The sequence below is a fragment of the Strongylocentrotus purpuratus genome, unplaced genomic scaffold, assembly GCF_000002235.5.
Source record: "Strongylocentrotus purpuratus isolate Spur 01 unplaced genomic scaffold, Spur_5.0 spur5_scaffold_13, whole genome shotgun sequence".
Lineage (NCBI taxonomy): Eukaryota > Metazoa > Echinodermata > Echinoidea > Camarodonta > Strongylocentrotidae > Strongylocentrotus > Strongylocentrotus purpuratus.
In genome coordinates this window covers 20,854,288-20,926,376 of record NW_022145598.1, presented here as the reverse complement: position 1 = coordinate 20,926,376, position 72,089 = coordinate 20,854,288, and the positions used below count along the sequence as shown (strand labels likewise).

Sequence of the window (72,089 nt, the reverse complement as noted above, 5' to 3'; positions counted from 1 at the left end):
TGTTGGTGTGTACATGTTTATTTTTTGTTTTGTTTTTGTTTTGTATACTTTGACTTTTGTTCTTCTTCTTGTTGTTTTTGCTTTGTTTTGCTTTGGTTAATTTGATTTTTTTTACAGGAAGAATTTATTTCTTAAAACAATGGTTTTTCAAATTTCGTTGGATAGGTGTTATGTGACATCAAATGCCTTATATATTCCGTTAACTCACTTCTGGCCAATTCCACCCGCCTTCGTAACAGCAGATTGGAAGATCCGGAGATTTAATCCACAGTCCCTTTTTATCGGTGACGTCAAATATGTCGTCATCACAAAGTGTGACCCTCAGTCTGTTTCGTCCTTTGCCAAAGATTTTGTAGTAGAAGGAAAGCCGGGTGAAGGGCGTGGACATCTGAAAGTGTGGCAATCGAAATATGGAACTGCCATTTTGGTCTCTGGTCCAAGAGATGAAGAACCCCCCTATACGGGATAAAATAAACATCGAAAGATGGACTTACTTGAAATACAGAACAGGAAAATTATACAAGTATATAACACCTACAGTCAGCCTCTGTTGGGACCAAAGAGATTACATAAATTTTGACTTTTATTTTACTGGATAGCTGAAGTCATTTGTGTCTTTTTTTCCTTTTTAATTTTTTTTGTAATTTTTTTTTTCTTCTTCTTCTAACTTGATACATCTAAGGGCGGATTCAGGATGTTGTAAAGGAGAGGGTACAAAATTCCTAAAATGTGATATCTATCTAAATGCATATATCTATTAGTGCAGTGTCGCAGCACAACAAATAAAGCTTGCCAACAATAGGTGAAATTTCACTTATTGTAAAGAAAGAATTAATTTCCAAATTCCTAGGAATGTGTTGACACGCTAAAAAAACACTAAAAAAGGAAATAGGGGACACAAACATTGGTATTCGAAGGGGGGCGACTAGTTAACCCTAATCCGCCTCTGATGTGCCCTGAGAAATAGGACTCTTTTTAATACAATTGAAAACTTCTGGTAGCCATGGGAGCATGGTTGTTATCCAAGTTAGAAAGCTCACCATTTCCCTCCCCTGTTGTATCGTATCTTGCCAGTATTTACTTGGGTAGTCATTTCCACTGATGACACGCCATCCTCTATTATGAGCCTGTGTGACGTTACAGTCATGTAGTCCTCTGCCAGTAATGGGATTCAGTGTTCAAAAAAATCACAGGAGAAGCCACCTGTTAACATAAACGCAAAGAATTTCGGAAAAATCAATGTAAGACATTTTCAATAGCCTTGTGAATCACCTATTGAAATGAGCGAACATGACGATGAGGTACTGGGTAATTCGAACATGTTTTCTGTAGGATTTTTAAAAGAATTTTGAAGATGCACTTGCGTTGATTTCTTCAAAGTATTTGCTTTTGTGTCATATAAACACGATATGAAAGTAACTAGTTTATAGTAGTAGCAGGGGCGACTGAGCGTCCTACAAAACGGGAGGGGGCACCAACATAAAAAGGACACTTATCGCAAACGAAAAGGGGCACCTACAAAGGGAATCCTAAAATTGAAAATATACAATTTTTAGGTGAAAAGGGGCATTTATAAGAAAGAAAAGTAGGTGCTTAATTGAGCGGAAGAGGGGCACATGTCATAATAAAAGAAGGCGCTTGTCAGAGGTGAAAAGGGGCACTCATCAGAGATAAAAATAAAAACTTATCAGAAGGGAAAGGGGCAATAATGAAAAATGGAAGGGGGCACGTGTCAAAGTAAGCAAAGGCAATTCAATATTATCAGAGGTAAAAAGTCGCACTCCTCGCACCTGAAAAGAGACACTCACCAGAGATGAAAAGGAGCACTTATGAGAATGGGAAAGGGGTCCTTATTATAAGGGAAAAGGGAAGCCTTTCAGATTTGAATAGGGGAGTTTATCAGGGGTGAAAAGGGGGCATTTATGAGAAGGGAAGGTGGCTTTTATTTTAAAGGAAAGGGGCATTCAAACAGAGGCAAAAAGAACGCTTATTTAAACGGAAAAGGGGGCACGTGTCAAAGTTTAAAACGACATTTATTTAAAAGATGAAAAGGGGTATTCATCAGAGATCAAAATGAGCATTTATCAAAAGGGGAAGGGGCAATTATTACAAAGGAAAAGGGGCACTTGTTAAAGAAAAATGGGCGCCTCTCTGATTTAAATAGGGTAATTATCAGACATAGAAGGAGCACTTATCAAAAGTAAAATGGGGCAGTTCTTTGAATACTTTTAAAAGAGAAATCAATGAGTTTAATTGGTCTGATGTTAAAGAAATTAAGAGTATAGATGACGCCGTAGATGGAAGACAAGAGCTTTTGTTGGATGTAGTTAATAGGTACATGCCACTCAAAACTAAAAGAGTAAGAAAGAAACATTCACCGTGGTTGAATGAATGGATTTTTGAACTAATGAAAAAGCGTGACAAAATGAAACAGAAGGCAAAAAATGATTTTAAAAAAAGATGTATATTGGAAAGAATATAGACAATTACCAAATAAAGCTACATTCGAAAATAGAAGACTTAAAAGGAAATACTTTATCGAAAATTAACTGAAAGTATAGACAAAAATCAAACATGGCCAACCCTTAATCTCTCCTACCCACCAAGAGCTCTTAATCACCTATTCCTGCGTCACATAATACTTTTGAAACTGCAAATTGGTTTAATAATCATTTTGCCGATGTTGCTAATGTCTTATATGCATGTAATGGTGCTAATGTCTCGCATGTATGTAACGAGGCAGGTCTGGATAATGATATGCAAAACCAACTATTTGAGCTTTCTTTATTTTCTGAAGCAGATGTGTCAAAAGAAATATACAGCCTAAAGAATAAGAAATCGGTCGGTTTGGATGGGATCGGTTCTTACATATTGAAAATTTGTGCTACAGAAATCTTTAGAATTATAGCATACCTTATTAATAAGTCAATAACTGATGGGGTAGTTCCTTGCCAGTGGAAAATTGCAAATATTATACCATTGCACAAAAAAGGTGACAAATGTCAGCCAGATAATTAGAGGCCATTATCATTATTGCCCTGTGTTTCGAAACTTTTAGAGAGGGTTGATAAAAAACAATTACTTAATTACTTGAATGACAATGATGTATTATTTTTTTTATAAATGTAATGCTTCCTGGGAGAAATTTCAATAGTTTAAACAAGTGTGTTAGTTTGTTAGTTTTGTGGCTTACACCCAGTAAATAAGATCGATTGATCGATCTGTAATTGAAAAACAGGTCAGAAAAATCAGCGGGATTTGAACCTGCCATCTACTGCTTGCCGGGCAGCGACTCTACCACTAGGCCATCAATGGTCCATGGCACAGTCACGATGAACTAGTAACAAATACCCAAGACTCTCCTGATTCATTCTGACTTATTAATATTCATTAGTCCGCCATAGGACAATAACTTTGTATAAATGTAATGCTTCCTGGGTAAAATTTCAATAGTTTAAACATATTTGTGGCTTACACCTAGTAAGATTTTTCTGACTTGTTTTTCAATTACAGATCGATCAATCGATCTTGTTTACTGGGTGTAAGCCACAAATATTTTTAAACTAATGATGTATTAGTGAAGGAACAATCGGGCTTTAAGTCCAAACATTCCACAACTACTGCACTTATTGAAATAACTGATGAATGGTTTGAAGCAATTGATCAAGGGAAATATACTGGGTGTGTCTTTGCCGATTTACATAAGGCATCCGATACTGTCAATCACCAAATTATAATTAAAAACTTTCTGATATTGGAGTACAAGGAACCTCATTAATATGGTTTCAGAATTATCTAATGAAAAGACGTATTAGAACTTCCATAAGACAAACATTGTCAGATGAATTAACCCTTGATTACGGAGTACCTCAGGGCTCAATACTGGGGCCACTGTTATTTTTAGTTTTTATAAACGATCTGCCTAGGTCTTTCGCGAAATGCAATTTGCACTTTTATGCCGACGACACGGTTAGGTATTATTCCCACAAAGATGTAGATGTGATTTAATCAGTTTTAAACGAAGAGTTAGGTAATCTACAATCTTGGATGAATACAAATAGTATGCATGCTTTTAGGGACAAAGTTTATGCTTTCTAAGCGTGATATTCTCAATTTAGAGGTAAATGCCACTATTAAAGCTAAATCAAGTAAAATGTTTCAAATATCTTGGAGTAAAAATGTAGATTGTGAACTTAAGTGAAATATTCATAGAGAGCAATTGAACAAAAGAATTGGGAAAATGATTGGTTTCTTGAGGATATTGATGTATTTTATTAATGAGTCAAATCTGAAACTAATTTATACATCTGTAATTATACCTCACTTTGACTATGCAGATACTGTTTGGCAAACTACAAATAATAATCATTTTGATGAACTTCAGAGGCTTCAGAATCGGGCAGGAAGAATTATTCTTAAAGTTAAACCTGGTGAACATATATCTATTTAGCAGATTCACGATACCTTGAATTGGGAAACCCTAAAATCTCGACGTAGGAGACATATGTATTCGTTACTGTTTAAAACATTTCATGAGCTAGCACCTAAATATATGACTGATGAATTTCTATTTAACGAAAAGTGTTACGTGCTAAGATATAATGACAAGTTAATGCTTTCGAAAACACGAACCAATCAGTGAAAACGTACATTCTTACATCGTGGATCCGTGTTATACAATGAACTACTTCTTAAGCTTCGTCAGTTAGGCACACTAAATTTGTTAAATAAACATGTTCAAAAGTACTTTAATTATTTTCATATTCAAATTTCGCAATCACATTGGCTTTTGCCATAAACAAGATAATGTGTAGAATATTTTTAAATTAATCAAATTAATTGTTAGCAGGGTGGGTGATAAGGGTGGGGTCATGTTGTAACAGTAGGGATGGCAGGAGATATTTGAATATATTTGTAATGATTTTCGTTAGTGTTTCTTGTTTAATTTAATTTAGTTTAGTTTAGTACGAGTACAATGTTTTTTAATTTATGGCTTAAGGCATGGGCACACAGAGGATTTTTTTATGTTGGGAACCGGGGTAAAATGCAATAAATTATTGAAAAATTATTCCTTTTTCTGTTTCTTTTAATTTATGGAAACTGCCTCCTACCCTAGCCCCCGCTGCGTACAGTCATGGTTCAGTGACAAAGCAATGGCCTCGTAACTGTGAGGCCCCAGGATCAAAACCGTGTCGATGTGCTATATTAGTGCCCTTTTGTGGGGTATTAATCCTCATTACTGTCATTTATGACTTAAGGGCGTAGGTCCTCTATTTGATAAGCATAGAAGCAACCACATGCTTTAGCAGTCACGCAAAACACACATTTGCAAATTATTATTCAATAAACTCTGAGAATGTATACTTTTATCTAGATCTATTATTTTGTAATTATTTTTAAAATAATTCCATTAATTGGGGTAAAACAAAAATATTCCACCTATATGAGCGACAGTGTATATATATTTGTTTATGTTGGGGAAAGCACAGAACTCTTCCTTTTTTTTTGAATTTTTTACGAAATGTTTAGTAAAATAATTCACTTAAAGATAACCCTCGTGTAACTATATATGTTAATTCAGATACCCTTATGTATATATAAACACATGAACCGGGACCTATATAATACAAGCTTTGCTTTTTAGTAGGCCTAGATCCCCCACATTATTAATTGATTAATATGATTGTATTCTCTGTTATAACTATTATCATGTACATTATGTTTTCTATACTGTATGTTTAGTTATAATAATTACCATTGTTCATTATGTTCAATTATGTTATCTTTGATAAAGTTATATAATAAACTTGAAACTTGAAACAAGTCATCGTCGTCGTCGTCGTAGTAGTAGTAGTAGTAGTAGTAGTAGTAGTAGATGTTGTTGTAGTAGAAGAAGAAGAAGAATTGACAATAAAAATTATGATTATCTTTTTAAGAGAAAATTATGTTTATTATGCCGTCAATAAATCTATCTTTATTATTATTATTAATTATTATCATCATCGTCGTTATATTATTGTTATTGCTATATTATCATCATTTCATCACCATCATCTTCATCTTCATACCCATCACTTTTATCACGATTATCACTATAATCTTCATCATCGTTACCATCATCACCCTCACCATCGTGATCATCATTTCATGCTTGTGCATGTACTTTCAAAAATTTAGTGTTTGGTATTATAACAAGAAATAAAATATGTTTTGATACTCACTTCCCCATGTTGAGTGATGCTCAACCACAATCATCAGCATCACGTATGTTATGGCTGCTAATCGCCGAAAAATCATGTTGGTTTATTATTTCACAACGACCTCCAAGGTGCAGCTCGAACCCTAAACGTTTTCCAAGAATCTCCGGAAAACAATCCGATGAACCGGTTATGAGCGGTAATAATTATTATGTATATGCGGGTTTTATATCAACAATTCCCTGAGGCAAATGCTTCATCAATTTTAATGCAGGAATCACCTGTAAGTTTTGAAATGAGTAAATACACGCGTTTCAGCAATGCAAAGCCTAGATATATGTATGCAGAACAAGCGTGAACAGACTGCTCTTGACTGTCAGTTTTAATGATAACTGTGTAACTCACAAACGAAGTAATCATGGGATATGTACAGATGTCATTGAAACGTCTCAAAACAAGGCCGCCCAATGTTCGTCATGGTTTCTCCTCTAGATTACGGTCGTAAATATTACCAAAGAGTTGAAACTACCTTGCTGCAACTCTATCCTCACAAAATGGATAACTGCGCAAGCTCATAACCCTTCAGGATAATGTAAAAAAATTGTAATTAGCTTTAATTAAAATATCATGATACCATACAAGAGTGAGAGAAAACTTAAATACTGAAAAGAACATGCTATATCCATTTTTCATATCATATTGTTCTCTGGCTTCCAATGTTGCACTTAGAAGTAGTAGGAGTAGTAATATCATTATTATTATCATTATTATTATCATTATCATTATTTATACTATTCTAACTACTATAATTATTATCATCGTTATCATTATCATTATTGTTGTTGTTATTTGAATTACTATTATCATAAGGAGTAGAAGAAAACATAGTAGTAGTAGTAGTAGTAGTAGTAGCTAGTATTACTATGCTATCACTGTGACCATATGGTAGGAATACTCCCCAGGAGTAGAGATGGTTCACATTGTGCGTGCATGACTCCGATGACCGGGGGAATAATATCTGCAAAGCGCTTAAAGACGGTGTTACCTTTTATAAAGCGCTATATAAATTGATATTATTATTATTATTATTATTCTCCTCTGTATCCTAGCAATGCCCTGGAAATTCATTACACTATGCCATGGTATGGAATTATTTTTAATTTTATCATCATAGGACATTTAGTTGTGATCGGTGTCAAAGATTTACTTTCACTTTCTTTCTACGCCACACATATATATATATATATATGCACTTGAATCAAGTACTTGCTATTTAAAAGGTGAAACTATTTTAACTCTTCATCGAGTTAAAATATCCAGGAAATACACGCATTGCCCCAACACAATAAACTTGTTTGTTTGTGTGTTTGATTTTATTTCTACATTTTTAAACATAACAAAAGTTAAAAAATACATATGATCGTATCATAATGTAAATCAAATATACCTTTATAAAAACCTACACAGTTGACAAATCATTTCAAAATTGAAAAATGCAGGAGACTGCAATCTTAAGTTAGAGCTTGAACGTGATGTCGGCCTCAGGATTACATGAGGAACATAAATGGGCGACCAATCTTATAATATATATACTCAGAAATAAATTAATTATAGCAGCCACATATTTATGGAATCAATCTTTTACAATTTAATTCGAACAAAAATGCAAAGACTTTCGATTTTCAGTGTAACCTCATCCATCATTTATTGACATGGCCGAGAAATCAGCACGAAGAGATTATGTTAGTTCAATTACGGAATCACATATTTTTCTCATTGAATTCCATCTCTTAAAGTATTAAGAATGAAAAACTATTTGATTTTAATTTGAACATGTATTTCATACCTGTAACTTAAGGTATAACTTTGGTTATAATGTAAGGTAGTGGATGCCTCGTCTATCTTTCCGTAAAGGACAAAGACAGCCATTCGTTTAAATGAATTTAAAATGACTTTGCTCCTATGTGTAAATTGAATGTAAATAGTTGGTCTAAATATGAGTGCACTGGATTGTGAATCTGTTATTAAACGCACACACACTTCTCTCTCTTTCTCTCTCTCTCTCTCTCTCTCTTTCTCTCTCTCTCTCTCTCTCTCACTCTCTCCCTCTCTCTTGGCACTCAGAATTTGTACAGTAAGAAACGTTGGTTAATATAGTTAATTACAGCTTTAAAAAAATTGTTATAATTATCGATATTGGACAGTTAAATGTAGGTGTACATCTGCTTTACAGACAGCAAGGGACGAATTCTTAGGTAAACCGGTTTTCTTTGGATTTAAGTACGTTAACATGTATTAGTTAATTCCGGAGTTGGCGATAAGTGGAAATTGGAAACCTCTGTATTTAAAGTCACATGGGTGCCGACAGAGTGAGCTAGCATGTTGGACTAGGGATCTATTATTGTAATACCCGCTGTGCGATGACCATGAAGGTAGATTATATAGTTGGCAACAAGAGGATAGACAATCGAGTATTTTTTACTTAAACTTTGATTGGAGTAGTCTTTGGATGGTTGCTGGTTAGCCAGGATTGAAAGTACTTAAGAGGCTATTCTGTGTTTAGCCCGAAATAGAATTATACTTCTCATGTTTTCGTAGGAAAGAAGTAGAATTCAGTTGCTAGTGATCTAAAACTGTTACATCATAAACCTGTCCGTAGAATTGTTAACATAACACTGCATATACTTCCATACTTTAAGCTAGTGTCACTTTGGTAAGTTATTTGTTGACGGACGAAAGTGACAACACATGTGTAATGTATATTTAAGCTATTTGCATTGCATACAATTTGAATTGAATCATATTTGGCATGACTTGCATGTGAATTAGACTCGAACGCCTCATTTTTAGTTGAAATTTATGCTGACAGATCCGTTCTTTAGTACAGTAATAATTGTCTGGTTACACGTTAGTGCAGTACTTAAGTGCGAATGGTAATTGGCAACCCCAGACTGCCCACAGGTAAAATCACAAAGGGTCGTCCAGAATGACTGAAGGGCCACCCACTTACCCCAGAACTAGGTTTACTGGCTTGCGTATGGGGGTATGCTCAACGAGGGAAAGATCTCCGCCGCTTTCCTTCTTAGTGGGACCCAAACGACTGGAGTAAGGGCAACCCAAGACTTCCCAAAAGGTAAAATCACAAGGGTCGTCCAGAATGATTGAAGGGCCATCCACTAACTCTAAAACTTAGTTCACTGGCTTGCGTATGGGGGTATGATCGACGAAGGAAAGATCTCCACCGCTCTCCATCTCAACAGGAGTCTGGAGTCTGGCAAAGCAAAGTATGGTCTTCGACTCTTCAACCCTGGATGGACACAGGACTTCTACGACATGTCGGAGAATTCAAAGAAAGGGCTAGTAGACATTGAGTTCCTTCCGAAGATGACTAGTCCTGTATCCGTACAGTTGTGTGGTCGGAAATGGCCTCTTTAGATGATCATGGTGTCTACATGTGTCATGGACGAGTGGATATGTCACCGGACTGTGGATCACAAGGTCCGCGGTTCAATTCCCACTGGGGAACTAATGTCCTTTGGCAAGACATTGATCTACATTTGCCACTCTCAACCCAGGTGTTAAATGGGTACCCGGTAGGATGCGAAAGCTAATATGCTTAGATAGATTAGCAAGTGTGCGCTTGTTAAAATGACGCCTGGCTGGAATGCTCCCCAGGGACTGGACAATGTGCATATATTGTGTGCGGGAAAGCCTGAATCCGATGACCGGTGTAATATATATATAGGATTTCCCGGCCAAATTCGCGACTTTGTCATTCAAAATCATTTGTCTTGCGTTCAAATTCGACGGTTTTAGTGCTGTCGGGTATATCTCGGGTTTATATTCCTTTTTTTCTAGATTTCAAATCTATAAAGTTTTCGTTAGAATCTATGTATGTTTCATTCCAATTAAATGAACAAAGTGCTTATTTCGCTATTTGGTCATTCGATTTAGCGCAATACGATTTTCTGACTTCGCGACGGTGTACTTCTTGCATTCTAATTCATTTGTAGCATTCAAATTAGCACTCTGTGCACTATAATTAATGGTCAATATACATTTCTCGTTTATCAAACACTTTTTATAGCTCATTCTTTTTCTTTCAAGATCGTTTTTTCTCGTGTATTTCATCCTATTTTATTTTTTGGCATTTATTCTCTTTATATACTTTTAGATTTATCAGATATTCATCAGCCTTTAAGTTTGATTGTTAAAAAACAGAGACTTACATCTGTACGGACTTGGTGGTCTCAATATTTGTGTAAATTTTCATGTAAGGAAGTTCCTTGTCTTGTGTTTCATCATAAATTTATCACAAATTCATTATGGAGGAAGGGTACAATATTGTGACTGGGGTAGGTGTTTTTGTATCCCCACTTTTTCAGGGTATATGAACATGTCCGTTCAGAGATGCCATATCCCTTGATTTCGCCCCTTCTTTACCTAATGTCTGACTACAAACATATGCTTTGTCCTCAAAATTAATAAATGGAATAACAGAAAAGACCCCAATGGCATATCATGTATTTAATTGCATTTTTTTAAAGCTGTAAACGTGTGTTGCATTTCTTCCCCCTAACATTCGTAACTTGAATAAACATAATTCGAATACGAATGACAGGTGTTAATTTGAATGATAAAAATGACGCCTCGACAAGTGACGATTAATTTGAATGCTAGTTGAGCAGTTTCTAAATTGAATGACAGATCTATGAAATCCTTCGACCAAAATCCTAAATTAAATACAAAATCAGGAAAATTGAATGATAATTGGCATGGCAAAGCTGATCTGCGCTAACTTAAATGCAAAGTAAATGAATTCGAATGACAAACTCGCGAATTTGGCCGGGAAATCCTATAATATATATATAATTGTAAAGCGCTTTGAGAGGGCCTTCGGTGCTAAAAAGCGCTATATAAGAACTAGCTGCTATTATTATTACGTGAACATGGCGAAGACCAATGATGAGCTAACACGACATTAGAAGACCCGCATATTTACAACAACATCTATGCACCGTAGGAGTATGGGACTCACATTGAGTTCCAAGAGTATGAAAACATATGCGGTTGAGGATCTATGCATATCTAGCAGGAAGAAATATAGCATGAGCAGGAGATTTACAAGTCCAATCGATCACGGCAGGGTGTAAATTGTTAACCGGGTCATTTTGCAATAGAAACATTTGATTTGCATCTGGTCGGGTGGGAAAGTTGAAGAAATTCATCATGCGATGAAAGTGAATTTCTTATTTACTTTCACAAGCTTTCCCCATAACTCACTTACTAGCCAAACCATCCTTAAAATTGTATGATAAATTTGCATGCACATTATCCATGAGAAGCGTATATGCCATCTTTGCTCGTAATAATTGACGTTAATTTTGCTGCTCTAAACTACACTATTCAATACAATTTTTCGAGAGGAAAAATCGAGGGTTTACCAGCTAGCAGTAATTGCATTTGACTTGTAATTATTGAGGAATACATTGCATATTTAAACAGACATTGAATAAAAAAATCATGTAAAACTGCTGTAATCGAATTGAAAGCGTAATTGTAGCGATTCATTGTCATTAACAGTATACGCAGCCCAAGGAATGAAGATGCAAGTTCAATTTACATGACAAAACAAACAATTTTACAAAAACAATTTAAAATGAAGAAGATTCAAATATCTCAGGCCGATATTTTTTGTGAAAATTTTATAAATTAAGTAATTATTATTATATCTTAATTATTTATTTAATTATTATCATTTTGTATTTGTTTACATATTTTATTTATATATTTATTTATTCATCTATTTATTTATTTATTTATTTTATTTAGTTTAAATTTTATTTATGTATTTATTATTATTATTATAATTATTATCATTATTATTATTGTTATTATTATTATTATTATTATTATTATTATTATTATTATTATTTTTTTTTTTTTTTTTTTGGGGGGGGGGGGGTAGCTATTTACCTTTTTATCTTTGATCACAGTGATGGCTTGATTAACCTGAAAGTTCATAAACTGTGTACATGCTGTTGAAATTTGTGTGTGTTTTTGTGTGAATGAAAGAGAGAGAGAGAGAGAGAGAGAGAGGAAATGGGGACATTGACAATGAAACCTAGAAGAAAGAATACAATGGAAAAAATGACGATATGCCAGTTGGGGAAAAGTGGAAAACATGTAACAACAGAATCAATGATCCCGATACTACATAAATCACATTTTTTATTCGTAATTTTATCACAGTTTCAGTTTTTATTTGAATAAAGTATATATATTTACCGTAATACTTCCTCTTATACTCCATCGCATCTAATTCTTTTAAGGTTCCCTTGTGGGAAGAGCGAATCCACAAAACCTAACACTTGACGAAAAGAGTAAAGGTGGACCTGGAATAATTGAGATAGGCTTTTACCGTAACCGTGTTACACATCAGACAGGAATCGCATCGTCAAATTACAACAAAAATGGATCAACAATTTGGACAATTAGCACCATTCGACACAACGTTAGTGATTTGTTTCGTTGTCAGTTTGGGGATTAGTTGCGATGTTTTCCCCTCACTTATTGCCAGCCATTTTGACAATGCAAACGACGTACAGGATGTGGTTAACTCGGTCGCAACTGCAGGGGTGATTCTTATTGTACTGGTAAGTGATATCATCATGATTCGATTCATTCGCGGTAAGACTGTACACCATCAGGCTCAAGAAGTGTTTTGGCCAATGCGCTGTCGTCATTGCGCCAGCGCCGTTGGCATCCTGGCAAACGACGAGCCAGCTGACACCCGTATAGAACTGACTTTTCCACTTGAACAAGAGAACAGTGGCGTTGTCCAAAAATGTACAAGTCCGTCATTCGTGATCCCGTCAACCAGTTTTTCCGTTTCTACTGAGAGTCTTGCGTCTGGACACCATGACTCGACTGATCTTGGAATCAGTTCACCGAGTACAAATTCTAGAAGAACGACCCCGGTCACTGAAAGCCCTAACATACTTACAAACAAGAAACACTCGTCGACACAGACCATTACCGATAACCAGTCTCACGTCGGAGATACAGGTAGTAGATCTACCGCCGATGCGGATCACACGAAAAATCGAAATGGTGATCCAGCAGGTTATAATAAAGAGACGGAATTACATGCCACGCCTCTATTTAAAAGTCCACACAAATCTCTCTTGCGAGTCTTCATAATATTAGCGATAGTGTCCTTGGCCAGGAGTATTTTTGTGATAGCTGCGGCTCTCTTGTGCATCTTACAGCCTTCTGAGGTATCCCCAAGGAAATTCTCTTTTGTTGGTAAAGCTCTTCTGAATGGAACTCTTGGGAGTTACCTTGTTATTGTTATGTTCTTTGTCACGTCTTATTACGACGCTGTCTTCATCAAAAAGGGGAAATTTTGTTACCCTATAGGATACATATTCGCTGGCTGTATCTGGGTTATACTTTCCAAAATAGGATATCCTTTCAATGCTGCCGGAAATGAACCCAAGCATCTTCATACGTACCCATGTAAATTGAACGGAACATTTGGAGTGTTTGTTTTGGATTTTAAAGAAATGGTTGAACCATTTATAGTGGAGTGTGGTATAACCGGAGCTGGCATCCTTTGGCAGATGTGGAGTGGCGCCTTACCAAAGGGGGTTTTGAAACGGTCAACATGTGTCAGTCCGTCATTCGGTTTTCTGTCTAGCCAGAAATCTAAACCAATTTGGAGGAGGATCTCTACTTTTTGTTCACAAAGACCTAACTATCAAAGCCTATTTTTCAACAGAGATGCCAGATCTTCAACTGACATAGAATCTGTACCCCTACAGAACAATCCTAGAAAACAGGATTTGAAAAAGTCTCTCCTGAAACTGTTCATGGGACTCTTACTCGGAGTTCTAATCAATATCACTGCATTTACATTTCTAAGATTGTTTACAAATCCCACTGTTTCTTCTATGAACACGCGAATCTATTTGGAATGGTGTTGCGAGATTGCTTCTGGCGTTCCACTTATCGGCCTGCTCCATTTCCAATCGTATACAGCGAATAAACGGTCACATCATTTTCCTGTAAAACGCAGAATCTCATTACTTCGTGGACTGGGGAACAGCGATTGCATCCTGGTGCTAGGCTGTGGCGGGATATTCATTCTGAGCTTTTTCCGTCTTATCGGAGCGATCACCTTCTTGGTCTTTACCACGTCATCTTCCGGCGACGACCAGGCACTAGCTTACTTCTCCATCATGTATGCTCTTTTTAAAATTTGCTTGACGTGGAGCATGACGCTATTTTTGTTCATAGCGCAACGCCAGTTCTTTGACGATATCAAGAAAATCAAATGGACTCTGTTTTGTTCCATGTACACGGGAATCTTTAGCGTAACCATCTGGGTATTAGGAAACACGAGCATTCGTCCTTGGGTTGAGTTAGAATTGTTTTTCGGCAATGGAAATGGGAGGACCATTGGAACAATCCTTGAACCCTTCGTAAGTCTATTTGGTATCCATTCTGCTTTAGTGGCATTTGAAGCATTCAGAGAAGTATATGATAATTACAAATATGTATGTGTTGCAAAATAATCTTTCCCGACCTTAGAATGAAAAGAATATATATTGTTGTTGAAAAGTACTTCAAATAAAAACGAAGTAAAATCAATTTGCATGAATCAAAGATTAAATTAGTATATTCAACAATTCTTCCAGCTAAGCAGTACTTTATCAACTGACACATTCATATCTTTTAACAAATCTTATCAACGACTTGAATTTGTTTTAAAGCATGCGGATAAATAACAGAACTAATGACAATCTTTTAAAGTAACATTTATAAATTACATATTGCGCATAATTTAAAATAGCATACAGGAGAGTGTATTCATTGTTTCCTTAATCATTACCTACAAATATTTTTTTTTCTTCTTGTATTTCTACTTGGAATAGGTTCAATATCAAATTACATATTATTCTCCAAAACAAAATGTGATCCCTGTAATATAACATACTAGTAAAATGAAACGTTGAGTCGACTTTTCCACCTGTGAATCATCTTGAAATTAAACTGTTTTACTTCATTATTACGAATTTGCTTTAATTTAATTGAAAATACATCCTTCCAAACAAAGTCATTATCTAAATCTATAAAGGAATTCCTAAAACTAATGACAATTGATTCTCTTGACTTCTTCTGTTTTTAACAAACGATAATAATATTTTCCTTAATAACAACAACAAATTAATTCATCCCCTTTTTTCTATTTCTATAAGATTTGAAATATCACATACATGTTTAAAATCATTGACAACACTTAAACCAACACTTTGGAAATGTTTTCTTTAATCTTGTATATTCAAAATCAAATAGGAGCTGTTGTGCGTTCACTTTTTTAATAATTAATGTAGAGTCATTCCCAATACTATTTGTAATCAAATTTTCTTAAAAGTAATGTTACTATTTTTTCAACTCATTTCATTTGGAATATTTCTTACTTTTAACATCAATAAATTTTATTTCTGACCTAAGAAAACATTTGCATAAAACATCTTTTATATTTCATATGGACTGTGAACAAAGTGGCAAACCCCCTATTTTATCAGACCAGTATCTGAATATATTTTCCAGTTAGAGCCATTATGATTAAAGAAACGAGATATCCATGGCAAACGAAGCGAAGATATTTCACTAGCAATATCATTCATATTCAATCCAACATTTTCAATATCATTTAATACGAAATTCATTTATTTCTACATTCCAGCTTAAATCTTGTAAATATTTCTAGATTTAGCCTACATAAACTCCAAAATATTTAACAGGTTACGAAACCGAGAATTATCGATGTTTCATCGTTACCTAGCTAATCACAACTATAATTAATAAATGACACATATATGTAAAGCTTACGTCCTCCTCTTCCATTTGATGCAACTCATATGATGCATATGAAGAGAAGGTACCAAAAAGTAATTTAAAAACAAACAGAGTTGACAAAAGACTTAACTCCTTTTCGTTGATGATCAGCCACGCATCAAGTCTTTCGTCTTCTTTGTGCATGGATGATGGTAAGCTTTACAAATATGTGTCATGTATTGATTATAATTGTGAGCTCCTCCCAGATAAGGTGTAGTACCAGAGACTTCTCAAAATATGAACATTTGGACAGAGAGGCTTTGGACCTCTATAACGTAAAATGTCACCAGTGCCTTATAATATATGAGGCATCTTGCAGATTTAGGTTTAAGTTTTAATCTTAGTTCATTTTAGTATATATGGACAACAATTCGAACATGTATATCTGTAAGATAGTAATGCATCGTTAATGTATATGTCGAGGACAAATGCAATCAGTCTCTTACTTTAATTAAAAATGCTTTTGCTCCTATGTGTAAATAAAATATAAATAGTTGATCTAAATATGAGTGCACTGGATTGTGAATCTGTAAACTCGCACCTCTCTCTCTCTCTCTCTCTCTTTCTCTCTCTCTCTCTCTCTCTTTCTCTCTCTCTCTCTCTCTCTTTCTCTCTAGGCAATCAGAATTTGTACAGTAAGAAACGTTGATTATAATTACTTAGAGTTTATTACAGCTCATAACAATTTGTGATAATTATCGATATTGGAATTTTAAATGCAGGTTAACAGACAGCAAGGAGTGAATTCTTAGATAAACTGGTTCTCTTTAGATTAAAATACGTTTTTAAGATTGATTAGTTAATTCCGTAGTTGCCGATAAGTAGAAATTTGAAATCTCACCGTAGAGACCTCTGTATTTAAAGTCACATGGGTGCCGACATATTGAGCTAGCATGTTAGACTAGGGACCCGTTAGAGAAATACCCGTTGAGCGGTGACCATAAAGGTAGATTATATATCTGGCAACAGGAAGATTGACAATCGAATATTGTTACTCAAACTTGGATTAGAGTAATTTTTGGATGGTTGCTGGTTTGCCTAGACTGACAGCACCTAAGAGACTATTGTGTGTTTAGTCCGGAATAGAATTACTTGTCATGTTTTCGTTGGAAAGAAAAGGTACACTTTGGAGTAGAATTCAGTTGTTACATCATAAACCTGTCCCTAGAATTGTTAACATACCACTGCATATACTATCAATACGTTAAGCTAGTATTACTTATGTAAATTATCTGTTGTCGGACAAAACACTTGTCTTTATAATTAATATTTAAGCTCTTAAAATAATTGCGTCGCATACATACTTGAATTGAATCATATCTGGCATGAATTGCATATGAAATAGACTTGCACGCCTCATTGTTAGTTGAAATATATTAATAAAGTGTTACTTGTCGTTTTTTCACTTGAACAATTTATGCTGACGGATCCATTCTTTAATACAGTAGTACATGTCTGGTTACCTGGTAGTTACAGTAGTTAAGTGCGAATGGTGATTGGCAACCCAAGACTGCCCACAAAGGTAAAATCGCAAGGGCCAGAATGATTGGAGGGCCACCCACTTACCCTAAACCTAGGTTCACTGGTCTGCGTTCGAGCGTATACTCGAAAAAGGGAAAGATCTCCACCGCTCTCCTTCCTGATGGGACCCGAAAGACGGGAGTCTCGCAAAGAGAAGTATGGTCTTCGACGCAACGACCTTGGATGCATACATGAGTACTTCGACATGTCGGAGAATTCAAAGAAAGAGCTGGTAGACATCCAGCTCCTTCCGAACACGACTTCAGAAGACCCACATATTTATAAAAAACATCGATGAACACGACGATTATGGGACTTATATTGAGTTCCAAGAGTATGCAAACGTATGCGGTTGAATATCTATGCATTTCGTGCAGGAAGAAGTATAGCATGAGCAAGGGATTTACAATTTCAATTTGTCATGGCGAGGTGTAGATTGTTAACTGGGCCATTTTTGAATAGAAACACTCGATTTGCGTCTGGTCGATAGTGACATTTCCGAAAGTTTAAGAATTTCATCATGTTTTGAATGGTGAATTTCTTATTTTACTTCACACAGGCTGTTCCCATCACTCACCTTCTAACCCAACCGTCATTAGAAGTGTATCTTAAATTTGCAGGCACTTTATCTATGTGAAATGTATCTGCCATCCAGGGGTGGCGATTTCTTTTCATGACCGGAGGGGGGGGGGGGGGGTAAATGCGAGTGACGAGGGAGCATAGTAAACGATAGGGGCGAAGGTAATGGAAAGTTATTATGCGAGAGAGCATAGCGACCGAGGGAGATTACCAATTTCAAATCAACAAAATAAATTATACCTAAATCGTAAGAATAGTAAATAGAGCATGCATTACAAAAGAAGAATTAGTTTATCATTCTGTTCCAAAGAAACTTTATCGAATATTTCTTTGCGAAGAAGGGGGGGCGTGAGGGGTTGCAGCCGCGGCCAGTTTTAGATCTAGGGCATTGTGTGAAGAATTGAAATACGTATATATTGTGCTGAATTTGTGCCAAGTGGTATCGAAAAAGCGTAGTGCGTTCTAGAACAAAAACAGGCCATGGCAATTCGTTGAATTGCTTCTCGTAACATTGTTTATACATGAACTTGTATACAGATTGCAAAGCCGATTATACGCGGCCAATTTTATTATACCTTTTTTGCGAAAATTTGTCAAATTAGAAAGAGTATACAATTTTTGTTAATGATAGAATTAACGTAACTTGATCAAAAACGATTCAGAAACAGCTGAAATATCAGAAAATACATCCGTTCAGATTTTCGTCTATTCATATCTATACTAACTTGTGGGAGGGTATGGAAGAGTGTTTAAAAAAGTCACTTTAGAATTATTGTTATTATTACCATTAGTATTGTTATAATGCATTTTATAAACATTTTCCTTTACTGATCATGACGTACCATGAGTTCATTGATTACCAAAACAATGTCAAACTCTCTCGTCTGACTATTGCAAAGAACGACATGAGACGAAAGGACACGACGCAAAAAGAATACATCGAGTTTTATTTTAATACAATATGGGTTGTTTTTAGAACCAAGCCAAGAAAGGAGAAGAAAAAAACAGGATTTGACTGACAAAATATAAATTCTTCCAAGCTCAGGCTGTGGCAATGTGCTACGCGTAGCGTGAATAATGACGGGAGAGAATGATAATTCCTTTGTCCATTACGACGCTAGAATAATATCGCGACGTGGAAATTATATAAATATGTTGATAATCATTCGAATTACAAACACACACAACCGTCCCAAACAGTCATCAGTTTGCCGACTATAACCGCATACATGTATTTATTCACTCATTCGTTTTTTTAACTTTTTGTTGTCGGGGACAATCAAGCTCGCAATTAAACAACCATTCATCGTACATAGTCATCTTTATTTCACATTTTATATAGTCGTCACGAATATTAAAAGGAGGCGTATTAAACCAACAACAGAAGAAAAAAAAATCATAATTTATTCTGATCAAGATGAACGAGTGTGTTGATTGCCCCCCAAAACAAAAACGCTTCCACCAGACAAGTTCAAGCTGTGCTGTAGCAATGTACATCGCAAAGCTTCCACTATGATAGAAAAGATAATAGGGACTTTTAGATTTGCACGTCGACAGCTTTGAGTGCAACGTGTGACGTCATTTTAAGGCACTGCGCATGCGTTACGTCGTCTCAGACGGCGCTCGAGAATGCGTCAACCTTGATTTTCCTAAATCTAGTACATACATACATATTGGTATTTATATAGCGCCTTTACATGCTCAAGGTACTAGTATGCCGCGTGCGCATAAAATATACAGTTCCTAAGGTAGACAAAGGAACTGATCCTTCCCTGCTATTATTTAAAAATGTGTAGAACAGATGTCACATGCATATTCACCTGTTCTACACATTTTTACATAATAGCAGTGAAGGAATGTTCTTTTGTTGAGGGTAGAATGAGGAACTGTATATTTTGTCCTCTTTCTTTGTCCGTGATGTTCATAGTGTTACTTCCTGCATGCATCATCGTCGAGTGCAATCTAACAGATTTCTAATTGTAGTCAACATGGGCAGTTAAGTACGTTGACACGCATGATCAGTCGGCGTTCGTCGTGTTCTCGTCCACTCAATCTAAAAGTCCCTAGTACCCCGCCCGTTACGACGCAAAACGGCGCGAGAAGAATAGATCGCGACGCGAGAAAAATACATCAAGTTTTTACAAACAATGGGATGTTTATCAGACCGAGAACAGGAAGAGGGGAAGACTGCAGGCTTTGGCTGACAAATACTTTCTGTATTGCAAGTTTAAGCTGTACCGTTGTGCATCGCGCATCACGAGCGAGAACAATGGCGGGAGAGATAATCTTCCATCGCCTGGTAGGGCGCAAAAGGGCGCAAGAAGAATAGAGCGGGTTTATACCAACAATAGACAGTTTCTTTTCATTTGCAAGAATCAGGTCAGGGTAACTGTCGCGCCCCTTTGCGCCCCTTTGCGCCCCTTCGCGCCTAAATGCGTCTCTTGAGACGCAACCTTTCTATTCATAGCGCCCGGACGCGTCCGGGCAGCGAATTTTTTTTTTCCTACGAACTTTGAGCTCGCGAGGGGAACCTGCGCATGCGCACTCGCGAAGGAAACCAGCGCAGTGCACGTGGAATCCGGTAGGGCGGTCAATAGGGTGAAAGTAATTATACAAACCAATCTTTCGTCAACTCATAGTTAGCTCAATCGGTAAGGACAGCGTGGTACTAATAGAACCTTGGAGTTGCCGTGAGGGTTCAAATCTCAGTTTATTTAGTTCTTTTTACCTTTATAAATAGTGAGGCAAAGCAATAAATAATCAAAGTCTAATTGTTTGTGACCTCTTTGCATGCGTCAAGTATAACAGTTCGTGTGTGAGCATGCGCCAGGTATAAAAGTTCGTAGGAAAAAAAGTTCGCGTCCGGGCACAGTCGCAACTTTGAAAGGCTCCCCTTAGCCCTTCAGAGCCCGAAAATGTGTTTAGTCAGTATTTGCTATACATTTGTGTTGTTGTACTTTTTCAAATTTTCCGGAGGGGAGGGGGGGGGGGACGATCCCCCTCACAAAATTGAGGGAGGGGAACGTGTTCCCCCGTCCCCCTCTTCCCCGGGATCGCCACCCCTGCAGTGCCATCTTTGCTTGTAAGAATTGACTTTCACTTTCCTGCTCTAAACTACAATATTGATTGCATTTTTACGAGAGGAGATATCGAGGATTTATGGTTTACCAGCAGTACTTAAATTTGTTTTGTAATTATTGAGGAATACTTTGCCCATTTAAACAGAGATTGATTGCGAAAATTTATTGTCTTCGAAAGTTCGAATTGTAAGTGTAATTATGTGGGTTTCTTGTCAAATACACGTAGTCCAATGATTGAAGATGCAAGCTCAATGATCCCGATACTAAATAACATCATTTATTATATATTAGTACATATTGACCATGACACTTCCTCTTATACTCAACTGCAGCTCATTCTGGATCCCCCTGTGGGGAGAGCAAGTCTAAAGAAAGTGGACATTGGATTCCATTTTAATTTGCTAAGTAATTGAGATAAACTTTTATCGTAAGCGTGTTACACACAAGACAGGAATCCAGTCGTCAAATTACCACAAAAATGGATCAACAATTTGCACAATTAGCACCATTCGACGCAACGTTAGTGATTTGTTTCGTTGTCAGTTTGGGGATTAGTTGCAATGTTTTTCCTTCGCTTATTGCCAGCCATTTTGACATTACACCCGACGTAGATGATGTGGCTTACTCGGTCGCAAGTACAGGGTTGATGATAATCGTACTACTGGGTGATATCATCATGATTCGATTCATTCGCGGTATGACTGCGTACCATCAGGCTCAAGAAGTGTTTTGGCCAATGCGCTGCCGTCATTGCGCCAGAGCCGTTGGCATCCTAGCAAGCGACGAGGTACCTGACACACGTATGGGACTAACTTTTCCGCTTGAACAAGAGAACAGTGGCGTTGTCCAAGAATGTACAAGTCCGTCATTCGTAATCCCGTCAACCAGTTTTTCCGTTTCTACTGAGAGTCTTGCGTCTGAAAACCATGACCCGACTGATCTTGGAATCAGTTCACTGACTACAAGTTCTAAGAAAAGGACCAAAGTCACTGAATGTCTAAACATCAGTACGAATGGAAACCACTCAACGCCACATACAACTCCTAATAAGCAGTCTTACACAGGAGATACACGTTATACATCTACCGCCGTTGCGGATCACACAAACAATCAAAATGGCGAACCTGGAGGTTTTCCAGGATATACTAAAGAGACGGAATTCCATGCCACGCCGCTTTTCAAAAGTCCACATAAATCTCTTCTGCGAATCTTCACCATATTAGCGATTGTGTCCTTGGCCAGGAATATTGTTGTGATAGTTGGGGCTGTCTTGTGCATCTTACAGCATTGTGAGGTGCACAGAAGGAAAGTCTCTTTTGCCGTTGAAGCTCTTCTGAATGGAACGATGGGAAGTTTACTAGTCATTGCAATGTTCTTTTTCACCTCTTATTACGACGCTGTCTTCATCAAAACGGGGAAATTTTGTTACCCTATAGGATACATATTCGCTGGTTGTATCTGGGTTATACTTTCCAAAATAGGATATCCTTTCAATGATGCCAGACATGAACCCCTGCCTCATCAGACGTACCCATGCAAATTGAACGGAACATTTGGAGAGTTTGTTTTGGATTTTAAAGAAAGGGTTGATCCCTTTTTAGTAGAGTGTGGTATAATCGGAGCTGGCATCATTTGGCAGATGTGGAGTGGCGCCTTACCAGAGGGGGTTTTAAAAACTGTCATCATGTGCCAGTCCGTCATTCGATTTTCTGTCTAGCCAGAAAACTAAACCAATTTGGAGGAGGATCTCAACCCTTTTTTCACAAAAACCTAACTATCGAACCCTATTTTTCACTAGAGATGCCAGGTCTTCAATTGACATAGAATCCTTACCCCTACAGAACTATCCTAGAAAACATGATTTGAAAAAGTCTCTCCTGAAACTGTTCCTGGGACTCTTACTCGGAGTTCTAATCAATATCACTGCAGTTATATTTCTTAGATTGTTTACAAATCCCACTGTTTCTTCAATGAACACGCAAATCTATTTGGAATGGTGTTGCGAGATTGCTTCTGGCATTCCACTTATCGGTTTGCTCCATTTCCAATCGTATTTTACGAATAAAAGGTCTCATCGTTTTCCTGTAAAACGCGAAATATCGCTACTTCGTGGACTGGGGAACGGCGATTGCATCCTGGTGCTAGGCTGTGGCGGGATATTCATCCTCAGCTTATCCCGTCTTATCGGAGCGATCACCTTCTTGGTCTCTACCACGTCATCTTCCGGCGACGACCAGACATTAGCTTACTTTTCCATCCTGTATGCTCTTTTTAAAATTTACTTGACGTGGCGCATGACGCTCTTTTTGTTCATAGCACAACGCCAGTTCTTTGACGATATCCAGAAAATCAAATGGACTTTGTTTTGTTCCATGTACACGGGAATCTTTAGCGTAACCATCTGGTTATTAGGAAACACAAACATACATCCTTGGGTTGAGTTAGAATTGTTTTTCGGCAATGTAAATGGGAGGACCATTGGAACAATCCTGGACCCCTTCGTAAGTCTATTTGGTATTCATTCTACTTTAGTGGCATTTGAGGCTTTCAGAAAAGTATATAATAATTACTAAGTTGTATGTGTCACAAAAGAATCTTTTTCCGACCTTAGAATGGAAAGAATATATATATAGCGCGGCAAATAATATGAAACAGCAGTAGCAAAAATATAAATTCCACATTGTTGAGATTGTTGTTGAAAAGTACTAGAAATAAAACGAAGTAAGCGCAATTTGCATGAATCAAAGGTTAAATTAGTATATTCAACAATTCTTCCAGCTATTTATTTGATGACACATTCATATCTTTAAAAAAAATATTTTCTACGTATTTTCTCGAACATATTTTTACAATTAGAGCCATTATAATTAAAGAAACGAGATAACCATGACAAACGAAGCGAAGATATTTTACTAGCAATATCAATCACATTAAATCCACAATTTTCAGTATCATTTAATTTATTCCGAATTTTATTTATATATAATTTCCAGTTTAAATCTTGTAACAATTTATTTTTTTAGCCTACATAAACTCTTAAATATTTAATAGGTTAGGGCGTCCCAGAAAAAAATGAAACCGAGAAATATCGATGTTTTATCGTAACTTAATCACAATTATAATTAATAAATGACACATATTTGTAAAGCTTAGATCCTCTTCTTTCATTTGATGCAACTCATATGATGAATATGAAGAGAGTTGACAAAAGACTTAAAACTCCTTTTCGTTGACGATCAGCCATGCATCAAGTCTTTCGTCTTCTTTGTGCATGGCCGATTGTAAGCTTCACAAATATGTGTCATTTATTGATTATAATTGTGATCTCCTCCCAGATAAGGTGAAGAACCACAGACTTCTCCAAATATGAACATTTGGACAGAGAGGCTTTGGACCTTTATAACGTAAAATGTCACCAGTGCCTTATAATCTATGAGGCATCTTGTAGAATTAGATTCAGATTTAGGTTTAAGTTTTAATCTTAGTTAATTTGTATTACTACAACAATTTGAACATGTATATTTTATACCTGTACATTTTAACTTGAGGTATAAGTTGAGTTTTTCTGTAAGATATTGGATGCCTCGTTAATGTATCTGTTGAGGACAAAGGCAGTCAGTCTTTAACTTGAATTGAACATGTCTTCGCTCCTTTGTGTAAATAGAATGTAAATAATTGTTCTAAATATGAGTGCACTGGATTGTGAATCTGTAAACTCGCACGCTCTCCTTCTCTCTCTCTCTCTCTCATTCTCTCTCTTGTGACTCAGAATGTGTACACTAAGAAACGTTGATTATAATTACTTAGAGTTTATTACAGCTCATAACAAATGTAGGTTTACAACTAAAGTACAGACAGCAGGGAATGAATTTTCTTTGGATTAAAGTACGTTTTAAATTGATTAGTAAGTTGGCAATAAGTTGGACTTGAAAATCTCATCGTAGAAACCTCTGTATTTAAAGTCACATGGGTGCCGACAGAGTGAGCTAGCATGTTAGACGAGGGATCCGTTAATGAAATACCCGTTGAGCGGTGACCATGAAGGTAGATTATATATATTTGGCAACAGGAAGATAGACAATCGAGTATTTTTACTCAAACTTGGATTAGAGTAATTTTTGGACGGTTGCTGGTTAGCCTGGATTAAAAGTACTTCAGAGGCTACTTTGTGTTTACCCTGAAATAGAATTGCTTGTCATGTTTTCGTCGGAAAGAAAAGGTACACTTTGGAGTAGAATTCGGTTGATAGTGATCTAATGCTGTTACATCATAAACATGTCCCTAGAATTTGTAAGTTGCATATACCATCAATACTTTAAGCTTGTATCACTTAGGTAAATTATCTGTTGTCGGACAAACATGACAACACATGTGTTTATGATGTATATTTAAGCTCTTAAACTTTTGCATTGCATGCATACTTGAATGGAATCATATTTGACATGACTTGCATGTGAATTAGGCTCGAACGCCTTATTGTTAGTTAAAATGTATAAATAAAGTGTCACTTGAAAAATTTAGGCTAACAGATCTGTTCTTAATACAGTAATGAATGTCTGGTTACACATTAGTTACAGTAGGTATGTGCGAATGGTGATTGGTACTTTTACATCTTCTTTAGATAGCATGATGAGAACTTAGAGACCAAAGTGATCATCTGGCTATATTTTTAGACACTTATCCATGTCATTGTGCCTTTAGATTGCTCGCTACTTATGGGAGGAATGTGATAGAGGATGTAAGAGAAAGTGCCCCAATATACGAGTGCGAATAATTAAAAAAAAATCCTCTGGACAGCCATGCATTATGGCTCAAGGCATGGGCACAGGGATTTTTTTTATGTTGGAGAACGGGGTAAAATGCAAAATATTATTAAAAATGTATTGCCTTTTTTGTATTTTGTATTTATGGAAACTGCCCCCTACCCAGGCCCCCGCTGCTTACAGTCATGGTTCATTTACAAAGCAATGGCCTCGTAACTGTGAGGCCCCAGGATCAAAACCGTGTCGATGTGCTATATTAGTGCCCTTTTGTGGGGCATTAATCCTCACTACTGTCATTTATGACTTAAGGGCGTAGGTCCCCTAGTTGATAAGCGTAGTAGCATACACATGTTTTAGCCGTCACGCAAAACACACATTGCCAATGTATTATTCAATAAAATCTGAGAATGTATACTATTATCTAGATCTATTATGAATAAATGAATGTCACTGAGGAATAAAATATTTTTAAAATAATTCCATAAATTGGGGTAAAACTAAAATATTCCAACTATATGAGCGACAGTGTAAACATTTTCCCCTTCAATGTTGCTATTATGCCATTATAATGTGTATGTATTAGGAAGCCTCTTTTGAATGATGATATTGATTTTGTAATGACTTGGAAGAGTGTTGGTGATATCGTTTGATGGTATGATATCATCGGTTATAAGTTGGAGAAATGCAGAAGTTAATTGCTCTAATGTGCATGTTTCTTTTGTCCGTGTTGAGCTCTTATGAAACGTTCGTAAAATTGTATTCCTTTCGTTACACCATGCTTTAGCCAAACAATTTTTTTTTGGTTGTCCTCGATTGCTCTTCTGGAGTAGTGGCGGGCGGGCGGATTTTTTTTTTTTTCTTTTCTTTTTAATTTCATTTTTTGTGTGTCTTTTTCTGATTGGTTTTCTTCCCCATTTTTTTTTTTTTTTAATAATTTTGTTTCCATGACAAAAAAGATTCATTGGGATGTCAAGCATTTAAATAAACAAAGTCTATAAAACACTTTAATATGGTAAAAGACAAGTTTAATGTACAATGAATATCAAGACCAACACAGAAAGTATTTTTGGCTTTGAAATACAGCACCTTTAAATCTCCATTCCGGGTCTCCATTGTACTACTTATAGCTACTTGCGCCCTCTAATCGGTGACCATTGCTCCCCATGATCCTCTTTAATAATAATAATAATAATAATAGCTAGTTCTTAGAAAGCGCTTTTCAGGACCGAAGGCCCTCTCAAAGCGCTTTACAGATATATATATTATTACCCCGGTGATAGGATTCAGGCTTACCCGCACACAATGTATGCACATTCTCCACTCCCTGGGGAGCATTCCAGCCAGGCGTCTTTTTTACAAGCGCACACTCGCTAATCTAACCACATTAGCTTTCGCATCCTACCGGGTACCCATTTAACACCTGGGTGGAGAGTGGCAATTGTAGATCAATGTCTTGCCAAAGGACATTAGTGCCGCGGTGGGACTTGAACCGCGAACCTTCTGATCCACAGTCCGGTGACATATCCACTCGTCCACGACACCTCTATATCCCGCACAGTGTGTATTGATTTAATATTCCAATGCATACCACTCCTGCATTAACGAGACACCAAGGTAACCATGTCAACTCGAGTAAATATCTCCCCCCCCCCCCCCGAGATTCAGTCATAGAAAAATAAACCATAAGGGCAGGGACCCGTTTCACAAAACTTGTCATCAGTGACAAATTACAGTTTTTGTCATAAGCTACCGAAATCCTTGCTTCTGATTGGTTATCAACAGATTTGTCACTGATTTTTGTCATTTGTCATTGAAAAAAGGCTTTGTCAAACTGGTCCCAGTTCCTTGCAACAATGCTGCATCAATCTCCTCTGATTACATAGCGAATGGATGCTTGCCTGTTGGACCACCAATCACCTCTTGGTTACATAGCAAATGGATGCTTGCCTGTTGGACCACCAATCTCCTCTTAGTAACATAGCGAATGGATGCTTGCCTGTTGGACCTCCTTCACTCCATGCCTCAGGTGCTATTCGTGGCGGGGACTCTTCCTGGTTCATGATCTGCTTCCTCCGAGATTTCTGGTGACCTTTGGTGGTTGCAGGGTCAAGCTCGTTCAGCCTCGCCTAGAGGAAATTTTTATCTCGCCCCTCCATAATGAGCTGTTCTTTGAGTAGAAGTACCATCTCTTTGTGAGCTGCTGAGAAAGCATGGTAGCAGTAAAGAACAAGTAGTAGAATAATGATGAGGGGAACAACGAAAGCTGCTGAACCGATGAATTCAAAGACTTGCTCAAAGAAGTTATCCCATTCATCAATGGTCTCAACGAGTTCTCCCCACATTGATGTATGACCGCGGAAAGGACCACATCCCGATGATGGTGTTATTGATGAGATGGAATAAGCGATGGAAATGAGGCAGATGAGGAACGTGACGAGGAGGATGACCATAAAGAAGATACCAGACCGAGTCGCTCTGAAAGGACGCGAGGAAGGCACCATGTTGTATAACAGACTCCATTTCTTGAAGTAGAAGAAGACAAAGCATTTCAGCACACAGATCGCTGGAAGGAGAGGGCTGTAGAAGGATCCAACCCAGCACAAAGCTTGAGAGAAAACATTGGCCAGGACCAGGCGCGGATCCAGGATTTCTTAGGGGAGGGGGCCCAACTTTTTTTTTTTTTGCTCCCGAAAATTTGAAAAACGCGCCGGCCAAAAATTCGCTCAGTGGGCAAATTAATTTGCACCCCCCACCTCCCCCCCCCCCCCCTTGAGCACCAGGGGGGGGGGGGGGGGGCCAACCCCCAAAAAGGTAAAAATCACGTGATTTTACATGATTTTTTTTCTCAAGGGGGGGGGGGGGGCCGCCCCCCCCCCCCCCCCCCCCCCCCTAGATCCGCCACTGGCTAGGACATTCTTAAGAAGTTCAAACTCCATTTGACCAAGAGCTTTGGCTATCCCACAGTGACAGTACTTGGCTGCAAGTTTTCTAGGGAACTCAACTAAAACAATCACCAGTACAACAGCTGCAAAGTCAGTAATTGTCAACTTGTTGAATTCTCTCCCTATGTATGTCTCCCAGCACTTTAAGTCACTTGGGCAAACATCGCAATGTGGGCTCGCTGTATTAGGGCACACGATCTGAGGGTAGAGAGACAGGAAGAGAACTACCAAGGAAGCCAGTCTCAAGAAGACAGTCCTGATCAGGGTAATGCTGATTTCAAACTGTGGACTGTAATCTTCAAACCTGACAACAACATTGAAGATCATAGGGACGACACCATTGAGAAGGGTGATGGTGATAGAAGGCAGGTAACTTATGAGGAGTGAGGCAAAGGCATCGGTGGTGACTGGCTTGCTCGAATTCAAAACAGCAAAGTCTGTGGTGAAGTAGATTAGGTAATCAGCTCCAGCCAAGACCAGTAGTACAAGGACATTATCTAATGTTAACTGAGAGCTGATTTTATGAGATAACCACCTGTCCAGTTACCTTGCAGGGTGGTCTAATCCCTTCTGTAAACTAGTACAGATGGGCTTTAAAATGAGTTTAAGAATGCTCAGAACCTGATTTGAATGAACGGCATTTTTACATAGAAAAATAAAAATGGCAAGTTTAATTAATACAGAATTGCGTACTGAAAAGACCAAACTGGCAACGGGACGCATTTTGACCCTTGCAATTGCATAACATAGTATATTTGACATTTAAGATTGCTCCCCCCCCCCCCCCAAACAAATAGATACAAAACAATATTGAATTAAAAGATATTGAATAAAAAAAAATAAAAAAATGACAACAAATGAAGAAAACAAAATATAAAAAAATACGAGCGGCCCGAAAAAAGACGAGGGCAGTCGAGGACAACCAAACAATTTTGTTGGGCTTTATTGTGTGGTTATTAAAGCTTTAATGTTCATAACCACACAGAAGATCTGGGTTTTCGTGTCTCATCTTTATTATAAATTCATTTGATTTCACGTACATTATGAAAACAAAGTATGACTGAATGAAGATGATCAATATATGATAATGATAATAATCACAATACAAAATGGTAATGATAGAATTAGCAATGCAGCATAGTTAAATCTATGTTACACTCTTTCCCGAAAAACTAATTGTCGGCGTTGGGTCAATGTTTGGAAATTAATCTGCGACTGATCATATATTATTTGTCGATTAATTAGCTGCTGTTATTAAACGAAATATCACAAAAATAACAACAAAAAAACTTTCTGTTACCTCAAACAACTCAATCAGTCCCGATCGGTAATTGACCGGAGTCGACGACCTGTCGTAGATTTAGTGTGACTTAGGCTTTACGTCATCATTAACACAACAAACCGGCTTTTGCCGTGTCATATCTCAACAAGCCTTCAGAGTAAATTGCTGGGTTTAATGACATAAGAAGCAGACTTCATATCACAACCACACAATTTGAGAAAGAAAAAAAAACACTATATACATTAACATAACATTCATGAAAATATATAATTGTTTTATGTTTTCGTTTGATTATATTGAGGGAAATGCGTAGACAAAACACCCCTGGTATTTTCTTCCAATGGCCTAAACGACAAAGCGTGTAAGAGATAGATAGATAAATAGTTAGAAATAGAGGTAGACAGATAGAGAGATAAGTATAAAGAGAACATATCGCTTTCATGATATTGCGCTGGTTTCAAGAGGTACTTTAGGGTGAAATAAAAAATGTATACATTTTTTATCATCCATACCTCACAAGTTATTTCCTGCTTTATAGAAACATTTTGGTTTCGCGAATACTCACTCATAATAACAAGAACATCCATCATAAATTTTAAAAAGGCAGTTTCTTTGATCCAAATGTAAATAAATCTATGAATTATGGAATCTCTCATTTACTCCAAAACCAAATATCTGTACCATATTCATTACATTGGGTATTTTGTAAGAAGTTTATTCATTGATTATGAATACGTAGTCATTGGTTGTTGAGTTGGGCTTGAAATTTCATTTTTTTTTTTTATTATTTCATTCTTCATTCCTTTTTGTTGGATTTCTATTTCTAAAAGCTTATTATCGTAATCCATAATGTGAGTATTGATATGTATGGATATTTAATAGTCAATAATGTTTCTTACGATAAATTTATTGTATAGACATGCGTGTGGTTTAATGGCTTGACTATGCGGATATGAAACCATGTTAAAAGCACCAGGGTATTTAGAAACCAATTTGCACTTCATATTTGTTGGGATCCAGAAGGGGCTTAACCGTTACAATTTAATACAGAGTTAACGCCCTTCTGGCTTTGAACTGAACACTTAGGGGTGAAGTGTTTGATGCATTAAATGTATAAAGAAACTTATCAATTCATTGTACACTTTGTCTTAGGTTAACACTTGAGTGATCGTAAAAGAGGAGAATGTCTTACATTGTAAAAAGGGGTTATTTCTTTCAGTTTCATTTCATTTATCGAGTGTTTTAAAACTGTACCTGCTCTACACGAACTATTTTAGTTCATATCCAGCTTGAGGCATTAAGCAAAGCCATAAACCTCGATATTGCACAGAGCTGAATGAAACGTAAGGGTGAACACAGTTTAGTCTTCGGGCTTCTTCCCAGTTTTACATTAGGAGTGAGCGTTATAGCGAGCTTATTACTTGATATTCATTAAATAATGCAGATGCTCAATTAAACATGGCAAGTGGACGAATACACGCAAAACTAGACAGGGATACAGACATGAGTGGTATCTTATCCCTGTGCTTGGTAGCAAGTACTGGAGTTGGTATTACCTTCGTGTCACATCTTCCTTTAAGCAAAGACACACCGTCCTTCCAGCGAGACGCGCTCTACATCGCCGGTAAGCTAAGTCTGGCTGTTGTTGTCTTGATCATCATTGTCCAGTTGTTCAGATTCATCAGGAATAAGGGGAAGTACCATGAAAACCAGACTGTCTTCTGGCCACTACGATGCAGCCATTGCGCATTCATCCTCGGTTCGTCCACAACGGAATCTTCCTACACATCATCTGACACAAGAAGGCTCAGTTTAACCGGATGTGCTCTTTATGAAAACCCTCTTTACCAATGTCCTCGGCGTCGTACACGGCAGACCGACATAACGTCTCTGCCACCACCCTTTCTTTCTAGCAGTCCTCAGCTGTTGGATAATCCCCTGAGCCCTGAGTTCTCTTCTGAAGAAAATCTTCAAGACTCTGCTACGAATGACCTGCTTGGCACGAAAGTGCAGTCACCTCAAAGCTATGACCTTCCTGTATATCTTCGGAATGGCCACGTGTACTGCAAACGGAGTACATCTTTCCTGAAGATATACGGGGTGTTACTGATTGTTACGTTAATCAGCGTAACTTTGGCCTTAAACTCTACTATAGCCTGTTTTAGTATTTTCCAAGGAAGCAACGTCAGTATTAAGATTTCACTGATAAGCTCAAGTGTTCAACGCATTATTTTAATCGCCTTGATACCAGTGTCACTGCAGTTTGCTGTACACTACTACGATGCGGTCTTTGCCACAACGATCAACAACCTCTTTACCATGGTAATATTTATGTCCGGAGCTGTGTGGATTTCTATCTTTAAGATAGCGACACCGGTCAGCGAACTTTTGAAGTCACCCTACAGTAATTCAGGTGGACTGTGCGGATTGAACAGTACAAAAGAAGAGCAAAGGGCGGTCCTCATGATGACACCATTTAACGCAGAGAGTGCCATCATCGCGCTCTGCATTCTGTGGCATATGTGGGTATCCTTCGTGCGCAGAGCTTCACTTCGTCTCGCCAGTGCTCATACGTCACAGAGAGATATCTTTCAAAGTGATAGCTGTATTGCGCTCATCAAGAACTATTTGAGCAGATGCAGAGTTTACATGACTCGTAGCCAGGTTTGTCGAAACACCTTGCTACATCCTTCAATTAAAGATCTCCAGAATTGCTTGCGCAAGGCTTGGGCACTCTCAATCTTGTTGTCCATTGCATATTTATTTTTTTCTTTGTACATCGAATGTGGTGACCCTTTTAAAAAGCACAGTTTCTACAAAAACGAAATAATGTGGAGCACAGACATAGTTTTTATTCTTCCTTTCTTTATTCTCCATATGCATCAGTCATACGTTTCGCGTCATTCGCATGAGACGTTCGCACCCATATCCCCTAGGAAGGTAGAAGCCCACGACGTCCTGCTCTTGCTGTGCTCCTGTGGAATCTTCTGTCAGTGTATCATGCGTATTGTGGCTGGCTGTGGACTCCTACTCAGCGACCCATTAGAGCCTCACCTGGGTCACCACAAAGCACTCTCCATCTACGCTATCATCTATTCACTGGCCATCATCCTCATGATCTGGCAGATGACAGCCTTCTTACTGCAAGTGCAGGGGATTCGCATGACGAATATTTGCGAAATCAAGTGGGTCTTGGTGTGTCTCATCTATATCTCCGTGGCCAATGGTACTCGTTGGCTTGTTGAGAGTATCACCATTAACACATGGCACGTACAGTGTGCATTTTACGGCGAGGGTGCAGGGACTGCCGTTGGTACCCTGCTTGAGCCTTTCGCCACATTGTATGGACTTCATGCAGCAACGGTGGCTTACGAAGTGTACAAGTCGATTCTGCAAGGAGCTCGGGACCAGTACACGTCTGTGGAGCACATGGTACAATTTGGTGATCTGTAGTACTTGCATGTCCATGTACCCGAACAACGTTAGGTAAACAGTGACCAAATATTGAGGGGAAAGGTTACATTGCATGTTTGCAGGGTAAGGGTTTAATCTATTACGAGGTAAACTCAAAGCAGTCAATATTCGTATGCTATGTAATACATTAATAAGACTTACATTGATTTTAGGTATAGGGACAACATGTGAGAACATAAATAGAACATGATATCGTTTGCCAAGGTCCCAAATGGCTTTTAAATAGCGTTGTCTTGTGATACATTATGAAACATCATTGAAGCTTTCATCAGACGATTGTGTAGCAATCCCCGTCGTTTTTGGGAAACAATTAAGTTTATTTACGATTACACCTTAGTTTTGCTTGAAAGAAGGACATAGTCATAATTATGACACAGATGCGTAAATAATGTGAATCGCACCGCTCACAAACATGTTAGCAATATACTATCTTCAATTTTGATAGCAAAAAATATGCACTGGATTGAACATGTTTAAAACATATATAGTGTTTGACAAGTGACATGTTACTCTCCCTCTCTGATAAATAGGGCAAATAAGAAAGTAGGGGGGGGGGAAACACCTTTTTAAAAAACTTCTTATATGTACACGTATGTATTTTTTATATTTCTATCTCAGTAATTGTAAAACAAATATATTTACAAAAACAGTGAAAACAACAATAAACAATGTTATGACTGTGAAGATTTTTTAAATAGAGTGTCGAAAAAATTTGCATCGTTCGGGGTGACCAGAGTCGGTATTTTTGGTATTTGGTATTACTTTTTATTAACGATTCTGATGAAATCTTCTCAAGTTTTAGAACGGACGCAAAAGACAATATTTTCAAAATTTCACAACCAACTCTAAAGAAATTTTTTGTGTTTCGGGTTTCTCTTTTTTAAGATGGTATTATATTTTCCAAATTCGTACCGATTTTTTGAGACAGTGAACTAAGGTCACTCGCAGAGTATGGCCACACCACCATAATTTTATATAAAATATGTTAGTTTAAGGACAATCTATTAAACCCGTGTAATAAGTTTATTTGTACGAAAGCAGAAAAAAGGATGAATAGAATGGCGAAAGTTTAACATATTAAATTGGACCAACAATAAGTTATGAATGTTTGAAATATAAGAATCACTAGGTCTATGAGAATCTCAAATTGGCAGCTTTGTCAGTGGATTGTGATGTCGTTGCGGATAACTCTCCCGTGTATAGTCTTGAACACAAATAACATACATTTCAGTATTTCTTCTAAGCGCCTTTTCCATTTGGGCACTACTCAAAATATATTGTGGATATAATAGTATGTAATGTTCTTTAAAGTAGATATTCATTGATTTTAAAAAACTAACTTTATTTTCACTATTGCAAAGTTGAAACTTTGATTCGACAAGTTATCAAAATTCAATGCTTGGTAACATTCGAAGTAATGATTTTTATAAATTACAAAACGCTTAAATACAGCCCGGGCATAACACCTGAAGAGCTCTCCAAACGCTGCTGAGATGTGTGAGATCACAGGATGGACATGATTTGCACAAGCAGACGATGTCCCATGACATCTCACACATTGTCAGTGCCTGTTTTTTAATCTTTTCTTGAGTTCTTTCTCTTACTTCACTACCGTCAGGCTAAATGTATAATATATTGCCTCACTCTAAACCCCGCGCATGTTTTTATTTTGATGACAATTGCAGCGATAAGAAAATAAAGGAGCTATCGCTTGTAAACAAAATAAGACGCCATTGTATATTCAGCTGCACACACCGCGGTATGTTCGGCGTTTCAAGAGGGAACAAATGCCGTCCTTAATATCATTCCGGGGGGTTTTCAATTTGAAAGTCTTGTTTCTTTGATTGTTAATTAACCCCTATCCTGTGTATTTACGAACAAAAGATTTTAGTTATCAGAATCGGCTTCATATCCCCTTTTGAATGGTTTGAAATGCCATCACATTTATATACACTTAACTCATTATAATTTTACACTCTGTCCTTATAATAGTTGCATATCCCAAGTGGAGTATCTATTGTAAACCGAGGGGAGGGGGAGGTGGAGGGCTGGGGGTTAAAACAGATTAATGTAGGGAGGGGAGGTTTGGGATGCTATTTGTTCAAAGAATCTCGCGTACCGACACCCTAAACATATATATTAATATGCTTGGGAAAATAACAAGAGAATGGAAGGGGGAAACCGCTCAGTCCTGCTCTTAAAATCACAAAAAATAATTATATGATATCAAATATGTTTTCATAACTTTAGATATAATATAATAGTCAAACCAGAATTTCATGTAAATGAACACTATGTTTGAATTAGATTACGAAATTAAAAGTAGTGCTTTTACTTTCGTTGTTATTGCTATTGACTATTGTGTTATGAGTTCGCCTTTAACTGTTCATGAATAATAGCGGTAAATTCTCAGGTGAGTGGGTGTGTGTGTGTTTTCTTATTGTATAAATATGAGATAAAGAGGGTGTATGTGCAGTGGAAGGCTGTAATCACTATGAACATGACTGACAGAGAAAGCGGACAAAATATACAGTTCCTCAGGTAGACAAAGGAACATCCCTTTACTGCTATTGTGTAAAAAGGTGAATATGCATGTGACACCTGTTCTACACATGTTGACATGATAGCAGTGAAGGGATGTTCCTTTGTCTACCTGAGGAACTGTATATTTTGTCAGCTTTCTTTGTCAGTCATGTTCATAGTGAATTAAGCTGTGCTATGTGTTTGCACGTGTGGGTGCATGGACATGAGTGGGTGTGCGTGCTCGTGCGCTTGATGGTATTAATGCTTTTTTTGTAACGAAACATTAGAAGTATTATAATCATTGTCGGGTTTGGGGAAGGGGTGGCAGCTGAAGTAAGGCCTATTGGAGAAAAAAAAATGTGGAGGAGTCTCTTCAAACATATCAACAGCACACATTTTGATTAGAGAACAGGTCTCATCGTTTCTTTACCCTTCGCTTTAACTTTGATGAGAGTCCCTCCCTCTCTCGACCCCGCCCCCTCAAAGGCTATTAAGCGTACTTTCAATTAAATAAAAACGTGATCATATCGACGAGTGTCGATAGGATTTCTTTTCTTCCAAATTGAAACTAATTATTTGGTGTCTATCTTCCTCTTTCAATTCTAAATATTTTAGTTTAGCTGTCCCAAATGTTCACCTATTAATAAACAAATTGTTCATATCCGACAACCGACAACTTACATCGCAATCTATAGTTGTACTTGCTGCATAATATCATGTGCAATCAACCATTTTGAAGTGCCTTACACGTACCTCATGCATTGTGATGATATTCATATTGAAGCCATATGTATGTTGTAGCCGTGTATTTGTTATCATATTCTGTAGATATTCTGATAAAAAGAGAATGACCTAAATCAGGGTTGTTTGAATAAAATGTGCAATGAAATAGTAACATGTTTGTCAGCAAAACACACGAAGGGGCGCAGGCTTTAATGTTAAAGCACTCTAAGCATCTAGTCCCCTGTTTGCACATCTACATGCATACAGCAGTCAGGTAAAACAAACCACCAAAACAAAGCAATAAGGGAGAAAAGAAGAAGAACAATAACAACAACAAATAACATCAGATAAGTATATAAAACAAAGAAACGACCAAAGATTAATCAAGTAATAAAGGCATTTCCACTTGGTGGAAATCACAAGTGGGGAGGGGGTAGGGGGCTAGTTTCTACAAATGAGTTAAGACTGCGAATGAAGCATTGAGAATGAATTAGGGGAAAGAATTTTAGTGGCCCGAATTCACAAAGGAGGTTTGTCGACAAACCTCCTTTTGTTTCGCCAAACCTCCTTTTGTTCTTTACAAACCAGGTTTGTAAAAAAACGCGTAAAAACGCGTCATATGACGTAACAAAACCAAGGTTTGTCGATAAACCTCCTTTGTGAATTCGGGCCTGTATGTTTGTGTATGTTTGAGAGAGACAGAGGGGGTGAGATACGGTGGGGGGAGGGGGGTAAAGGGGACAGCTTGCCTATTCAAAAAACTGATGTTAATGCTCAAACACATAGACACAATTTAGTATGTTTTGATGCGAAACGACATACGATGCATATCACCCACCCGCAATAGAGTAAAACATGGATTAAAGGACACTTACACAGGTCATGGCTGAGTTGATAATCGGTATCATAACACGGATCAATTGACCGAATCTATACCCTCAAGTGTTTTTCGTTCAGGGCAAGTCTAATTACCTTGAATATAATCCTACCAATTCAAAACGTGCTGGTTTATTCATGACCTTGTCATTCGAAATTGAGTTTGTTATTCGAGCGCAGAATGTGTAGGCACCCTACTCTTTTAATGGCGGGTCGATAAAATAAACCTGCCCATAGGACACGTCACCCATGGACAGACCTAATACTGGACGTATATTACAGCTGACCTCTGTGTTTCCGGATGAACAAACTCGATGGTGAAAAGAAACTCCATCCTTCAGTGAACAACCTGTTCAAGGTAAATTCAGGTAGTACCTGCTCTCAATCGACAAAACATATTCCATAAACGTACTGCCTTCAATATTGAAAATTTAGTCACAAAATCTTTACGGGGCTACGTACGTTACGGGATATTTTGCAAAGCTGTCTGTGCAACGTCACACCGAGACACGGGCATTTCCCTTCCCCCACTCGGGAAATTACACAATTTGATTGTTACCAATCACTTTTGTATGCTTTGGGGACATCATCTGCTTTTATAAAGTAGCACGGAATACGTCTGGTATAACATGACGGACGCCGAGTTTTACGACGTCGGACTGTTCCAGGCCTGGGATTATGTCGTCCTAGGGGCGATGCTTAGCGTGTCGGCCGGCATCGGGGTCTTCTACGCCTTTACCGGCGGCCGGCAGTCAACCGCACGTGAGTTTCTGCTCGCGAATCGTAACATGAACCCCATCCCCGTTGCGATGTCGCTGGTGGCCAGTTTTATCTCTGCGATCACCGTACTAGGGACGCCAGCCGAAATGTACTTGAATGGACCCATGTACTGGTTGTACGGAATAGCCTTCATATTCACCGGACTCCTGACGTCTCTCTTCCTACCAACGTTTTATCGTTTGGGTGTGACGAGCGCTAATGAGGTAGGAATCTGTTCAAATCATAACTTTCCTTACCCCCCCCCCCCCGAACATACACACACACTAAAACAAAAGAGCAAGCATGTGAACAAAGTCTTCTCTTATGACATATGTGCCTGAAACGTGTTCAAACATAAATAGCATGCACCCTCACCAAATTACCTTTGTTTTCCCTTTTTTCTTATATAGACTTAAATATAGAATTATTAATTAATATTTTCCTATTGACATTATTGTTTACTATATGACGTCATTTACTATACTATAATGATTATGTTTATTTTGCAAACGAGTATTATTTTTGTAACTGTTCTGTATAAATGTTATAAACGATGTAAATATGTTCATTCAGGGCCCCATGGAAGACCACTACTTGTTGGTGAATGGGCTACCCTGTCAAAAAATTAGAAATAAATAAATAAATAAATATACTTATATGGGAAATGCGAGAACCTTTTTCAGGGGAGGGGCTTCAAAGAATCCTAGATAGCTCATCGAATACGTCTTGTCTTGAAAGGCCAGTTGTCAATGATCGTTACTTTCCTGACTCTTGATCATTATTTAGTATTGAATATAATTCACCCAATTTGGATTCAAATCTTGCGTAAACAGAATTTACAAACGACTTCTCTTTTTATAGGGTAATAGGAAACCTGAACTGTGATTTCTAAAGTGTTCATATTTATATCCGGAAAACAGTCATAGGGACAAAGAAAACATCAACCGTAACTACTTTGCCCTTCTAGTTTCCGATGCTAAGAACACACACACAAAAAAGGTGCTTATATATATATATATATAGAGAGAGAGAGAGAGAGAGAGAGCGCGCTTTCCACCGAAGTTTCTAAGCGCTAGGTGACATAGTATAGTATATAGTATACTAGCCAAGCATATAAAAGCTCCCTAAATAGTTTCCAAGGCATTTTAGGGTAATGCAAGGCATCCATGCTAAAACTCGTGCAAAAATACTGGCTATTAATGAAGGAGTGGATGCCACGTGCATTTTTTATAACCGTAAACATTGAACTTTGTGGACCGAAATGTACATGTTTTATCCAAAGAAGACATTTCAATTGACTTAAATTTCATTAGGATATTAAAGTAATACATTGATTTAATACACATTTGAAAGTTGGATATTACACACCTAATGTTTGGTGCATTAAAACATAACATTTTGACATACTCAGAATATGAGGTTATTAAAACTACTATATAGAGATAGAGGGCGCACGAGAACAGTTGCACGCGACTATTTTCGAGCTCCCAAACTTTGACTAACTTTCAAATTTTCAACCCTACAAAGATCCGATATTTGAATTTGAGTTATACTGGATTTCGCAACACAAACTTGACTGTACTTGTTCCAAAGATTTGTTAATATTTTTGTGCACAAAGAGAGGATTCTATCAATTTGGATTCACAACTGAACACCATGCACGCATCTAGCTATGCCACCGTGGCGGCGCCACCCGAGGCGCCGCAAGGCCAATGTAAGCCAGTCTTTGTGATGCATAATAACATTCTCGGCGATCACCGAGTTGAATTAGAAGAAATGTACAAGTCCGTGAACAAGTCAGTAAATACTAAAGACATACATGGAATACAGAAAATAGGTGGGCTTTGGCGACTATATATATAGAGGGACGCCAAAACAGAATAAAACTGATCACAGATGGGATACAAATAAGAGATACAACTGTGAGAGTGTATGACAAAAAAACCCTACCTCCCGCACGAAAATGAGAACGTTTTGCGTGTCTTGATAAAAGACATTCCCCTTTCAGTGCACGAAAGTATCATCTTAGACGAATTGGAGGCCAAAAACTGCAAAGTCAATGGCCATGTCATATACCCTAAGCTACGCGTTGATGGCAAATTAACCCAATGCCTAACCGGAGACCGTGTACTGTATATAGACCCACCTACCCAACCCCTCCCGAGATTTATGCGTTTCCATAGTTTCAGAGCCAGAGTTTACCATCAAGGCCAGCCCACCACCGAGGCTAATGTAACATGTTCACATTGTCTTCAAGCCGGGCACCATCGCTCTAAATGTAACAACGAGATGGTATGTCGGCTCTGCAAAAATGTCGGCCATATGCAGAGTGTATGCCCTATACTGTCAGTGTCACCGATAAACAACAACGTTCTTCAAAGCCGAAAACACCGGCTTATGAAAGCATGCAACCAGCTGATGCAACCGATGACAAAACCGTAACCCAGACAACGAACGCTGTGGATGAAAGCCGAGCACATCCAACAACTACGAATGAACGAGCAAGAAACATGACGTCATCTGCCCGACAGACCCGATCCAAGACTGCGAACAAATTAAGGCGAGACCCGCGAAAAGAAATCAGGAGGTCCCAAACAGCAAGCAAAAGAAAGTGCTGAGCTAATTCAGATTCTGTCTGAGTTTCGATCGCGGAGTAGCAGCGAACCAAACCTTCGTGATGCACAAACACGAATCACACGTTTCCTGAGAAAGTCTGACACCTCTGAATCCGATGAAAACAAAGAATATGATGAAACTGAAGATCCGGCTGAAGATGAACTTTCTGAAGCAACACCCGAATTCCCGGAACTTTCATTTAACCATGACAAACAAACAAGTAAGAAACGGAGAAGGAAAAACACGAAAAGCCCGAGCAAATGATGATTTGGTAAAACAATCAGAATTATGTTCACCGAAAGCAGATAGTTATGGAGAAAATAAAATTTAAAAAATAGTAAATATATATGTGCATGAATGGTACACATACGAGATAAATGTGTATAGTGTTATTAAGAAGATAAACTTAAATTTAAAATGTCGTCAGTATTAGTAGTGACCCAAAATTGTAATGGGTTACGTAACAAACTGAAAAGACAAATGTGTTTTAGATGGTTTGAAAATCAAAATGCTGAGATTGTCCTCATACAAGAAACACATTGGTCTAAAGACATAGAGCACATAATACGAAATGAATGGAAAGGTACAGCCATCTTTAATCATGGCACAAACAACGCACGAGGTGTAGCAATTTTAATAAAAAGACAGAGTGAAATTAAATACTTTTCTGAATATAACGACCAAAACGGGAGATTCCTCATCTTAGAATGTCTAATACATTCAATTAAACAAATAATTTTTAATATATATGCTCCTAATGTCCATAAGAAAAGAGAGATTTTCTTTAAAAGTGTTTATAATAAATTGAATAAAAAGTTCGATTTACAAGACCTACAAACGCACTTGATTATAGGCGGAGATTTCAACTGTGTGCTGAATCCAAAAATAGATACCTTTAACGTTAAAAGCAAATACAAAACTCCAAGTTTTTTAAAACTAATATTAAAGAGGTTTTTGTTAATTGATATCTGGAGAAAAGTGCATTCTGATAAAAAAATTAAAAAAAAAATAAAAAACAATATACATGGCGCAAAAAGGTTCTACAGGTTGCTTCATGAATTGATTTTGTTTTGATTAGTAAACCTTTGAGAAATTTATAATCAAACCTGATATTAGGCAAGTTGTTAATGGTGATCATAATGCAGTTACCATAACAATCAGATTTAACGACACCAAACATGGACCCGGATTTTGGAAATCTAATAATAGTTTGTTAACAAAAAGTGATTATTGTGAAGAAGTTAGAACAATTATAGAGGAGGCATTACAAGAAAAGAATAACTCTTGCATGTCTTGGCAGTACGCATGGGAACTATGTAAAATTAGAGTCAGAGAATACTCTATCAAATATACCAAAAGTAAGAAAACAAAAGAAAGTGATTCTACGTTTTTAGAAGAGAAATTACAAGAAGATCAATGAACAAATGTGAACACTTAACGGTGAGAAAATGCAGGAAACTATTAATGAATATGAAAAGACTTCCGAAGAACTAGAACACATTTACAAACATAGATGTAAAGGCTCAATAATCAGGTCGAGAGTCAAATGGTTTGAAGAAGGAGAGAAAAACTCTAAATATTTTATGTCACTGGAAAAAGGAAATTTTGATAAAAGTACAATTTTTCAACTACGCATCGACAAAGGCAAAGTTTTTAGTGAGCAACAAAATATAAGAAAATGTGTTCATCAATTTTATTCAAACTTATATCGTCAAAAAGAAAGACAACATGAATAGAAGGATATTTATTTGATTTACACAATCCTGAATTGACCGATGAATTGGCAGAATTATGTGAAGGCCGATTAACAGAAAAAGAATGCCAGCAGGTTATTTCTGAGTTTGCCAAAAACAAAGCGCCTGGAAGTGATGGCCTGAATATTAAGTTTTATCAATTTTTTTGGACAGAAGTTAAATGTTTGCTTGTAAACTCACTAAACGAAGGATTTGAAAATAATAAACTTTCTAACACGCAAAGACAAGCTATAATTAAGCTATTACACAAAAAAGGTGATCAAACTAATTTAGAAAATTTTAGACCAATCTCACTTCTTAATTATGATTACAAGATTGCGGCATCAGTCCTAACTAAAAGACTCCAGAAGGTAATTCCCACATGAACTTCCAATGATCAAGTAGGGTACATCAAGGGTAGAAGTTTAGCTGAAAATATCAGATTTATTGAATATATATTTTATTATGTCCAAAACCACTCAGACAAAGAACTTGCATTTTTAACAGATTTTAGAAAAGCATTTGATTGTCTAAGTTGGGATTTTCTCTTTGAATGTTTACGGAAATTTGGATTTAAAAATGAATTTTGCAGATGGGTCAATACTTTGTACACACATGTTAAAAGCAGTGTCAATGTAAACGGTTGGTTAACAGAACAAATTAACATAACAAGAGGCGTACTCCAAGGGTGCCCTCTCTGGGCCCTGCTATTCATACTCGCTGCCGAGGTACTAGCTATTAAAATAAGAAACGATCTAGACATCACAGGAATTACCCTTTTTGATTCAGTCGAAATAAAGATACTGCAATTTGCAGATGACGCAACAATTTTGTTAAAAACACAAAATCTTTAAAGAAAGCTATAAAGCAGATAGAACATTTCGGTTTATTTTCAGGTTTAGAGCTGAAAAAAATCAAAGAGTTCCATAGTTAACATTAATAGAGACACCATTGGTGAAAACATTTATGGCATTCCATGGACCTATTCTGATGTTAAAATATTAGGGGTTCATTTTGGGAAAAATGAACAAAACCTAATACATCTTAAATTGGAAACCCAAAATATCAAAGATTGAAAATATAGTACGTCTATGGAAAGCGAGGCGCTTAATTTTTTCTGGTAAAATAACTATAATCAAATCATTTCTTGTTTCTCAAATTATATACAATGCTCAAATCATTTCCATGCCGGAAAATGTAATAAAACTTATTGATTCTTTACTGTATACATTTTTGTGGAATGGAAAAAAACACAAAATAAAAAGAAAAGTGGTTTGCATGAGTTATGACTATGAAGGATTAAAAATGGTTGATTTGAATGCTCTGTTACAAAGTATTATATTGAAGTGGATATTGCACTACTTCTCCCACGAAAACTCAAAGTGGAAAAAGATAATTGATGGTTTCTTTAAAAAAGTGGGCAATTTACAATATGTGTTAAATAGTAAATGTACACAAGATGATATGAAGTTTTGTTTAAAGAATATAAAAATGCCCCAATATTACAAGAATATGGTATATACTTGGTTTGAATTTAAAGAGATAGTAGAATGTAAGACGCCAATTGATTTACAATGTACTAATGCTAGAAGTGAAAAAAAAAATGGTTTAACTCAAATATAAGAGATCATAACAAAAATGTATTATTTATTAAAAAAGGTTCGATGTAGGCCTTTTGAAAATTAATGATGTCGTAAAAAACTCTAGATTCATGTCGTTGAGAGAAATTGAAAAAAGATTTGAGAAAAAACATGCTTCTTTGTTTCAAGAATATTATATCATAGTAAATGCAATTCCCAAAGTTTGGAAACAGAATATGTGAAGACAGGTACATGTATATGATGCGACACGAGAAGAAAATGAAGGTGTCATGAAAAATGTTTTAATGAATGTTAACACTAAACGAAAGTCGAAGTTTTTTTTACTCTACGTTGTCTATTCATTCAATTGTTAGACCTCCATAGAAGAGAAATGGGAAGAAATGTTAAATAGTACAGAAAAATCGACTGGAAAGTCATATGGTCATTTAATTTACAAGCTATGAAAGAAAACAAAATATCAGAATTCAATTTTAAGTCATTACACAACTTATTACCAAATATGTATAATTTATTCAAATGGAAATTGTGTAACAATCCCTTATGTTTATATGATAATCAGTTACACGACAATCTCCATTTATTTGTAAAATGCAAGCACACAAGATTGTTTTGGTTAAAATTTGGAGACATAATTCGAAAACTTTACAATGTTAATTTTTCTTCTGACAAGTTCGTTTTAATTGAAGGTTATAACTTGAAAAACAAAATATTTAAAAGTTTAAATTGTCTTATCATATATGCAAAATACGCAGTTTATTTAACATTTATGCAAGCAGAAAATCGCAAACTCATGTTTCATGAAGTCTCTATTCTTTATATTTTCAAAAGACTAATCCACAACCGATTAAAGATCGAAAGGAACTGTAAAACAAAAAAGCTATGCATTTTTGAAAACACTGTTATTCAAGAAAACGAAACATGTTTTATTTGAACTATGTTAAGATGCTACGATGTTATTTCAATTGATTGTGTATGATTTTTCGATTTGTTCTAAAGTATGTATTTATCAATAAATTCATTTTACAAAAAAAAAGAGAAAAAAAAAGAAACTACTATATGTCAACAATTTTTAAACACCATGAAGCTGTCCGTTGAAACAGTTTTTAGCAAGAGTTTTAGCACGATCGCCATGCATTAAAAATCACGTCTAGGCTGGTTTACAGTTAGATCGAAATCGATTTTTAGGTAAACGAAAATTATTATTGATTCAAAGCAATGCATTAAACTGCTTTTCCAATTGTAAAAGATCTTCAAAACAATGTTAAAGCATATTTCCTCCCTCAGTAATACGCTTTGAACCTTCTTGATACGTTTTCTGTTTCTCTTAACATTCTGTGATTTTGTATGCGCTACCGTACCTTTTGTTTTTAGGGCTCCTAAATACTCGACATCAATATTATTATTACTATTGAGTGAATATTCAAACTCACGGAATATTCATAAGACGGCCACGCCTACGCTAATCACCGGGTTTTCGCGTCCGGTCGGGTGGTCGCGTTACCCAACATTTCTTGAAACGTAAGCGGAAGATCATAATATTATGTAAATTTGATTGATTGATTGATTTTTATTTTATTTCTGCATTTTTCCAAATACAATATTGAATAACAAAGAACATATAAATGTAAGGTGTAATACAACATATACAAACAATAATTTCTTCATGTCAATTTTGTTTTACATAATATATGTACATATAATAACAAAAACTGAATATTTCCATAATATATTATCATAAATTTAAAGTATTATCCGGACTATATGTTGGAAAAGTGCAGGAGATCTCAAACATAAGCGATGCTTGACAAGGATGGCGGCCTCCAAAAAAAATATTAAAAAAATAAAATCTTAAGGTAAAACTTAAAATGAAAAAGTGTTTAAACGATCTTTGTGTATGAGTTGGTGAGTATGTTGTGCAAGTGTATATATTGTGTGTGCGTGTGCGTGTGTATGGGTGCGTGTGTGTGTACGTGTGTGCATGTGTGTGCGTGTGTACGCGAGCGTGCGTGTTTGTATGAGTGTATAACGAATTGTGGAATTGCACGTAGCTCTGTGTGGTATAGTAGAGTGGAAACAAATATAGCCGTTTCAATAAAGGAAACCAAGAATACGAAATAGAATACAAAATTTGCAAAACTGAGTAGCAATGTGACCGAAATTTGATATTAACTATGACAAATGCTACTGCATGTTGAAATCAGTTATGCACGTGAAAGGACGCGACCTTCCGTAGATTTGCCCTAGGGTTTCCTCTAAGTGTCGGGTAAATTGGACCAGATAATTTGGTGAGAAGGGCACAAATGTAGTAATCTGTACGCCACAATCGCTTACGATGTTGTAAACTTACCATTATCCATACATCCAAGCATGTCAAGAAGGCCTTTTTTAGATGCCTTCACAAAGCTCAATTAAAAAAAATGAATAAACGAAGATATAATGGAGATGATTTGATAAGTGGGCAGTTTGAATATTGCCTTGTTTTGTAAATTCTCTACACAGTAATGACAGTCATACTATATTTTTTTACAGTACCTCGAGAAACGATTCAACAAGCCAACAAGATTACTGGGGACAACATTGTATATTCTGCAAATGGTAAGATGTCTAATCTTAGATTTCCAAACATGACAGTCAAACATAACGAAAACCATATCGCCAAGATGATACCTGAATTCTTTTTAGTTTTAACCTCCAATCATTATTGAAATAATTATATCAATACACTTTTGCAATATCCATAATAGTCTTTCGTTTTTTGATATGTTTATGTCTGCTGTGTATCATAACTTCAAAAGTTATAATATATATATATATTTTTTTAAATACAACTTGCCCTTTCTTGTAATACTAGTAATACATTCCATTCTCTTATTTTTCTAAAAGGATATAACGCATCATCACTGAATATAATTTGTCCTTGCTTTCTGATAATTTTGTGTACTAAAAATTGTAAATGAAAACCACTGGAGGTATGGACATTGCTCTTTATTTTGAAAATTGTCCGCCTCCCTAGATTGTCCCATTGTGTTTGCATAACATTTTCGAAAACAAAATGACATTTCTATGCTCGTGGACCGCCCAACAAATGAATAAAGAACCTCTTCCGAAAATATGTAAACGTAAATATGGAAAAGTTAACGTTACCATTTCTTTCAGTATATGAAGAGGTTAATTCCAAAAGGGGCTTTATCCACTTGTGATGAAAATTGAGTTATTAAGATATCAGCACATTGTTCACTTATCAAAGTAGCCGTCTTTCAACAAAATTATTTACCTTAATTTGGGGAGCAATTATATAGGGGGCAGCCAACCGACTTCAAAAGTGTGGGGGGCGGTTGGGCATCAACGAATAAGGGCACTTTCTAGACAAAAAGGGCACCTACGAAGACAAATATCAAAGCGAAAATATATATTTATGTTTAGACATTGGTTTATACCCCTACATTGATTTCTATATTTGTTTCTCTTTATTCATCAAACAAGATATTGCTAAAGCATCATACTTTGCAGATGGGTGTTATGGTCTGAATTTTCATTGACGAGCGAGGAAAACGAGCGTTTGGCAATTTTAAATATTTGTGAGGTCTCAGTGCGAAAAATTACATCTTGTAAAGTTGAAGAAAAAAAAACAATCCTGCTGGGGCTATAAGAACATTCTCATAACGATAGACTGAACATAATTATAGCATCTTAAATGTAATCATAGCTAACGAACTTTGGGGGAAATTGCTCTTAGTCCCTTTAAATTAGGGGCAAGTTTAATGATGAGAGGAAAAGGGGAACCCTTATCGAAAGGGATAAGACACTTATTAAAAGGGAAAAGGAGCACATGCCAAAGTACGAAGGGTAGTTATCAGAGGTGAACATGGGGCAATCCTTACACCTGGAAAGAGGCACCCACCAGGAATGAAAAAAGACACTTACGAAATGGGAAATGGAAAATTGTCGAAGGAAAAGGGGCACCCATCAGATTTTAATAAGGCCATTTTAATATAAGAGGTAAAAAGGGGCATTTATGAAAAGGGAAAACGGTCCCTTATTAGAAAAGGGCACGTATCCTTCTTGAAAGGTTAAATATCAGAAATGAAAAGGGGCACTAATCGCTGCTGAACAGGGGCACTGACCAGATATGAGAAGGGGAAGGAGCCTTTTTTTAACAATGGGTGCACTTATCATAAGGAAAATGGGCACTTATTAGAAAAGAAAAGGGGCACATGTGAAGATAAAGGGTGCACTTGTCCGCGTTATCTTAAAAGGGGTAGTTATCAAAAGGGGAATGGGCTCTTCTTACATAGCAAAAGGGGCAGTTGTTAAAGTAAAAAGGGCATCTCTCATATTTGTTTAGGGCAATTAACGGAGGTTAAGAGGGCACTTATCAAAAGTAAAAAGGAGCACTTCTTGTACCTGAAAAGGGGCACTTACTAGAGATCAAAAAGGGCACAAAAAAGGAAAACAAATGGAAACCACATCATTATTTTTCATAAAACATGTACCAAAAACTAATTGACTTTGTAGAATTCCCTTTAAACCTTCTGTAAACAGGGGAAAGCATTTGATGATGAAAGCACTATCCACTCAATGTTATTAGCTGTTTTCGAAGTATTTGCCCTTTAAAAGTATTCTGCATTTGTATGTGACGAATGTGGTATCATTTTGCCTACAGAATTTATACCTCGGTATTGTCATCTACGCCCCGGCACTTGCCTTAAACCAAGGTAAACATTCCTGAATATTTTAAAGAGTTTCTTAATAGTTTCCTATTCCCTTTATTATCTCAATGAAAATAACTTATTAGAATCCTCCTTTGTAGTATACATATATTAATTTCTGTCAGTCAGTTAGAAGCACTTTTTTGTAGCTCTGAATGTAAACAAATGCCATGCATTTTTATAAAAATCTCTAATGCCTATGTCCTTTGTTCTAGTTGCGCAAGGAAACAAACTTTAGTAGTGCCTTTAACTTGTTTTGATAACATCATCCGTTTCGAAGACCCTATGCTAATGTATCCAACACAAATTAATGCCTTACTCTAAGGGTAAGTCTTGGTATTCCATTTCTATGTAATGCTATTTTTAATAGATTTGATTAGTGCTTTATTTTTGTTGTTGAAAATATGTGTATTGCCCCCTATTTGACGGAAACAGAAGGCCCCGGTGGCATGCGGAAGGGGGGGGGGGGGGCTGGAAGGGACACCTGGTTAAGAACCACTACGCTACGAGGTTTCTCATAATTAATGTTGTTCTCTAATGTTGTAACATTTCGTCTTTTATTTCTACAGTCAGCGGTCTAAACCTTTGGGGGTCCGTTTTAGCAATTGGTATTGTCTGCACATTCTATACGACCATTGTAAGTATTCTGACCCAATATTAGAGCTGTAATAAAGTCCAAAACAAGTCAATTTCATAGAAAACAAGAAATTTGTGGAGCGCACAATAAACGAATGCGGAAGTGTACAATTATATCAGCGAGAGGCGACATTACATTGTATAAAAGCAACTAGATCTAAAAGCAGGCATGACCCTACCAGAAGAAAGCACCCCAACAAATAAAAGGAAACAGTATCAGGTGTTACTCTACTGTTTCGGATGAATGCCAGCTCCCAGGGGTAGGCCTATTGCAACGTCTGACGTCGAAACCACATTGAAAGGTCGTTTTCATATTGCGGTATAAATGCCCTTTCGCCTTGTTTGCCAACTTGGTCCAAAGACATCTGTCATTTTTTATCATTCATGACCATTGTGCTCATGATTTCAATCCATATAGGGTGGTATGAAAGCAGTATTGTGGACTGATACATTTCAAGTGACCGTCATGATGGCTGGCTTCTTGGCTGTCATCATAGCAGGGTCAATGAACGTTGACGGCTTCAACGAGGCTTGGCGGATCGCCGGAGAGGGCGGGCGACTTGACATTTTGGAGTAAGTCGTTATTGCTAATTTGAAGTCTAAATTGTATGTGTTCGACATTCAAATACATTTAAAGAATCATATAAGTCAGTCGCAAAGCATGACGTATAAACAACTTGAATCAGGTAAAATATATGGTGAATAATTAGTAGATGGTTTCGGGAGATAAGTACGACATGGAAAAAGATGTGAGCAGCCCACTAACAAAATCAGACAATGATTACACTAGTTTACGTAATCAACCGATTTTAAAAGAAACGCGAATAAGTATATGCATATATACATTTGCTAAATTATACAGGTAAAAGAAAATGATTTCCCTCTTTTCTGTGTGTTTATTCTAGCTTCAACCCGGACCCGACAGTACGCCATACTTTCTGGACAGTTGTCATAGGCGGAACATTCTACTGGAGCACTGTGTACGCTGTCAACCAGTCACAGGTTCAGAGATACCTCACATGTCGGTCTGAAAAGACTGCTTTACTGTAAGTAAAGTCTAGACAGATACCTACATATCTTATTTGTTGTACACACTGTTTACAGACATTCTGCACAATCAGGCGTGCTGTAACATGGCGTATTATAAAGGATAATGCATCTCAGATATGTCCATCTTTTTCCAACTCACGTTGTCTAATATATTTTTTTCTTTAAAACTTTTAAAGAACATAATGTCATAATGTTAGAGATTAAATCAAATCTGCCGACCATTCAGAAGAAATAAGTTCAAGGAATCATCTTAATTATAGGGTCCATTGTGGAGTTCTACAGGGCTCCACACTGGAGGCTCTCCTTATTTTTCATGAATTTCAAATTCTGTTTCTGCGTCCCTTTGAAATGATTTCGTGCATTATATTAGTTTACTCGTTTACTTTTGTTCAATCATGACAATCTTAACAGGTCCCTGTTCATGGCTATAATTGGTATGATAATCGTTGTATCAGCAGCATGCATATCGGGTATCGTCATGTATGCTAACTTTGCTGACTGTGACCCGATAACCATGGGCTATGTCTCCAAATCAGACCAGGTAAAAACCAGGGGGGGCGTATTTCACAAAGATCCTCAGTTGAACTTATCTTTAAGTTGGACTTAACAGTTATGGAAAGCCGTAATCATCTTTGAAAATATTTTGTAAAAGTTATTTTGAAAGGCATACCAAATATTAGTTCAAATCATTCATATTTTCTATTATCAAGAAGATTTCAGGTTCTTGATGTGGAATTTACGAAAAGTCTAAAATATTTAAATTTTTGATGTTTAATATATATTTTTTAAAGGCTACAAATGGCTCTCCATAATTTTTAAGTCCAACTTAGAGTTAAGTTCTACTTATGATCTTTATGAAACACCCCTGCACTGTAAAGAAATATCAACTGAATTTATAATAATGATGATGATGATGATGATGTTAAAGACAATAATGATGAAGATTTTAATCTTAATAATCATAATAATCAGAATAATAATGACAGTAATAAAAAATAATGATCATAATATTATTAACATTGATGATAATAATAATTTTGATAGAATTGTCCTATAAAGAGGTACATGGGAAAATATGGTAATTACAAAGAACGATGATAATGATGATGGTGATGACGCCGATGATTCCACTTACTACTACTACAACTAATCATAATTCTTACAATAACAAGAAGAAGGAATATGAAAAAGAAGGAGAGGAAGGAGGGAAAAGGATAACTAAGTCAAGGATAGTAACAAGATATTAAATCATAATGATACTACTACTACTACTACTACTACTACTACTACTCTTACTACCACCATGCGCGTACGCAGGGGAGGGGGTGTTTTATGGGGTTGAACCCCCCTCAATGATGATGATGATGATGATGATGATAACGACAATAATGGTGGAGATGTTAATCTTAATAATCATAATAATCATAATCATAATGACAGTAATAACAATAACAGTGATAATAAAATACATTTTTATAGAATTGTCTTATAAAAAAGTTTATGTTCATGTACTTGTATTTTTATGAAATGTTTGGTTCTTATCTTTTTTTAGCTGATGCCATATTTTGTGATGTACCTGTTTGGCAAGATGCCTGGGCTACCCGGCCTATTTACCTCGGCCATATTCAGTGCTGCTCTCAGGTAGGATAATCACAGACCCGTAGTCGTCCGTTTGCATCGGGAATTCGACACCGTTCCTATGTAAATTTGTTTTCATAACTGTGTTCTTACTGGTGAAATTCAAAGAAAATCACAAATACGTCAACTAATGTATCACTAGAGACTGGTAAGCTAACAGATGGCCATCGTACAAGTTTTAGGTCAACTAAATATCGGGTGATTTATAAAAATACAAATACAACCACCTCCATAGCAGCTGGGATATACGAGAGATTCATCGGAAAAATAACGATGTTTAATAATGACGTCACTATATGGACCAATACTGCCCAAGCAGACGGCATCCCATAAAGAATGAACACAATTGCAAAGCTATTATTTGTAAATTTATAATGAGTTTAGTGTATATAAATGTAATAGGATGTCAAACCATTCAAAGGGGGATATGACCCGATTCGAATAACTCAAATCGTTTGCTTGTAAATACACAGGATAGGGGTTGATTAACAATCAAAGAAACCAGAATTTCAAATTGAAAAACCCCGGAATGATATTAAGGACGGTCATTTGTTCCCTCTTGAAACGCCGACCATACCGCGGTGTTTGCAGCTGAATATACAATGGCGTCTTATTTTGTTTACAAGCGACAGATTCTTTCTTTTTTGTATCGCTGCATTTTTCATCAAAGTAAAACCATGCGCGGGGTTTAGAGTGAGGCAATAGAATATACATTTAACCTGACGGTAGTGAAGTAAGAGAAAGAACTCAAGAGAAGATGAAAACACAGGCACTGAAAATGTGTGAGATGTCATGGGACATCGTCTGCTTAGGCAAATCATGTCCATACTGTGATCTCACACCTGTCAGCAGCGTTCGGAGAGTTTTTCAAGTGCTATTCTGGGGCTGTATTTAAGCGTTTTGTAATTTATAATAATCCTCACTTCAAATGTTTCCAAGAAATAAAGTTTGATATCCTTGTCGAATCATTGTTTCAACTTTGCAATAATGAAAATAAAGTTAGTTTTTTTAAATCAATGAATATCTACTTTAAGTTGCTGTATTTAGTATTTGTATTCAGTCAGTGCTTAATTGTAAATAAGGTGGGATGCTGATTATGATGCGGCTTCTCTTTCATGACTTTGGGGCTAATAGTCTCACTGCCTTAATAATTTGGAAATTTGAAGGGGAACTGTCTTAAAAGTTATGAATACTCCCTTCAAAATTGAAAGCCATTTTTTAAAAAAGAAAAGACTTTCAAAAAGTCAACCGAATGCAATTCTAATTGTCTTGTCCATTACCCCTTGAAATGTACAAATGTGACAATGATTTAATACATTCTGTGAGCATGATCAAGACGAATCTTATGGGCTTAACAATATCAGTTACTGAAATTGCCCTTGATTTGAGTTCTCGAAAGCTATTGCGATCGTGTAGTTTGCCAAATATTAATTTATATTCTTTAAAGCCCTACTGCACTACTAATAGCTAATTGCGCCCTCTACATAGCAATCAATGCCTAATCGGTGCCTGTTGCTCCCCCATGATCCACTTTTTCTTATGTTAATTGAGAGCTGAATCGATGCTAAAACCACCTGTCAGTGACCTTGCATGGTGGTCTAATACCCCTGGCCAAACTACTAAAAACGGGATTTCAATCTTTCTTCTCTTTTATTCCCTGACTTATATAGTACCGTGTCCTCTGGGGTTAACTCTCTGGCTGCTGTTGTGGGCGAGGACATCGTGAAATCGATTTGGCCTGACATTAAAGATAAGACCTACACATGGACAACAAAGGGTCTAGGTAAATACATCTATCAAAGCAATGAATACAAAAAACGACAACGAGAAACGATCATACATTTAAAAATCCTGTCATTGTTGTTAATATTCTATTTGTCAAATGAAAATTGAGTATTTAAAAAACACAATATTTGACAGAAGCTGAAAAGGTGAATTTAATCAATGTTGCCCTCAGGCTTGCCATTCCACCACATAGAACAATAATAACATGTTGATATAAGACATAAAGCATTTTCATTAAGTCATATGACGTAATTATATTGTTCGAATTATACAATACTGTGTTAAAACAGTCGCTTGACAGTCTTTGTAGATTAAGTTAACCATTTCTTTAAACTGTAATGTCCACACCGATATAATAAAAATGATATAATCTCCCTCCATACTGGGCAAGTATGAGAATCACAAAAAACGTAGAGCTGCAGAAGAGAGAGCAAAACGCCCTCTCACACCTAGCCTGGCGGGAATCATCGACATCAAGGGAATGAGCCAACAACCTCCACATCGGATGATCTTATTCTAAATGCCAGAGGGCGGTCAAGTAACAGAAAACCTGTTTGCATGGCAGTGGCGGATCCAGGGGGGGGGGGCGTTTGCCCGGGCCTCCCCCCCCCCTGGGGAAAAAACGTTTAAAAACACGTGATTTTTAGCGTCTGTGGGGAGGGGGGGTGGGTGCAAGTTTTCAAATTTTCGAGGGCCAACAAATGTGCTCACTACCCCCACTCCCCCCCCCCCCCCCCAAAAAAAAAAAAAAAAAAAGCGACTTTTCGGCCGGCGCGACTTTAAAATTGTCGGGAGCAAACAAATTAAAAAAAATAGGCCCCCTCCCCTGAGAATTTTCTGGATCCGCGCCTGTGCATGGATGGGCTAATGAAATGGAATGAAATAATATTTTACGTAATGCGTCAGAAGTGATGAATTGTTAACAATTCTGTTATTTTCGTCTTTCTTGTGTTTTCTGTTAGCCCTCTTCTTCGGGATACTAACCATCGCGATGGCATTTGTATCTTCGCAACTCGGTAGTATTCTTGGGGTACGTAATGGTAATCAATTTAAAACGAAATATTTACCACATATATATTAAAGTAAATTATGCAGTATGTAGCATCAACTATTGATGAACATAAATTCCGTTTTGTGTGATTTATATCACTACTCGACTCGTTGGAAAGAGGGGAGGGGGGGGGGCTGCATTTTGTAAGTGCTTTGGCATTGTACATGATAGCCTTCCCCACCCCACACACAATCAAATACAAAAAATTTGCACATAAAAAACTCACACCCACGTGATCATCAAACCACTTTTTTACTTGGATTTTGTGTTTTGTTTAAAGAAAAAAAGAACTAAATTAGATGGCATTGGACAATTATGTTTAAATGGAAGCTCTTCTTCATTTCTTGACACATACCGATACTTACAAATATACCTATACTTATATTTCTATTAGTCTACCTACACTTACATACTATACTATATTAAAACTTATAGTCAAACTTTGATAAACTTATATTTATACTCCTGCATATTATACTGATGCTTTTAATTATAACAATTATTTTACTTAAATTATAACTAAAGGATGCATTATCTCCTTTCCCCTATTTATTTCTTTAGGCAGCCTTTAGTGTTGTTGGGATGATTGGGGGCCCACTTCTGGGACTTTACACTTCTGGAATGTTCTTTCCATGGATCAACTCTAAAGTAAGCCAACCAAATTATTTGGCTCTTGCGCAAAGAAAAGTTACTTTGTAAATATAATATTATATACGTGCACGTGAAATGTGATAACCATGAACCTTTTATTCAACAGCAGTGCACTCCATGATACACAGCTTTAATCATTTCTTTTTAATGTGGGGGGGATAAATGATATTTATGAAGTATTCTCAGCAATTTTCAAGGACTCTCGTATACCAGAAGACATATGTCCCTGATTCCAACAGGCTTTGGAATTTGCCACCTGCTGGATGTGCCAACTGTACCTCCACTGAATCTTTCAAGCAAGAGGTACAAGACGTCCTTCTTCGTGAGAAGGGGATGAACGATTTTTAGCTGCACGTAGAATATTGTAGAAGGTTTTAAATTTGCACTGTTCGTTCACAACAGCAGACCTGCCTAATAGTACGTGATACACTAGACGGTGGACTGTACTTTTCCTGGAAGGAGAAGAAAAAAATTGGGAGTGAAATTCCTCAATAGCACAAGGTGGGACCTCTCCACATTTGAAATATTAGTAAACCCATTTATTGTTTGTGTCAACTTTACACATATATCTCATTTACTTGGTACACTCTCTTGATAGGCATTATTCAATTAATTGTACCGACACTCGTTTTCTCCGTGTCTCTCTGCCTATGACGTAGGGGGTGTTCGTCGGCACTCTGCTCGGCTTGACTTGGTCTCTCTGGGTGGGCATAGGGGCACAGATCTACCCTCCTTCTTCCGAGAAGCCACCGCTGAGCATAGCTGGATGCAACATTACCCTGGAAACTATCACAACGCTGTCTGACACATTGATGACATCTTCAACCATGGAGCCACCAATGGCGAGGTGTGGAATTTGCTTCTTTACGTCTAATCATGAAATATCTTGGTTCTAGGACACTTACCACCTGGACATCCACCCCCGGATAACCACCCCCAGTCAACTACCCCCAAGGACAACTAACCACCGGACAACTATCCTAGGACGTAGTTGTCCAGGGGGTAGTTGTCTTAGGGAGTAGTTGTCCTAGAGGGTAGTGTACTGGGGTCGTTATCCGGGGGATGGATGTCCAGGGGATAGGTGTCTATCACCTCGGGAGCGATAGTTTAGAGTTTAACTTAATTCATATTATTATCATTATCAACGTTAATATTATTTCTATTTTTATCATTATAATTGCTATCAATATTACCTTTATTTTTATTATTTTCAGTTATCATAATGTATTCATGAATAAATCGTCTCCACCCATAAAGGGAAATTTGGCAACGGACAGTTTGGGAACCAGTTTATATGTAAAATGGGTCGTTTACATTGAAATTCCCTACAACATCTCAGACCCATTTCGCTACTGCCCCCCTCTCTCTCTCTCTGCCATTCTCTCTCTCGCTCTCTCTCTCTCCCTCTCCATCTTCTATAAACTTCTCACTTTTATATGTTTACTTTCAGACCAGCCATAGCCAGTCTGTATAGCTTGTCTTACGCCTGGTACAGCGGTGCGGCAATGCTTATGACGGTCTTTTGGGCCCTCATTTTTAGCTTCCTGACGGGTAATAATTAATAACAATAATAATAATATTAATAATAACAATTACTCAGTATAGCCAAATCAGTACTGTGATACTGCTTGTAATTTCTGCAAACATAATTACACCAGCATAATAATAATAATAATAATAATAGAACTATTTTATAGGGCGCTTTATACAGCCGTTTCTAGGCGCACAGGTGGTACTGTCTAACTTAGTGTATTTATTCAACATGTTCAATACCTTAAAAGCAGCAAAATAAAATAAGATATTACTAATACAATACAATACAATACAATTGTGTTGAATGGAATTAACTACCTGTGTGCGCCTCCAGTATACTATAACTGGTTAAAAAGGTGGGTTTTGAGAAGGATTTTGAATGATTCAATGGATGAGGCATTTTGAATATGGGGTTGGAGTTTGTTCCAGAGCGCGGGGGCAATCGATGAAAAGGCACGGTGGGCTGTGAATTATTTGCATGGAGAAGATGAACGGAGGGATCTGGCAGAAGAGGAGGATGGAAGGGAGGGAGACTTGGTCAAGAAGATATTTAGGGGCAAGGTTATGTGTTATTTGAATGAAAAAAGTAGGATTTTGAAAGTAATGCGATAATTGCCAGGTATCCATTTATGACACCTGGGTCGAGAGAGACAAATACAGTCAAAACAGCTTTGTCCAAGGATATAAGGGCCGAGCAAGCATCGAACCCGGAGAGTCAAGGGTCTTTAACAATATACCACTGTGCACTCTTTTTTGTGTATGCCAGATTTTCCTTTTGTAAATCATGACCAAGGAAATACGTTTAATAAACCGAGTTCAATCTGGCGGAGAAGTATAGATGCGTTAAACATGTAAAAAGGAGGTCTGATATTGCGAGGACAGAAGAAAAATTTATCATTCCAAATAGAGGGCGTTTTGTGGCTACACCTTCATTCTGATAGCAAATGAAGTTATTATGCGAAGATGGTAGTAAAATGAAAGGAACAAATGTTATTTTAAGTCAATTTTTTGCCACATTACCCCGCAATTATTTGACAAGAAAATGTTACTTTATGTCCCGATTGAATTCATTAAAGCAATGTGTTCGTGGTCACAGCTATGATTAAATAGTTTGATATAATGACTGATTTAATATCGCTTTTTATCCACTGGCAAAGGCCATGTGTAGATTTTAGCTTTGTATTCGTTTGAGCATGTTATATCGTGTGCAGTATTCCTCCTCGCATTAGCACTCTATCGATCTGTCCTTTACATATAGTCAGTTATCATTTTTATTTTGTTGCTCCCAACCCCCCTCCCCTCAAAGGCGCCAATGACCCTAGGACTTTGAACCCAATGTTAATTAGTCCTATCGCAGACCGAATGTACTGCTGTCTACCGGAATATGTCAAGCGCCATCTACGGTGTGGTGTTGGTGACCTCTACGAGGAAGGTCAATATGAAAAGGTGCGATGCAAACTCTGTATTATTGTCAATATCGTTTGTCAGGCAAAACGTAAGCGTATAATGTATATGTCTGTTGCTTTTCGAAGGAAAAATCATTTGGATCTAAAAATGTTTTTAATGGGTAAAATAAACACTAAATTCGAAAAAAGGAGCTCCTTTATTAACAGAAAATAACTAAAAGCATAGGTTTTATTTTCTGTATTGTATTATTCGTCAGGGATTCTTTTGTTGTTGGAGTACTATTTCTCCCACGCTCCTATAGTATGACTCATCTTCAGATGATAATGTATGAGAATAATTTTGATAACTTATTTTGTTAATTTTAGAAATGTCATGAGCATCAATGCTGTTATTTCTTCGCGCCCAGCAGTAACCGGCAAGCTATTTACATCTGGGTAAAGAGTAGCAAATGGAAACTATGGTCTTGTCAAAGGACATTGTGGCCAATCTGGGCTGGCATTCGAAGCATCAACCCTTCGATTGAGATTCTAGTCAATAAACCATAATACCACAACACTTCTTAATGTCAATTGTCTGTTTGGAGCTAGAAGGATGTATACCTACTGTATTTAAGTTAACACACATAGTTATTGCTATTCTGGCTCTAAACAAACGGTTACTTGCCTTTTCTACCAATATTATTGCATAGGTTGCTGGTAAAGAAATGCAAGTAGCGAAGTCGAATCCGGACTACGTCGGGCAGTCTTCTACATCTTATGTTGGTAATGCTCCCAACAATCAAGAAGAGGTAGGTTTTGAATTCAACAAATATCTTAAAGCCCGTCTGCACTAATTTGGCTAGGGGGATTAGACCATCCTGCAAGGTCACTGGACAGGTGGTTATCTCATCAAATCAGCTCTGACTTATTTAACGTAAGAAAAAGGGGATTATGGGGGACCAACAGGCACCGATTAGGCATCGTTTGATATATAGAGGGCGCAAATAGCTATGAGTAGTGCAGTAGGGCTTTAATATGGACACTTAACTGTTGCTTTTAATACGGACATTAGCCCTCGAAAAAAGTTGTCAGTTCATTAGAAGCAGGAAATATCAGAGAAAAACATTCCCTCTAAAAACAAACAACAAAAATACACACCAACAAGATGTCATCTGTAATTAATTTTTAAAATAATTATTCTATGATTAATCATTTACATCATTACCTAGTGCTGTATATTAGAGGCAAAAAATAAACTCGGTTTCGTCCATAGAAAAACTGCTCTGAGGGGGAAGAAAAGAAATGCGAGAGGCAGCAAAAAACATACTTCAAACTGTCATCTTTGTGTTTCTGTATTTATGGTTACTTCCTAAAAATGCACTTTTCATAGCCTATTCATGTCATGCATTTGATTCTTACCAGTTGTTGATTTCCATTTTATGATATGTTTCGATTGCCATTACGGAGTTCCGTTTCTGTATCTGAAACCTGAGAGAAGAGCTTGGCAAACATAATCATGCAAGTAGGAACCAATAGGAGACGATTGCCACCTAATTGTACTTTTAATATGGAGTTGTAGCTTTCGAAATGAGGTGTTAGTTTATTAGAAACAGATCATATCAGAGAAAAATATTCCTCGAAAAAAGAGGGTAGGTAGCAGACATCTGGAATAAAGATTTTATGATTATTATTCCATGAGCAATCATGAATATCATTATCTAGTTCCGTATATTGACTGCAGAACAGAAACTCGCCCATTGAAAACCTGCTCTGAGGTAAATCAAAAATATGAGAGAGATAGAGAGAGGCATAACAAAATATATACTTCAAAGTGTCATCATTGTGCTTCTCTGATTTTCTGTTTTCTTTCAATTCAACCTTCATTGATGTGTAATACACATCAATGTAATCTGTTTGTCTTTGGGGTTTCAATGTATTAGAACGCTGTTAATACCATTTAGCACAAGTGGCTGCTTGGTATAAATGCACTTTCTATAGGCTATGACTGTCATACACTTGATTCTTGCCATTTGTTGATTTTCATTTTATGATGTGTTTTGATTGCAACTACGGAGTTCCATTCGTGTTTCTGAAACCTGGAAGAATAGCTTGACAAACTCCATCTTGCAAAGAGGAACTAAAAGGAGAAAAAGAGGGGGAGGCGAACTAGTAAATGGACTGATAACATCAACAAGTGAACGGGGATATCATTTGAACAGCTAGGTAGAACACTTTTCTGCAGAACGTTATGGAGAACTCGTGTCTCAAGATCCATTTCATTGTCGCCCTCAACGGCCTCCTGGCTATGGTACATAAATAGATAGAAAGATCAGAAACCCAAATTAGAGTATATATAACTAATATTTTCTTTCCCATTTCATTTTTTCACAGCCACATACTAGTATGGGAGCACACATTTGACTTCGTATAAGTGAACCTCATTCCATCTGCTGGGCAGTCTGATATTCTTAAAAAGAAAGCGTAGTGTTCTTGGAAAGGTGAATAATAAGTTTCCGCTTTTTCATTAATTTCATTGTAAATGTGATAAAGCATCAACGAAAAATTATCCCCTGGAACGTATGGCTCTTCAAATGCCGTTATAGTCACAATATGACAAGTTACAGCTAAAAGCTGTGTGCACACTTTTGTACCACATCTTTGTGTAGTCCCATACGTACTTTCTCTAGGGGTCAACGTTCAACAAGGCTAAATGCTCTTTTTTGTTGACCCCTCATTCGACATAAATTTGCTTTCTTAAAGGTAAAGACCAGTATTGGAAACGCCCCAATTTCAAAAAATGAAATGGAAGCTCTCATTACCAATCATGTGAAAGAATATGTTTTGACTAATACATGTTGATAACCAATTTGCCGGGAAACCGCCTACTAATTCATATATTTGGTGAATTTGTTTCTCTCAGGGACTGTGAGAGATATAGGGTAGTCCCATATACATCTTTCTGTGTATAGTGCTTGTAACTTTACGAAGAATGGGCCAAATTTCTTATCATTTTGATGATTCAAGAACCTTACAGATGCTAGATGCTAGATGATCAACCTTTTCTGATCGATTCCACAACGTTTCTTTCACAATGCAATCGCATGACCATAACTGGTCTTTACCTTTAACCAATTTCCTTGGTAATTTTATTGTACTCATATTATCTGTACTGTTATCCTTCTGCATTTTTTTATGTATTTCATTTTTTTTTTTAAATTAAATACTCTGTATGTATTGTATATGTTTTGTAATAAATAATGAAATAAATACCATACCTTGCCAAACCATAACATACCATCAACAAATTTCTGTGTACAGTGCATATGACTTTTAGGATTCTCAAACTCCACAATGTATGCCTAATATCTGGTACATGATCTGTCGTTTTCAATCGCCTCCACACAGTTTCTTTCACAATGTAATAGCGTGCCTATACAAACCATTTCGAATTACTTAACAGTGTCGAAATCCGCACGTGACATATTGAAGAAATATGTTTTTAATTCATTATTGTTTGAAACAAATTTATGTTCTATTCTGGTGAAGCACACTGCCCTACATGATTTTTCTTTCCCCAAAAATTCAACGTGTTAATTACCGTTGTACAGAATGTTTCTTTCATCCTCTGGAATAAAATCATCAAGCATAATATAAATTATTTCATCTGGTTGTTTCATTATTGCAAAGAGGTTTGCGTGTCATAATTTATAGGCAATCGAAAGTAACTTCAACAATAACAATTACTTTCAATTGCTTTCGTGCAAGCAGCGGGACTACAAGGGGGAAATGACACCAGTTGTCATATTTTTCTCATTGAATTCCATCTATTACAGTAAAGATGAAAAATGTTTTAGCTAAATCAGATATTTTTGTCATGTATTAAACATTCTCTGTGTGGCCATGCCTTGAGCATAATGCATGGCCGTGCAGAGGATTTTTTATGTTGGGGACCGGGGGAAATGCAATGAATTATTGATAATTTATTGCATTTTCTTTGTGCTTTTTATTTGTGGGGGCTGCCCCTACCCTAGCCCCCGCTGCGTACAGTGATGATTCAGTGGCAAAGCAATGGCCTCGTAAATGTGAGGCCACAGGATAAAAATCGTGTCGATGCGCTATATTAGTGCCCTTTTGGGAGGCATTAATCCTCATTACTGTAAGTTATCACTTAAGGGCGTAGGTCCCCTAGTTGATAAGCATAGTAGCATACACATGATTTAGCAATCACGCAAAACAAACACTCACAAATTATTATTCAATAAAATCTGAGAATGTATACTATTAAAAATCATTATTGCCAATGTTATATTGAATTAAAGTGCCGTGTAAACACTTAAATTACAAACTTGTTTATTATATGAATTTTAAAATAATTTAGAATGTAACAAATTTGATATCAATTGAATTTGACTGAATTTATTTTTACGAATAATGCATTATACCAACACTTAACTTGGGTTTACTGTCTCTCTCTTTCTTTCAAAATCTTCCTCAATTTTAATTGTTCTGAACAATACGTTTATGTCAGTTGATTTATGATTATTGGTCCATATAAATCTTATTTTACATATGTGTTATTATACAACACCGGTTTATTTTAGTATTAAACTTGGGGGTACTTGTATTCAAGCTTTGTACAGGATATTACATTTAATTAATAATCATGATTGCCAATTTTATATTGAATTAAGGTGCCGTGTAGCATTTTATTCAAATTACACATTTGCTAATTATATGAATTTCAAAATAATTTAGAACGTAACAAATTTAATATCAATTGAATTTGACTGGATATATTTTTAGAAATAATGCATTATACCACCACTCAATTTGGGTTTACTGTCTCTCTCTTTCTTTCAAAATCTTTCTCAATTTTAATTGTTCTGAACAATACGTTGATGTTTAATAGTTGATATATGATTATTGGTCCATATTAATATTATTACATATGTGTTATTATTATAAAACACCGGTATATTTTAGTATTAAAATTGGGGGTACTTGTGTTCAAGCTTTGTACAGGATATTACATTTAATTAATAATCATTATTGCCAATTTAATATAGAATTGAATTACCGTGTAAATACTTAAACTACACACTTGTTTATTATATGATTTTTTTAAATAATTTAGAATGTAACAAATTTGATATCAATTAAATTTGACTGGATTTATTTTTACGAATAATGCATTATACCACCAATTAACTTAGGTTTACTGTCTCTCCCTTTCTTTCAAAATCTTCCTCAATTTTAATTGATGTCAGTTGATATATGAGTATTGGTCCATATAAATCTTATTTTACATATGTGTTATTATTATAAAACACCGGTTTATTTTAGTATCAAACTTGGGGGTACTTGTATTCAAGCTTTGTACAGGATATTACATTTGATTAATAATTATTATTTCAAATTTTATATTGAATTAAGGTGCCGTGTAGACGTTTTATTTAAATTACACATTTGCTTTTTATATGAATTTCAAAATAATTTAGAACGTAACAAATTTAATATCAATTGAATTTGACTGGATATATTTTTAGGAATAATGCATTATACCACTACCTAATTTGGGTTTACTGTCTCTCTCTTTCTTTCAAAATCGTTCTCAATTTTAATTGTTGAACAATACGTTGATGTTAGTTGATATATGATTATTAGTCCTGTGAAGTCCCATTTACCTTATAATTATGTTTAAATGCGATTGCTCTTGAGTGTTTTGTTTTCTTTTTCTGTTCATATCTATGTATTTAAAGTGTCAATTTATACAGTTTTATTGTACATAGTATATATATATATATATATATGTTTATATATATATAAATATATATATATATATGTTTATATATATATAAATATATATATATATATATATATATATAACTATATTGTGAACCATTTTTATGCCTGTCTTTTTTACTGTATGAAATCCAACTCATGGTTGCAATAAATAAATGAATGAATTAAATATTTATCTAGATCTATTAGGAATAAATCATTGTCAAAATAATTCCATAAATTGAGGTAAAAAAAAAATATTCCAACTTTCTGAGCAACAATGTATTATTGATCGAGGATCTGATTTGTCATGTGATTAATAAAATCTAAATTTTAGGGGATTTCAAGCTTCCTTGAAGGAAGAAGAACTAAATAGGTTCAGGATCGTAGTGACGTCAAACCGGAAGTGCCAGGGTCTACGACTTGAAGCCTTTTCGGCTTTAATTCTGATAGGAAGAGTTACATGCCTTCATAAAATCCCGGTGGTTAGTATTCCTGAAATTATTTAGAAGCTAAATCAGGAAGGTGATGTTTGTTTAGATTTCCTATGTAATTTACAATTCATTTTTTCGAAAAGTTGATGGGCAGTGGGCTTTAGCACGATTAACATCATTTCCCCTAACCTAACAGGCAATGTTTTTTCAGAATACGGCCCCTAATCTAAAGAATGTATTATCTAACTGACATATTGTTTAGTGTTTACAATTCGTCTATAATTGTATTTTTTGTTTTCCTAATAAATTAATCACCATTATTGTCATTGCAATGGTCACGGTTATTTTCAATTTCAATTTGTGTTTCTCACATACTTTATTCGTGGCATAGAACGACAGAAAGCATACACAAACAACATTCAAGCCCCGGCTTTCGCCTGAGTACAAGGCGGACAAAATAGTATACATAATTATGAATTTACCCAAAAAGTAAACAGGATAAAAATACAATGGAAAAAATATAGCGAGCGTGTGATATGGAATCGCTACGTAAGTTTGAGCACTTGGAACATAGACCCAAATATTATGAACTGTAATACTTTTTAAATAGTAAGTACATAAATAATATAGTTATATTTCGATTAATACACAAAATAAAAGAAAGGTGCTCTTGGTAGTGGACAAAACCAGTGAATATAGGTAAGACATTCGGCATGTAAATGTGATGAGTGCTACCTTTATCTTGTCTAAAAATATAAATATTGTACAGAGTGAAGACAACAATTATTCTTAAATTAGAATAAGAGGAAAGTAAACAATGTTTTGCAAAACAATTCTCACTTCCTCCGCAATGTACAATGCAAGGGCTAAGACACCCTGGACCTAAGCCAGAAACTTATTTTTAAGGATAAACGAAGAAGGATAAAACATTGCCACAACAGCAGTATAGACGTAAACCAATCCCTTCAGTCTAGAACCATCAAATAAGACCATTCTTATTAGTAAGATTTAGTCAGGTAGTTTGTTACAGTTTGTGGCATAATAGATCCTGGGGAGGGGAGGGGGTTATGAGGCCTCTATATTCTACTTGGAAGCATATTAGTGAACATTTGAAACCATTGTTTTCAATATCGGATACTAGATAGACGTAGTTTGCGGTTTTACTTTTTTCTTGAATTTTGGATTTTTGGTTCAAAAGGAACCGAAAGTTCACCAAGAACATTATTCTTCTTCACATTGTTAACAAGAACTATATCTGGCCTTTAAACAGATGTCACAGCATTACTAGGAATCGTATCTTCATTCGACATGCACCCCGGGGTATTAACGAAAAAGGTGCATTTGATTTTGATCATCTGTTTGCTTTAGAAACAATACACTCCAGTATACTGTCGTGCCTGTAGTCGAAATGTTTCATATTCAATGTCTTTTGGACACATCATAAGTAGCTAAACATACGGGAATAATAAATTATGGTAAATGATGAGAGTGAAATAACCCAATGCAATTTATTGACTTTATCAAAAATGATGGTGTCTTTTGTTAAGCTAAGAAACGGCGAGGCAATACCTCCTTGTAATCTTTATAGGTCTCCCTATAGGTCTCATAAGCGACTGAAGCTGTGTGAATGCTATACAAACTTAGTGTGGGTTCGAGAATGAATCCTACAACACATCCCACCTCTTCACCGAGAAATAATCTCAACTCAATCCACGGATTATTCGCGGTGTTTTCAATAATCCAGAAAGTTGCATTACACAAAACAAATGTACATCAGGCAGATCAACGTCAACCTGGTTGTTTTCAGATCTTCAAAGTGTTGTCTTTGGTTTATAAACGTCAGCCATGATTGGCAAACATTCAAAAGGCCATAAACGATAATGAAGTATGCTAATATCAGCTCTTCAGTGGATGAATGTAAGGTGCGAAGGAAGATAATAATTGCCCCGATGGATCGTAAGATGTTCAGAATGAATATCCCGCCTGATGCCAAGGATAGGGTGCGATCACTACTCCAGACGAGCCCACCAGGTTCTGAAACGCCACGTTTAAAGGGACTATGTCCCATTTGCAGCAGGCCAAACAAATTGAAAAGTTAAATTCCAACTGCATTTGAAAGACTAATTTAGAACTTCCCTAAAAATGTGGGGCTTGAAAATGTCTTCAAGTGGGAAAATAACGACTATTAGTTGTCAAATCGACTTTAGGGCTAAAGAGCCCAAAAGTAATAGTCTTGATTTTCAGACAATTGCACCGAATGGTCATACGTTTTATGCTGCGCAATATTCAATCAGTTTAATCTTGGCCATCCAAGAAGTGGGTTATTGATGTAGACAAATACTCATGTACCCTTTACAACTCTTTTCATGTATGTTATCACCAAAGAAGAAAAAAAGCCAGTCAGTCACTCAATAGTGTCCGACAGTGAAGTCTAGCAAGTAAACGATTTTCCTTGCATAATTTGAATATGAGAACACTGCTAACGTTTAAATTTCACAAATAGAACATACATGACATATTCATAATTCCTGCAAAGTTCTACAGCATTTGAGGTTGGCTGCAAAAGGGACATAGTACCTTTAAGAGGGAATTCCTGGGATTTATTACCCGTCAGTTACGCCTGAAAATAGAGCAAGCCAATAAGCGGAGTGCCGACCACAATACCAAGGGACCACTTAATGTAAACTTGCATAATCTTTGAGACATCAAAGTACAAATCCGCTCGCAGGGAGAAAACCGCGATTGAAAGGAGCAAGAAAATAACCATTATAACAAAATTATACACTCTTTGCATATGAAGTTTCAAATTCCGTTCCCTTGACCTATTTTGGGGGGTTCAAAGTCACTGTCTCATTTGAGCTCTCTTCATTGCCGAAACGCCTCCGTTTTCTCTTTGAGAGAAAGTTGTAGATCATTTTACAAAACGGTTTACGTGTTTCCTTGACCAAGCAATCAAGGATTTCACTGTCAGAAGGCGCCAGTTTCCGATCATGCATTGGCAGGGCAGAATCTCACATTTTCCAGAGGATACTAGCAGCAATTATACCACACTCAGCAATGAAAGGTTTTGTTAACTCTTCGCTATATATAATGAATTTTCCAAACGTTCCGTTTAATTTGCAGGGGGCGCAGGGGCTGATGATGACTAGGACCAGTCAAGAATGACCCAAAAGGATTCCCTACTTTAGGATTAAACTATACACACACAGCAGGTAAACATAAAACCTATCGCAAAACAGAATTTACCTTTTCTGACAAAGATAGCGTCGTAGTACGTGTTTAAAAAGTTTATACCCAAAATCGCCATGCTGACAGAAAAAAATATTCAGGAGACCCTGAAAACGAACGACACTTTCCTGTAATATGATTCGCTAGAGCAGAAAATACATGTGATATCCTCTGTGACCAAGAACAACATGTTGGTCAAGCTGACAATTGCCAAAATAGTGAACATACGCAGAAGAGATCTGTGCAAACGAGTAAAGAGTGGTTGACAGTAACCATCTGCATGTGTGGCGTGGCCTTTGTGGGTTTCAGTCTCCTGATCATTGGTCGGAGTCTGGACCGTGGTGGTTCTGCCAGATTCCCGCTGGATATGAGTTATACAACCTGGTATCCTTTGGTCATTCAATAATGACTGATACTCATCCGTCGAAGACTCTCTCGAAGATGGTGCCTCGTGGACAGATCCATCCCTCCTGGAGATCAAAGGTGGAGAACTGGTAGCAAGGTATCCCGTGATAAATTGCCCGTTCATGTCGATATTTCCCAAAGAGCGATCAGGTATCGTTTCAACGTTGTCTAATATGCTTATCTCCTGGCTAACGGCCGGAAGCGATGTCCGAATTCCGACGTTCTTCTCTTGATTGATAGGACAGATAGGTAAATCTTGGGACGAAGTCGCACCTTCAGGGATTCCAACAACCCTTACAAAATGACGGCAATGCAATTGCCATAAAACCTCTTAGGATCGATGGTACAAGGTCCTCCGTCGTAGAAACCTAATAATGTGTATCTCAGAAACTACGATGATCAGAAGCAGCAAAACACTTGTGGCAGAATAAGCCAGACTACCGAGATGGGAATTGCCAGATGGTCTGGCAGTTGTCGATGCCGCAAGACTACAGGACACTCCTACACTGATGAAGAAACTCATCATTAAAACGGCATTAAATGGCTGTCGCTGTGCGAATCTTCTAGCCATTTGATCGTGGAATGCTTCTTCATGTGTAAGCCGACGGTCTACACATGTATTATTGATATGGGACTTAACTTTCAAATTTGCGAAGAAACACGCCCGTGAGACCGGAGGTAAATGGCATGCAAACACTATAAAGCGACAGTCTATTTTCTCTACAACTTAACCATGTGACTCGTTTAGACAAAAATGGCGGTTTTCTTGTTGGAACTGAAATATAAGCAGATAATTGGCTGCGTCAATGTTGACGTGCATGAAACGAAATAGATTTTATAACTCATCGATACTAACTTAGTATTAAGGTTAGTCTGTCACACTTGAAAATGTCAAGTGAGACACGCCGGAGGGTACATTTTTGGCTCTCTCTTTCTCTTTCATATATTCCAGACTAGAACTAAGTTTATATGATATTCATTTAATAAATAATTCATATAAAATCATTTGACCGTTCTCTGTAAAGTTTAAGAATGTGGATGTTGTTCAAAAGTCATAGACTTTTCGATGTTAACCCTTTAAATAAAGTAAGCTTGTCTTTGTGTAATTTGAAGGGTTTACACTACTTCGTGTACTTCCACAATTTGAGTCTGCAAATTGAACGGAGTTTTCTTTATTAAGTGTATTACAGGCTTCACAAATTGCCCAGATAAGGTACCTTAATCAGGAGACTTTTTGATTTTGTCACAGCGCTGACCACAAAAACGGAATTCACCGACAGGTTCTCAAAATATTATTTGTTTTCTTCAAAATTATTGTCCACAGTAGGCTACTACTAGTAGTCCGAGGGCCAGAGGGGGCCACCCCCCCCCTATGATCCTACTTCTTGCGTGTCATATTGTTCATTGAGATCCATTTTATCAGAAAAAAGATGTTCCCAAGAAAAAAACTCATTTGGACATCGTTTTTTTGCCCCTTATTTGAAGATATGCAAAAATGTCAATTTTCCGTGTTTTGCACACTTTCTTAGAGTTTGTGAATTATGTGCTTACATTTTACCCTGTTTCTCAGCAGATAAAGGTTTAATCTCAACCAAATTGATATACAATCTTTGTAAGTCATATAACAATAGGTAGACAACATTATTTTAATTCATTTTTTTGCCTTCAATTATTAATGACGTCATAAATTTGCATATATTTTGATATGCAAATTTCTGTCTCAAAACTTGTCAAAATCACCTGAAAGTTGTATTTTGTCTGCTATTATCATGAAATAAATTTTTCTAGCCCCCTGAATTGGTGTAAAATTATTCATTGATATGTTATCTGATGCTCCCGCAAAAAATATTTTAGTTTTTTGCCCCTTATATGAAGATAGGTAATAATATCATTTTTTTCGTGTATTGTACACCGGTTTGTAAATTATGTGTTTACATTTTACCCAGTTTCTCAGCAGATATGATTTTAATCTCCACCAAATTAATGTACAATCTTTGTAAAGCATTCAAGAATAGGTAGACAAAATTATTTTAATCTATTTTATCGTCTTCAGTTATTAATGACGTCATAAATTTGCATATCATTTTTATTACGCAAATTTCTGTCTCAAAAACTGTCAAAATCACCTGAAATTATTTTTTTTTTCTGCTCTTATCATAAAATAAAGTTGTTAGCCTCCGAATTTGGTGTAAAATTGATCTTTGATATGTTATCTGATGTTTCGCGCAATTTGTTTTCAGTATGAGTCAATTCGTATCCCCCCCCCCTCCGCCCCCATATTACGATTAGATAATTCTGTATATATAATGTACATTCAACCCAGGGGGTGTTTCATAAAGGTGTTCGTAAAGTTACGCATGACTTTACGAACGATTTATATGAAGATTTGTTCAGGTCAGGCTTTTATAGTAACACTGGAATGTGCGATTGAATGGAAGCCCGAATCGACGTGTATGCGCTCTGTATTACTGTTCAGGTCAGGCTTTTAAATAAGTGCGACCATGCATGTCAGCACCAACGCTAATTTCATGAAAGAAGGTCAGGAAAAACAATCCAACCTCATGGGCAACAATATATTAGACAAACAGTCAAAAGCATCGACCCCTTCCAAGTTAATGGAAGCGCCAAAGCAAATAGCAAATAGGGCCTTAATCATTCATGTTTGTAACATTTAATACATGAATTCGATGGTCGACATGAACGCATTATGGATACAAAATATTGTATTTCGAAAACTCCAAATCATATTTCGATAAAACCGTCAAAAATACCCCTCCCCCCGATTAAATGGAGGAGTCAATACGAAAACCAATGCAACACACGTCAACGTATTATGATGCGTAACTACCATACAATATTTAGGAACTATCCCTGCTATCTGATACTTCCTCTCGTCGTTCAAGGGTGAGAATAATTCGTCGCTTTCTTCTCTGATTTTAATAGAAATTAGTCCTAAATAACTTCATGAATTATGTGAACGTGGATTGTGAAGTAACAAAAAGTGACTTGTGGGCCAGCAACCGGTTCCTATGTCGCTAACCCTTGCGAGAGTTTTATATGTGTTACAACTGTAATAATATCAGTATTACAATTGTTCCCCCTCCCCTCCTTCAGTATTTTTGTTTGATATTTATTTGCTTCTCGTTATTTTGTATAGGAATTTTATGTAGATTATAATGATTATTATTTATGTTATTTAAATGTTTGTCTGTTTTGTTTCAGTGACCC

At 36.6% G+C, this 72,089-nt stretch overlaps 1 protein-coding gene and 1 pseudogene across 1 annotated transcript; one reads left to right on the top strand and one right to left on the bottom strand.

Moving 5' to 3' along the window:
- Positions 1-27,772: 27,772 nt before the first annotated feature.
- LOC105438959 lies at positions 27,773-30,857 on the bottom strand (annotated as a pseudogene).
- A 7,094-nt stretch (positions 30,858-37,951) lies between these two features.
- On the top strand, positions 37,952-61,790 carry LOC594417 (sodium-coupled monocarboxylate transporter 2-like). Its single transcript, XM_030983137.1, has 16 exons — positions 37,952-38,849; positions 47,105-47,170; positions 49,239-49,290; positions 49,854-49,921; positions 50,339-50,493; positions 50,826-50,966; positions 51,382-51,511; positions 52,523-52,611; positions 54,279-54,391; positions 55,356-55,423; positions 56,006-56,092; positions 56,755-56,942; positions 57,546-57,646; positions 58,935-59,074; positions 59,724-59,822; positions 61,405-61,790. Exons 1-16 carry the CDS (start codon positions 38,496-38,498, stop codon positions 61,432-61,434), a joined length of 1,881 nt encoding a protein of 626 aa, XP_030838997.1. The 5' UTR covers positions 37,952-38,495; the 3' UTR covers positions 61,435-61,790.
- The last annotated feature ends 10,299 nt before the right edge of the window (positions 61,791-72,089 follow it).

What these genes read in the sequence shown, in the direction of transcription:
- LOC594417 (XM_030983137.1), top strand. Translation starts at nt 38,496, where the DNA reads ATGACGGACGCCGAGTTTTACGACGTCGGACTGTTCCAGGCCTGGGAT. An exon ending in GGGCGACTTGACATTTTGGA is followed by an intron (nt 50,494 to 50,825) that starts GTAAGTCGTTAT and finishes TGTTTATTCTAG; the next exon opens with CTTCAACCCGGACCCGACAG. An exon ending in CTCCCAACAATCAAGAAGAG is followed by an intron (nt 59,823 to 61,404) that starts GTAGGTTTTGAA and finishes ATTTTTTCACAG; the next exon opens with CCACATACTAGTATGGGAGC.